We start from the raw sequence: 62,298 nt of genomic DNA on the forward strand, positions 1-62,298 counted from the left end.
TTTTAATGATGATCCTGAGAGTGATTTCAACAATGATGAATTTACCCTCAGTTCATTCATTGTATTAATGATGATCCTGAGAGTAATTTCAACAATGATGAATTTACCCTCAGTTCATTCATTGTTTTAATGATGATCCTGAGAGTAATTTCAACAATGATGAATTTACCCTCAGTTCATCACATTCTAAGATGTTACTATTTTATTCAGTGAAAATCTCTGAACTGCATAAAATAATGAGATCTTAAACGGGATTATTGATTAATAACCTGAGTGTAACTTATCATATCATAAGATAAATTGACGCTCAGTTTATCAGAGTTTTATACGTACTTTAAGTTAATATCAATAGTTAAGACTTGTTCAACTTGACCTACGCGAACTTAAACTTAAACTAAACTAGAGTTAAATCAACTGGAACAAATTAAATATAAAACAGCGAAAATTAATAAAATGACTTCACAAAAACCAACTAATCTAAACTAAGGCTAACTTAACACTAGTGATTAATTATAAACGTGTCATGCTCACAATTTAACAAATCCCAGTTCAACAGTTGTGCAATTGTATGTATTTAAATTCTTGTATCCAAATCAAACTGTGGAACTGAGTACGGTTTTGTATGTAACGAAATAAATAAAATAAAAAAATCCAAGTGTATTTTTCATATGATGTTTTCAGCGACATATTTTGTTATGATGACAACAAATTAGCTTTGATTTATTTCATTTCTAAAAATACTATAGATTATCATTACGTTCAAAGACAAGTTTTGAAATAGCCGAGATGACGTCCAATAAAAATAATAACATGACTGCAAGCATTTAGGCTAGAGGAAGTTCTAATTCAAAGATAGCATTGGACTTTACTACTATTTCTATATTGTGCAGGAAAATAAAGTTTGTCGTTACTGTTTGTACTACAAGTGGTTATATTATTATATTTATCTGATGTCATTGAACTAATAATCTGACACGCCACCTAGTAGTGATTTTGTGAATCTACGCTTCAATAATCTATGTCAATTTCATATGTCGAGATGCTGAAAATATCATATGAAAAATACACTTGGACCGGTTTTTTTTATTTATCGCATTCCATTATTGTGAAACGCCGACTGAAAATGAGTGGATTTTCTGTAGCTAATAGAAAATTGAAAAAAAGCTATAAGAAAAAAGGTAAAGAAAGTATGAGAAAAAGTTCTCAATCACATTTCATATTTACTAAGCCTATATCAACTACCAGTAAAAGCTCTTTATGCGCGCGCTATATACAACATGGGCCTTTTATATAACCACTATTTATATCTGTGTTGTGGACCACGTAATTGTGTCAAAGAGTATTCGGTGATAAAACCTGGACCTTCAGTTATTCCATTCTCATGAAATCACTGGGGTTCGAATATATACAGTGATTGTCAAATATAAAATATCTCATCAAATTGATCTTTTAGTTAGTATTGAAATACAAATAAATCATTGTTCTAAAAGGAATATATACAAATAAAATAGTTTTTAAATATAAACAAATAAAATAGTTTTTAAATATAAACAAAAAAAATTTTTTAATATATACAAATGAAATAGTTTAAAAAGATACTTTGAGATAAAATATATACAAATGAAATAGTATAAAATTCAGATTAGATAGTTTTTAGATATCATAGGTATTTTAAAATTCAGATATAAAATAGTTTCTTTAATAGATTAAAATACAGATAAAATAGTTTTTAGATATCATAGGTATTTTAAAATTCAGATATAAAATAGTTTCTTTAATAGATTAAAATTCAGATAAAACAGTTTTTAGATATCACAGGTATTTTTGAATTCAGATATAAAATAGTTTCTTTAATAGATTAAAATTCAGATAAAACAGTTTTTAGATATCATAGGTATTTTAAAATTCAGATATAAAATAGTTTCTTTAATAGATTAAAATTCAGATAAAACAGTTTTTAGATATCACAGGTATTTTTAAATTCAGATATAAAATAGTTTTTTCAATCTTTTTAAAATTGAGATAAAATAGTTTTACATATTATGGATACTTTAAAATTGAGATAATTTAAAATACTTTCTAGAATTGTCTTAAAAATACAGGTAAAATAGTTTTTAGAGTGTTATCAGAATTACTAGTTTAGAAGTATCAATGAAATGTTTGCAGATATGAATAATTCATAATTTATACCAATGAAATAGATTTAGATGGATCACCTTGATCAATCACAATATCGAACCAAAACATCATTGAAAGAATCCAATAATAGCGATAATAATTCACATAAAATATGATTTTGGGCAATAGTAAAAAAAGAAACCAGGAAAATAATTAATGATATTTCGCAGATATTCAAAAACCGTAATTAATTTTGAGAACTGGACTGAAATCTTCAACAAGAGATATATTAGGAAAAATTCAAACTTTTGGAAAGTTAAGATTGGGAAACTCGTAGTAAATTGGAGTTTCAATTGAAATTGGGAAATAGGAAATTTGTAGTAAATTGGAATTTCAGCACTGAAGGACTCAAAGTTTGGGAATTTTGTTCTATCTTGGAACATGAGAAACTGGAACCACAAAAATACAACAAACTGTTCGACATGAGCAGTATGACTGAATCTCAGTCAGTAGAAATCTATTGATGATGCTGGTTTTAGTTTGGATTTTGTGACCTCTTCACAACAATAACTGCAAAGTGGCTGAACTACAAATAGCCTCTTTTCATGTAATCAATTAGTAGGTTATATCACATACTTTGATACAACTTATGCCATTTTTGGGGACCAAGGAAGCACCTGAGAACCTGATCTGATTAACTGCTATATGAGTAATCGACCTCTTGAAAACAACTTCAGCGTAGATTTCTTAAATCTATTGATAATTCACTCTCAACAGCCATTTATCTGACGTGTGTTTTATGCATTGCTCGCCTAAATGGAAACAATTCCACGCTCTATCAACCATATTTCAATTGCTAAACGCAATTCCTGCAAGTTAGACCCCAATCGAGGACTATGAGTTACTTTATCAGAGCGGAGTATATTACTGAGTTGCTCGATTGTTATGAACTTAACAATTTTCCTTTTAGACCATCTCCTCTATCATATCTCTCTAAACTCCTCTATCATATCTCTCTCATATCTCTCTAAACTCCTCTATCATATCTCTCTAAACTCCTCTATCATATCTCCATAAACTCCTCTCTCATATCTCCATAAACTCCTCTCTCATACCTCCTTGAACCTCCTCTCTCATATATCAGACCTCCTCTCTCATATGCCTTATTGATTTCAACAAGAGATTAATGAAGACTATCTATTAACAAGAATGTTGAACTCAACCGGGAACCCTTGATCCTGGTGATCGTTAGAATCAGTAGAGATCAATATCAATCCATAAAACCTGATCACTGATGTGATAACAACAAACTTTCCAATCCAGGATCTTTATTTTATACTTTCTTCATCAGCAATTCTCAATCATTGCATTGTTGCAGATTTTTGCATTTTTCTATTTTATCCTATGTTCAATTATGAACTCATAAATTCATGCATTGATCACCGATCCAGATGGTGATGGTTTCACACACAAGAAATGAAATGAAATTGATTACCGTAGTCTTTGCTGTGGTTTCCTTTCTTGTGCAATATTTTATCCAGACAATCTCACGTATATAAATATATATCCCTTTTCCTTATGAGTAAACATTCTAAATCCCTCCGATCACATGTGAAGGATTTCCCTCCGTTGTTGAGCATTAGATATTAACATTTCAATCATTCAAGTTTTCGTTTCATATCAAATTAATCTTTAATTCTGTAATTAGAAAAAAGAAAGAAAGTATGTTAATAACGATATAATGGTTTTACACTTGACGTATGAACGTCATAGTATTTGGTGGAGCGGGCAACATGGAACATTGAACAATCTGTTTCAATGAAATTTCCTAAGGAATCGCATTATGTGAAGCATAGCTGTTCATTCTCCACGTTATTTTCAGCTTCATAAGGAAATGCATTATGTATGAAACATAGCTATTCCTTCTCCATGTTTCAATAAAGTTCAATAAAGAATCACATAACAGATCCTTTTGATTTGAAAAATCCACTTTTTTCAAACTCCATAGGAGTTATTGTAGGAATTGATTCCCTGCATATCTCGAAAAGAGATTTACAATGATGACTCCTAAGAAGGCTACTGCCACAATCAGGTGGCTCTCCTCCTCAAAATTTGGTTGGGGAGGTGGGGGAGGACGAGCTGCACATTTGCCTTGTTTTTCTTTTATTTCGGACGCCCCGAACCTACTGCGTAATTTATATTTTGATTTGTATTTCGAAGTGAAGGCGTCTGAAGCTACGGTGCCAACCTCCTGCTCCACATTTACGGGAGAAGCAGGGTCCACCTCCTGCAAAGGAACCAACTCAAAAGGTGGAACGATTTCTGGAGGAGTTGGTTCCTTAGGCGCGCAGATAGATGCTAACCTTTTATAAGTATCTCGTAATGCTGGAAGTGCTCTGCGGGCTGCTTCAGACTGGTCATTTTGGATGTTTTCAATGATGTCTAAATCTGGAATGAAAAAAAAAAACATTAAGGATCATGCATATTACACATAAATGACATAATGACATGTTCGCATATAATTATCGTATTTCTAGATATTAACCTATAAAATGATGCAGTTATCCAATAGGTGAATGTGACGTGATGGAAGAATGAACAAAGTTATTTTGTGAGAAGTGATCATGTCACTGGTTGTACGATATGGTTGTACGACTAACGCTGTTGTAACTACACTTTTTACCGCTCTCATAATTTGCATCATCCATTACATAATAAGGATAAGTCGACAGTATATCATCAGTGAGGCTGATAATTGAATCTTTCAATACAATTTTTAATAATGGTATTTTTATGTCTTATATACTTATATGTTTCAGAACCAACGCCGTATGTGGACGGGTACTTTGCTAGTTGCTGGCGACTAACACTTTTGTTAATTCATTACTGGAACTACTGATTGTAATAAATTACATCCTACAATTACCGACAATCAATTTTGGTAGCAAATCATGAATCAAAAATACACTTGATTTTTGTCTGGGGGGTGATGACGTACCAGGTTCCAGGTGACAAAAACTATACATTATAATGAATAATCAATGGAATTGTTACCCATGACCCTTGTTTTCAAAATCTGGGAACCTCTTTGGAATAACACGCATGATAACTTTTCATTTATCAACCAATTGAAATGGATACTTTGCAACGATAAAAGATCTAATTTAACACAGATGTCGCGCTGTAAACAAAAAATTGATCGATAATCCCTTTTATTCAGTAATTACTTTTCAATTGGAGGAGTGAAAAATTTGTCCACACTTCAGAAATCTATTCAATTATTTTGTAGAACACTTTTTGATTGCATACAGGGCCACACTCCATCCACGATAAGTGGGAGAATTTGCATTTTATTTCCTATGAACATGAGGCAAGTGTGTATAACATATTATATTTTGTCAAAAATGAAGATAAAATTATGACTGATTTTTTAATATTTTATTGTTTAAACTATTTACAGCATGAATTAAAACCGAAAAACGACATAAATAATTTCACTTCGCTGAATCTAAAACCAGTAAAAACCATTTCACACAACACTGCCCGCTACTGCACCTTCAGAAACAACACTCACTACAAATAAAAAACATTCATTTTGAAGAACAATATTTCACTATCAACACAAATGGCTGTAATTCATTCATTGTCAGCAATAGGCCTATCGGTACTCCACATATTCATTACATAACTTACCTAGAATGTATAATTCATCTTACACCAACGATTGATTTATTCAGATCAACAAAATTCCATGCACAGCCATTTTAAAGTGGTATTCAGACTCCGCCTAATAGGCTACAGTTTGGCACCTTTATTTTCATACCTAATTAGGCAGTTACCGGTTTTTAAGAATTGCAAAAATATGAATCTATATATCCAAACATGAGCGTTGGATTTGGTTCAGAAATATTGAAAACATTCGTACACAATAGAATGGAAAAGATAAAAGCGTTAACAAATGTTTCTGATTGGAATTCGCAGTCCAAAGGAGACTACCATGGCTGCTGGTTGTTAATGTCACTCGCAGTCCGAAGGAGACTATCATGGCTGCTGGTTGTTAATGTCACTCGCAGTCCAAAGGAAACCATCATGGCTGCTTGTAGTTAATGTCACTCGCAGTCCAAAGGAAACCTTCATGGCTGCTCATAGTTAACATCACTCGCAGGGTAAAAGGAAACCATCATGGCTGCTGGTAGTTAATGTCACTCGCAGTCCAAAGGAGACTATCCTGGCTGCTGGTAGTTAATGTCACTCGCAGTCCAAAGGAGACTATCCTGGCTGCTGGTAGTTAATGTCACTCGCAGTCCAAAGGAGACTATCATGGCTGCTGGTTGTTCATGTCACTCGCAGTCCAAATGAAACCATCATGGCTGCTCATAGTTAACATCACTCGCAGGGTAAAAGGAAACCATCATGGCGTAAGGATGATTGAAACTGAACCAGTGATGTTGCAGACGATTCATTGATGAATACGTGTCATGGCGGCTGGTAGTTAATGTCACTCGCAGTCCAGAAGGAAACAAGGAATCTTGGGCGTTTGTAAAAACTCACAGATACACCATTGAAGAATTCTATGGCAGCTGGGTGTTATTATAGCAACAAATGTACAGACGGGACACAGACGGGATGATCTGCTCAGCTAAAGTAAGAACCACGTCCTGCGGAAGGTCACAACTAAAGTGACTCAGTACGAGGCGCCAACCATTGACCGTAATAATGAATCCGTTAGAAATAAATCGTGTGTAAACTCTATTTACCGCAAGGCCGCAATATCTAGGATTCGCCAACAATTAGACGATGAAGATTCGGACTATGAGCCGAGCTAGTGAACAACATTCCTATCAAACATCATATCTGTAGTTTAGATCTAGTATAAGCATTGAGTGGGTGCGGCTTGAGACTAGTTCGCAGATAAGCTCATGATAACAGTCGCGAGATATACCTCCTTCCTGCCATGATCTCGGGATCTCAAACTGTTGTGAGCAACTACCTAGAGATACGAAGAACGAAGTTTAACCAATAAATTAAAAAAGTGATCCTGAATTTCCTGACGATTGATCAATGATTAATAAAGAGAAAATCACATGTTGTCAGATCCTGGAGTCGCAGAGAAAAACGAAAGTACCGTAAATACTAGTGCTACTTTTTAGCGGTATTTAAAAAGTTGGTCCCATAATGTGACGGGTATCTGGATACGGACTAAACAGCTGTCTGGTTCCTGAACAGCAGTCTAAACTGCAGTCCAGTTATTGACTAAACTATCGACAAAACCGCAGTCCAGTTATTGACTAAACGATGGACTACAGCGCAGTCCAGTTATTGACTAAAATATGGACTACACCGCAGTCCAGTTACTGATTAAAATATGGACTAAACTGTAGTCTGCTTACTGACTAAATGGACTGAACCGCGCAGTCCAATTACTTGATTTATTAATTATAAATCAGGATTTTCCATCAAGTGCATTGGTCTGGAGGCCTAGACAGTTTAAACTGTTTATGTTGTAACTTATCTCTATTGACTGGATACAGCATTGCATATGAAAAAACATGATGAATATTTCACAATTTCGACGATATTTGAAAACCAGAAACCAGGAAATGAAGTTACTTCCTCAAGTTCATTCTCATCCACCAAAGCCTCTACTCACTATTCAATTCAATTCAAACTTTATTCACCATTAGAATTATTAGCAAATTAAATTGAGTTTAAGTTGAGTAATTTAGAATAGAATAAAAGACTAGAAACATAAAATGATATTTTCAAAATAAATTGAAATGAAATCAGTGTGAGACATAAATTGTGTTTTCCGAAATTAAAAAGAGGATTGAAATAAATTGACATTTGATGATAGAAGATTGAGACAATTTGAAATTTAGTATCCAATAATGCGGCGATTTGAGAAAAAATAAATGTGAATTTAAAATCAAATAATTTCAGATGTTGGAAATCAAATAATTTTAGATGCTTGTCACTAAAAATAATCGAGAATTTGATGAAGTAGAGTTTGTACTTACTCAAATCACAAAACGCGCCGAGGGATAAAGGATTGAGTGTCAGGACCTCAGCGCGCACCAAGTTCAAAAGTCCCAAAAACATTTTTGTTGACATGGTGTTGATATTCAAAGTTGAATTTCCAATGTAGTTTTACTGCTGCTGTCTCTTAGTTGGTCTGCTGCTGTCTCGTAGTTGGTCTGCTGCTGTCTCGTAGTTGGTCTGCTGCTGTCTCGTAGTTGGTCTGCTACTGTCTCGTAGTTGGTCTGCTGCTGTCTCGTAGTTGGTCTGCTGCTGTCTCGTAGTTGGTCTGCTGTGCTGCTGCAATGTAAAAACAATGATATACAAATCAAGAAAATCGAAAATTATTGATTCTAAGAAATAGCTAACTCGAGTTTCTATTAAATAATAATAATAATTAACATTAAATTATAGGGTATCATTATTTTCTAAATATTAAATATAGAAGCCACCAGAATTAAGTTGAACGACGCTTCGAACGAAGGTTTCTATGGATTCGAGTCATGGTTGAATAGACTGAGCTGTCTGTGTATTACACCTAGGCATGTCAACTAGCCGCTTTAGCGGTAGACTTGAACAGCAGAAAAACTGGTTCCGAAAACTTGATTAACGGATTTAATAAATGTCCTCAATAAAATCGCAATAGCGTCCTCGTTATTACCAGAGCGAAATTGAAAATCAAATGTTGTAATTTACTTCTAAATAAAAACACAATTTGGACAATTTTGAGCAAAAAGAACGTCACAATGGAAATGTCATAATTAAACACCTATATAATATAATCCGAACTTTCGGAACTTTGAAAATTGTCTTACATAAAACCGTATGCGAAACCTAAGGTCTATGTATACAATTTACAAGCAAGATTAATAAATAAATTTCATCGAAAGAAATAAAATAAAATGGATGACGTTTGCTTACCTGAAAAATGGCCGAACTGGAAGGAGGGATCAGCTGACCTGAGTTTTTATACTGACATTGTGACGTCACTGATCCTGACCAATGAAAAGTACCAATATTACCGCCAAGTTTAGAAAATAATTTTCTGATGGGATTCGAACCTGATCAACGCCACAAAAAAGTCCATTTTGTTCGAATTCACGCAAATTCAATTAATATCACACTGGTGTGTCCTCAGTTTACCCCAGTTATCTGTTTAATTTAATCCGTTTGACAAAATGTTTAAGATGCATTCTGAAAATCGATTTTAAGTAAACTGAACACATACGAAATCACATACGAGACAAACTGACACACCCGAGTTATTACCACAGATCTATGGTCTAGTGGTTAGAATTCCCGCCTGGTAAACCGGAGACCGCAGTTTCGAGTCCTGCCGGCACACGCGCTTCTTTATTTCACGGGACTTTGTAAGTTGCCCCAAGTCTTTTTCTTTTTTTAATATTTCAGATTGTGATGAGGGGTTGGCCTATTCGGTGATATTGATTTGAAGATGAAATAATTTAGTGGATAATGAATTTAGGAAAAAAGGTTACAGCACCACTGACCCATGTTTAAAACCTACAGAAATATTTCGGATGATGGATGTAATTTCAGAGGGTATAATTTGAAACGCCAATAAGAGCAGCCCCAAATTGTGATCGGTAGTGTGAGTGAGTGAACCCTGTGATGGCTCTCATTTAATTACGAATCTTTTCAATTCTTATTCAATTCTTTTTATTCGTTTTTCTTGGTTTCAGTTGGTTTTCCTTTTAATCAGTACACATCTCTCCTCGGAATAAAACTGTATTCTAGCCGCTGTCGCTGTTTAATTGTAAAATTCTCGTGTACAGAACTGAGCCCCACAGATAACATGGAGACCTTTTGTCGTACACGCGACAAACTGGTTTCTATCAGAACAATCCAAAACTGACCTTTTTGGTCAATCTATAGATTTCGCAGAGGGGTCTGTGTAGGGATTATTCCGGTTCGTATTGAGTATGATCTATCAGAGACCAGAGTCACAAAAAACGGTTTTTCTTTATGACAGAGATGATGGAGAGGGGGATGGAGATGACGGTGATGGTGATGATAGTACCGGAGCAATCCAAAACTGAATAACATTTCAACACCATCACTACAATTTCACCTCAGTCAAAATTAATCTACGATTATAATTAATGCAATTCAAGACTTCATTGTTTTCAATATATTTCGATTCATTATCGATTGGCGAGAAGAGTTAACAATTCTGTCTGGTTGATACTGGCTGAATCAAACAGGCTTGATGGTCGCTGTTGTGTTTGCCTTCTTCGCTCCTGCAAAAATATAAGATGATGCGGCTTCGTTAGAAAAGTCGTTACCCATTTTATTATTACAACTTATTTTGCATCAGTTATATTGATTCGAAACGTCGTAATACTCTGTCGGTGAGAGTAATCATCTGAACTCAAATGCAAGGTCAAAATGAGTTTGGTAGAAGTTACTTTTTCTCGGAGGAAAAAAGTCAAAGTCCTTTATTTTAGTCTTCTTAAAAGTAATTGAATCCAAGAAATACGTAAACACCCATAGTTGATGATTAAACCATTACTTTTCTGACAGAAAATAAATGGTCTTCATCTTGTGGGTTTACATATTAACTCTGAGTAAACTAATCAGTCTACTAATGGTTAGTCATACCTACATTATATTATGCAGTACATTATCCAGGAAACAATCGACTTCGTCTTGTTTTAAATCCGAGTTTGAGTTTTTCAGTTTCACCGATGGCTCAGACTCGTTCCAACGGGTGACCATTGACGAAAACAATCGTTTCATTTCACATTTCAAATATGAAATCCACATTATAAACGTGACAATCATCTTTGGACGGAACCCGGCGGTTGATGATCGTTACCATGGAAAAAGCCAGTCGCTGGGTAGCCTTCATAGCTACTTAATCATAGTAACCACAATAGGGCGATGTGATTGTAATGGTGAACGTGTTTAATACAGGTTCCTTATCGTTCTTAATGCGTCAATATTTTCCGCCATAGCCTTGGTGGGATTGAAGTCACAATCAGTCATTGGTGAACCTTTGCCCTCCTCGTCAGCTGTGTGTAAGGGAGCAGCGAATAGACATCACGCAATCGTCTCCTGACGAACCCCTTCCGCCATCATTGGTGTCGTGTGACTGTGTGAATCAAACTGACTTTAAAGAATAACAAATCTAAAGCCATGATTCATTTTAACATTTAGATTCAGTGTCCAAGGTCAGTTGTGGCATCATTGAACCCGTTTTGTTACTTTTAACCCGTTGGAACCGAGTCGCAAAATTTGAATATTTAAATTTGCAGAAACAAATAGCAAGGCGACTGCAGGATTCGAAGCCATTTACGATCACTTTATACGACGTCACCAAAAGACGAAATGATTCCCTTGGTTGGGGCATTTAATCCATACCTCAGTGGTATTGCTAATTACCGGCCAAAAACTTTGCAACGAGCAGCTAATCATCATGAATTTAAAATAATCGCAAGATTGACACCTAATTCCGATAACGGTTATAGAATCAGAGATTAAAACCGCTTGATTCAAGCCGATTAGAAGAACTTAAAACCGATGGATTTTCATAGTTCAGAATTTCAGTAATCGTGATCTGACAAAATGGCGGCCACGATGAAAGAGATCAGATTCGGCGGTAAAGCCGAGGCGAATCTGACTCGATTAAAGGTTACAAACGGTAGTAAAATCGCTAAAGGAATGATTCTAGCGCTGCTGGAACCGATGTATAAAGTAAAGAGTGACACAGTAGGTACGATCACACAGATACAAGCTAAAGTTGGCGACGTCATCTCACCGGGGTAAGTCAAAAAAGTCAAAAACATGCAAGATTATCGTTCCTTCGCGAATCGAAAAATCGATTCAAGCCCATTTTCGATAATGAGATAATGATCGGTAATATTCGAGAACCTGCCAAAATTTATGTCTATTTATTTACGTGTGACAGAGAATAGATCATTTTTGGGGATATTTTGCTTAATCTTTTTTTTGAGACTCAATTTGGTCTGTGTCATTTGTGAAACTGTGTGTGCAGTCTAAATAAACCATCGTTTTTATCTCAATTTCATTCTATTGAAGGATTGCTAAAAAGACTTTTAAACCATGGACCAACTCGCCAGACTAGAGAGAGAGAGAGAGAGAGAGAGAGAGAGAGAGAGACGAGTGATGATTTAACCCCTTCCTCAACAAGAGTAGTTTATTGATATATTTTCAGGCAGTCGTTGTTTGTTATTGAATCATGTGATCATCCGGTCGTAATGAAGGATATGTGCGCTGAATGTGGTGAGGATCTCAGACAGTAAGTCTCCACCGGTCGGCGGCTCACACCTCCCGCCCGGCCGGCATCTTCTCGACAATCGAAACATCTCGTCCTAGATTAACGAGAACTGAATTTATTTTGATCGTTTCAGGTTAAATGGTTTACCCGGTGATAGGAAGGAACAGGCTTCTGCATCGGTTGCTATGGTTCACAGCATCCCTGAACTGGTAGTCAGTGAAAAGGTGTGTATAGTCACTAGTTCTGTTGGACTATTTAAAACTAGTGCATTTTCTGAATGAGCAGACTGAATGAACTCATGAATATAGTTCTAGATCCACAGTTTATTAACTCTAATCGTGTTGCAACTGAAGATGATAATGAACCGAAGAGTCAAATTTAACCGATGATTGTAGAAACAACGGAGTTGAAATTAGAACTTTGAAACTGTGTGGGGTTAAACTTGAACCGTCTTTTTGAGTGGGTGACCTGCAGGGGCTGCAGTTGCTCAAAAAGTGGTCAGAGTTAACTAGCGGATAAATGACATAGTGACAATTGAAAGTTCATTGTTACTATGGTATCTATCGGCCGGTTATCTTTTAACCAATTTTTGTGCAACTGACCCCTGAAGTTTTAAGGAGTTTGCGTTATATCGTTAAATGGTTAAGATCTGCTGATGTTTTTGTATACCACACAGTTTATGTGTTGTATTCTTCAGAATTGTTCAATTATGAATGTCTGTTTCTGTAGGAAGCTCTAGATATCGGACATGAAGATGAAGTTCGTCTGTTGACGAATAAGAAACTGGTTTTACTCGTAGATTTAGATCAAACTCTTATTCACACGACAAATGATAATATACCGGCTAATCTGAAGGTAAAACTACTAGTGCGCCACCTGGTGATGAAAAATAATTACCAATGAACCTAACATCATTTCTGAATCCTAAATTGCCGTCCTAAAACTCTTATAAATGTTATGACTGAGACTGATAACTGTGTATTTCAGGATGTCTTACATTTTCAACTGTGGCACGCCAATCAGAAACTGTGGTATCACACTAAATTCCGGCCGGGAACGACAAAATTTCTGCAAGAAATCTCGAAACTTTACGAGTTGCATATCTGTACATTCGGAGCTCGTATGTACGCGCATACTATCGCTGGATTAATGGATCCCGAAGGCAAATATTTCTCGCACCGTATTTTGTCACGGGATGAATGTTTCAGCGCTCACAGCAAGACGGCTAATCTCAGGTCAGAAATACTCCAACACCCGGTTCCACAGTTCAAGCTTAAGATTTGACTCTCAAATAAAATCGATTCAAATTCAAATTCTGAGCATATTTATATGAAATTGATTTCTCGATTCAATTTCCATCAATTTGATGAAAATTCCATAATTCTCAGTGAAGTTAGATTCAACTTTGAACCCAGTTCCACAATTATAGTATAATAATCTATATAAAATTTCAGCTGAAAATTGTTTGAAATGAATATCTAAAACGGATAGTTGTGTTTGTGTATTGTAGGGCGTTATTTCCGTGTGGTGACGGAATGGTTTGTATAATTGATGACAGAGACGACGTCTGGAATTATGCACCGAATCTTCTACACGTGAAACCGTATCGATTCTTTAAAGGCACCGCAGACATCAACGCTCCGCCGGGTCTGTTAAAAACTGAGGAGAATACCGAGAAAACTGTCGAACCTCTCGGAGAACAGCATCATAACATGGAGGAGGATACAGTGGAGGGTGAAACCGTCGCAGGAGAACCACCAGCAGAGGGTAAACCGGTGGCAGGAGAACCACCAGCAGAGGGTGAACCAGTCGCAGGAGAACCACCAGCAGAGGGTAAACCAATCGCAGGAGAACCACCAGCAGACGGTGAACCGGTGGCAGGAGAACCACCAGCAGAGGGTGAACCAGTTGCAGGAGAACCACCAGCAGAGGGTAAACCAGTCGCAGGAGAACCACCAGCAGAGGGTGAACCAGTCGCAGGAGAACCACCAGCAGAGGGTAAACCAGTCGCAGGAGAACCACCAGCAGAGGGTGAACCAGTCGCAGGAGAACCACCAGCAGAGGGTGAACCTTCAGAACCTGCTGATGGTGAACCGGTGGTGAGCAAAAATACTGAAAATACTGAAAGTAAAACAGCTGAAGTTGTGGAAGAAGAAAAGGAAAGTAAAAATTTGGAAACGGACACCAGTGAAGATGGTGTCACAAAATCAGAACCGACGCAGGGAGAAAACACTATAAACGCAGATGACGATAAAACAGTTGAAGCAAAGAAAAAAGTTAAAACTTCGGAAGGCGTTCAGATGATGGAAGCGGATACAAAATCGGAGGAGGCAACAAATGAGAAAAGAATAGATGAAAACACTTCGGCTCAAATAAAAGAAGACAATTCTAATGATTCAAGTCGCGCAAATGATGACGATTTAAAGGATGAAAATGATAGCAAAACGACGATGATCGAATGGGAAGATCCCGACGATTATTTGTTCTATTTAGAAGACATTTTGAAAAAGATTCACAAAGCGTTTTTCGACCTTCACGAAGAACACAAACAACAAGCGAAATCGGAAAACATCGAACGTAAAGTTCCCGATCTGAAAAACATTATTCCATACGTGCGTCGTAAAATATTGAAGGGCGTAAATATTCTGTTCAGTGGTGTGATCCCTACGAATATGCCGGCCGAGAAACACCGAGCGTACCAGGCGGCCGTAGCTATGGGCGCGACGGTGCATTGTAGCCTGGTGCCGCGGTCCGGAGCGAACGACCCGCGAGCCACGACGCACGTCGTCGCGACGAAACCCGGAACCGAGAAAGTGTCGGCGGCGAAACGACTTAAACGAGTTCACATCGTTACCGTTGACTGGTTGTGGTGCTGCGCGTACCGCTGGGACTGGGTCAGCGAGGGTTTATTCCCGCTACTCGCGAGTGACACGAGGAACTCGGCGCTGTTTGAACTCGGTTGTTACAGCCCCGTCCCCGGTAAACTATCCTCGAAACGGAAAAAACCGTGCGACGACTCGACGGACTGCGACGCGGCGTCCGGGGAAAACCCGGTCGATAAACGACAGCGCAAAAATGACGAAGCGTTGTCGACGGCGACCGAATTCGAAGTCGGATTGTTGGATCCGTCGTCGTCGAACGTTACCGGTGGCGCCCTCTCGCGATGTACGGGTGAACTACGGCGTAGTATCGCCGATATGAACCCGATGAGCGCCCTCTCTATAGCTGACTTCGATAACGACGAAATACGTGAACTACTCGACGACGATTCCTCCTCATCCGCATCAGAGGAGGACGAGGAGGAAAACAAGGATCAGACTCCGGATGACGCGTCGCTCCGACGTAAAGTCCTCTCCGATGATCCGGACTCGGATTCCGATTCGGAATCGGAGAGTTTAAGCGGGGAATTCCCGCGCGGTTGGGACGCACGAAAAAACCAACGCAAAACGAAATGTGAATTTATCGATAATTCTAAACGAGACAATGAGAATGATGATGATGAAGAGGAGCGAGTTGATGATGATGATGAGAGCGATGATAATCAGGATTACGCCGTGAGACGTAATCTGATTAAATTACCGTCGCTAGGTAACGATGGCAGCAGTAGCAGCGGAGAAAGCGACGCGTCTGGTGAATCTATCGGTTCCGTCGATGAGGAAATGGCAGCAGCTGTCGAACGTGAACTATTGAACTTATAATATTTATTAATTAATTAATACTAATTGATTATCAGTGTTCATTGAATGGTTAATCAATTATTGTTAATTGGTTTTGATTACCGGTAATCTTATTATTAGTAATAAGTTAATTAATAAAAACAAGTGTTTTGATACGTATTAGTATTAATTGATATTGATTAATGTATGGCATTATCTAAATGGACGATTGATAATTGTTGATTGATATGAAGAGATATTTATTACAGCCAGGGGCCAGTTGCTCAAAAGTTGGTTAAAGATAACCGGCCGTTAAATACCATAGTAACAATGAAATTTCAATTGTCACCATATCAACCAACCACTGGTTAACTCCAACCAACTTTTGAGCAACCGGCCCCTGATCTTTAACTCTCAGTACCAAGTACTGAAATCATATTTGAGTTAAATGTGAAAATTTGATTAATTTCATACTTTTATATTACAATCAGGCAGGCCCCTAGTGGTCTGGTATTGGATTTTCCCACCAGTGCCCACGGGTCTGCAGAGTCCGGTGTATCTCGGATCATCACGTGCCCTCGACTGCTTGCCTCAGATCATTGTGTGCCCGTGACTCCGCTAGCTATGGAGCCATTGGCCTCAAATTATTTTAAAGATACTTTCAATGGGTCCTGCGCGATCTGAGGCAATCGCGCAGTCTACTATTTACATGTGGAATAGATTCAAGGAAAGTATGCCGAATTTTTCCTGGCGAAATCGAGAAATCTTCACTGAGAAATGTTGTTAATAATGTTGTATTAAGTTACGTGCAAACATTGTTTTTGATACAATGTCATTGTTGATATTTTAAGGTTCTTTACTGGAGTTGTTGTTTAAACTCTGATCAAATAGAATAGAATTGCTCAAAATTTTGTATTGTTTAAAGTTGGAAAAGCTTCATTCGGCCTTTGTTTAAATGTTTCAGTCAACCTCAGTCAAGTTGTCATCAAATAAGTCATCACATTGCTCAAGTCATTTCTATCTTCGAGTCTCAATTCAATTTACATGTACTAAATGTAAGTCATCATTTGGATAAGTTGTCACATTAGGGATGTCATCTCTATTAACCCTTTCAGTGCATCTACACCGCAGTGTGGTGTATAAATCAGCGATAGATTTTGCTAGTACACCGCATTGCGGTGTATTGATGTAATAAGTAATTATCTCTCTTGAAAAATGGCAGCACCTGTCAAACATAGTGAAATATTAGTAACTAACGATACACCGCACCGCGGTGTAGACGCACTATAGCGGTATTCCCGTTATTCAACACACTGGGGTGGAATTTTTAGAAATTTTCAAATTATTTCCAGCACTATAGGGTATTAATTAGTCGGCACTGAAAGGGTTAATGGTTGTCATGGTTGTTAAGGGTTGTATTTCTAATTCAATTATTCTAAGTGTAATTCATCATTGGAATAAATCATCATCACAACTATGACTGACGACTTGAAGTGAGTCTTACTGAATATTAAGGCATTCATATATCAACTGTGTAACCACCCGGTTGTCAGTTTTATGATTGTGAGGTCTGATTCCTGTGTATATATTTTAGATGTCTATAATCATTGAGTTTATGAATTAATGAATTTAGTGTTTTGATCAGGGCTTAGTTTGTTAATTAAGTATTTTATGAAATGCACAAATAATTTTCAAGTGCTGGACACCTCTCTCTCTTTCCCTAAACGTACAAAATGTTTGCATGAATGCTTCTTATTTGTAAATGAATGTAGATTTAAAGGATTTCATGCTAGATACAGAACCACAGTTGTCGGTTAAGATTAGATAGTGTTACATATTACATCGTAAATGAAATGCAGACAACCTCTTGATATACTGAGCCCACTGCGGTGATTAATTAAGGACTTTGCCGATGATTTTGGGGCAACTTCTCAGAAAAAAACGAGTCAAATTTAATCGACATCGTGGAACTGTGTCTCATTTCTTGCAATCTCTGGTTGTAGATAGTTAATGTAAATATCCCAGTATTGAATCTGCAGCCACTATTATGTACCTGGTTGTACGAACTTGTTTGTAGTAGTTGAAATGTTTGGGAGATTAATTTTTATAAGGAATAAATAAATACAGAAAATCCGAGATGTTTTGAACTGGAAAAAATAAAGAATTCTTTTATTTCAAATTTTAACTTCCTTCAGAAAACCCCCCAAAGGCATCACTCTGATTACAAAACTATACCTGACTCGTCAACAAATGGAATGGCCGTCTCCACGCGGAACTATGACGTCATTAGCCTGGTGATAGATCATTACCGTACTAGCCGACAAGATGGTATGGTTGCCTCCATGAGGTATCTATGACATGCTAATGATGCCCCAAACGCCCCGGTTCTGCTGCCCATGGTATGGCAACAGAGTCTGTAGTCCCTGCGAAAATTCAAGAGAGCACTCTGCTGCATTTGCTATCTCAACTGAGGATTGTCAATTTCTGCAGCAACACCGCTGAGACCCGGCCGCGTGGTAGATTTCAGTTAACGTTTTCAGTTTTGGCCTGAAGCTCGGACAGCACTGCCAAAGTGTGGTAGATTTGAACCGGGAGCTTCTTCTATAAGAGATAATAAAATTAAACACGTCATCGAGATGATTAAGTTAGTGTATCTCAGCCATTCCGCTAGGCCGTATATGTATCCGGTAAACGGTCATTTCCCCAATCAAAACTATTTGACGTTTACCCAATCTGTGTCAAAAAATTTCCAAAACCAGTACCAAGACAAATCGTAAATTATGATGACAAATGTTTGAAAAATGACCTGCTAAGCATCCCCCAATCAGCTAATTAAAACTATCAACACCTCATCCTGGCCTCGGCTCAGCAGGATGTTATAATTTTCACTGAAACCATCGGCACAAATGCTGTCAAATTGCACCATTCTCCTGAGGAATTTTCAAAATTATCGACTTTCGGTCGCTCGTCGCTAGTCGCAGTCTCTTCATCATTACGTTTTGTCAGCCGCCCCCCTTTGAAAAATCCTAGATCCGCCCCTGAAGAGATTCCATTGTACGATGTTTCAATGAGCGTGGACGACATTGAGATTACATTCACGCCAAGTGGCGCTACACCCTGTGACGATCAGTCGATAGTGAGTTTCTAGTTGCCACAGATGAACATGACGCCTCATGTTCTCTGTCGGAAAAATTTCTAGAAAAGTCGCTTCATTCGATTCGAAGGAAGCATTGATCGGTAACAAAAACATCTCAGTTCTATTTTTAGATGTAGACTTTTTATCATATCCCTTGTGACAAGCGTCACTCACTGCTTAAGAACAAATATATATGATATTGAATATACGATAAAACATGATAAAAATTGTCCTAGGTCTTCACCCTCCTTCGCGATAAACTTATCACCAGGTTCGACTTCCTGCCGAAGGGGAATTCAGGTGCCTTAGACTGCCAAAATGCCAATGATACCCGGCCATGCCCTCGTTAATAACGACCAAACCAGGCCAACACAAACAACTGAGCTTTGATGTATCTCTCCGTGGCCCGAATCCTTCATGGACTATAGTATATGGCGATGGTGGGTTCTGGAACTCGAATCAATCTAACAGCCACATCGCTCAAAGGCCGCACCGGCAAGCGGGGGTCCCCCTTGATCTCAGACTTGATTGATTGGGCAAGAATGCCCGAGAAAGCAGGGTCCAGATGGACACGAGACCCCTAAAGGGGAAACTATCCACAAACGAAATTACCCTATATATAGTTCCACCCCCTGTTACACATTCTCATACAATGACTTAATCGATATTCAGAAGACTCCGAGGTTGACATCTGTACGTCTTTGTTTGCGTCTGGAATCTGTTGCTCCGTTCTTCTTTGTAATGGGCTATACGTCATCAGGCCCGATTTAACGCCGGCAGTCAGCGCGTACTGTTTAAATTAAAGAAATTTGGATGTTAGAAATGTCGCGATTTATCGGACTCGTACGTCACCTGTCCAAAACGAGGGCGATTGCGCGAATCACACGAATGCTAAGCGGTTCTTTTCATCCATTGATCGTGTTTAAAATGGGCTTTTTGACGATAGTAATTCTTGTCGTGAGTAGTTTCATATTTCACAATCAGAGTCGATATACTTACCAGAGTCGGTGTCTAGGCGGTGACTATAAAACAGAGACCGATGCGGGCGCAAACCCTCCTAATCGCGTTAGCGAATTCGCCAGGCGGTATATCTGTGAAGGACTTTTCAAAGGGGATCGGGTGTCGATACGTAAGGCAATGAGCTACATGGATCTTTGCCCGATGAAACCTGTAACTGACTTGAAATATTATCGAATACTGTCGAATTTAAGCTGTGCCGAATTCATAGCAAAAATGGTTACTTTACGTCGCCAACATCGTTAGAAGAGGCGAATTTCCCACTCGCCTACGGAATATTAGTACATAAGGATTTCGAGCAGTTTGAGCGCGTGTTTAGAGCGGTTTACATGCCTCAGAATTACTATTGCATCCACGTCGATAAGAAAAGTCCCGTCGCGTTCTATAAAGCCATTGTCAAATTAACCGATTGTTTCGAAAACGCTTACGTTGTCGGAACACGCGAAGACGTACGCTGGGGGGGAGTTTAGTTTGTTGACAGCGGAACTAACTTGCGCTAGAAGTCTTCTGAAATATAGAAATTGGAAATACTACATAAATCTTACCGGGTTCGAGTTTCCACTTGTCAGTAACCGTCAACTTGTCAGAGTATTCAAAGCGTATAATGGATCGAATGATATAAATGTGCAGGAACCTAATAAACAATGGTAAAAAAAACTGTCCCTGTTCCCTGTTCCTGCACCTGCCCCTGTCCCTGTTCCCTACCCCTGTCCCCGTATTGCAGTAGGACATCATCAAAATCTTATAGCCCCACAATAACATAAGCGTCTACAAACATTTCCTTTTTAGTTAAAGCACAAATTGTCTTAAATTTTGAAAACTTTTAGATTTTAGGCTTTTAAACTTTTAGGATTAAAATTAATCGGAAAAAATATCCACGATCCATTTCAAATACTGCACACTAGCACACCTGGTGTATCCTCACTAACCACAAGTGGAATCCTCGATTGCCACCGCAGATTGCAGTATCTCGGAAACATCCATATGAAATCATCTGTGACCTTTTTTACAGGAGACCCGAAAGAAAAGAGTTATCAATACGAAGCCAGATATAAAAACTGGATGAAAGTTCAACCTAAATACATGGGTGGAAAGAGGATTAAATGTGTTCGATGGAGGAACGATATTTGCATCCCGGGAGTTAGTGATATGGTCAACTTCATGCGTCCAAACAATACGAAACTTTTTCTGAATAAAGTTTTTCAGAATTTCCAGTATTTGACGTACGATTGTTTGGAGGATTATCAACGCAATCTGACGATCCAATCAACTTCAACTAATTTCACTTTCGATGATTCGTATTATCGGAATTTAAAATTTGTGAAGAATAAACGCGATTGTCATTGACTGTACAAAAATTGACGTTGACTAAAGTATCACGGCACCATTAGAGAGGGCGATCATTACATCCTAATAGGTTTCAGTTTTCTGACTCGAACACTTCAATGTCCAGCAAATGAAATATTTCTATTTTTCTCTAGATTTTAAAACGTTCGAAATAACGTCTTAACATCTATAGAAAAATACAAATATTTGTAGGAAGTAGATTGTCAAAACGATCGAGATTTTATGAACCAAAGAATAAATTGAGTTTATAGTTTAGCACATCCTCCCCCGGCAGGGATTCGAACCTGATGGCATCGAGATTGCACGAAACCCTGCCATAATCGACCGTGTGCGCAGATACATGCGCAGTTCAGATGATGTGATTTTTAGCCAATCAGAAATCCCGTTTTATTTTAGCCCGGGTTTTCCCATTTATAGTTCTTCCTTGAAATTTGCCTCAACGATTATACAACGAGCAATCTGATTGGTGCCGCCAGTTTTCGTTCGGAAAGCTGCGCATGTACCTGCGCACCCGGTCTACTGATGCAGGGGTTCGTGCCGTGGCTGAGTGTAGCGATGCCATCAGGTTCGAGTCCCTGCAGAGGGAGGATGAGTTTTGCAGGGAACAAAATGTCGCTGAAATTATTTTACCAAAGGGTTTAGGTGCTAGGGCTTGGAAACCACTGCGGACAGATGGACGACGAAGTGAATACAGTATAATGAGGTCATAAAAGCTGTAAATCAAACATGTCCCGAATACACGAATTGAAGAGTATTTAACGACTTCCCCTGAATCGCAAACAGTTCAAAATTCAGTAGAGAACGAGTTGACGACAAAGATACGTATATTATTTGATAACAATAAAATATATTTATTTCACGAAGTCAGGCAAACGCGCACGACAAATATTTCAGCAATCGTTGATGAAGAAGATCCAAGGCAAATACAGCATTTTCCCAAGGCAAACAACATAGTTTTTTGTTCGATCCAAATTCTCAAAATCAATCTTACACTCAATAAAACAATACTACGATATACAATTTACATTATATATAGCTACTAGTGACCTACGGTTTTAACATGATTGGCTTTATGAGGACAAGATCCAATTACAAGGAATGTCTATGAAATTTCAAAACAAACGACCGTTAAAAATACCGAATTCAAATATGTATTGTATCCGACACGTATTGTTTACCAGTGTCACGGCCGTCCGGCTGACCTTGAAGCGCGATGTGACGTCACGTGGAAATGGCTCACTACATTTTAATCCTAACACGCACTGGCGCCCCTGGTACGATGAACTTATCGGGCCCCTTGAGTGCACAACGCATTTCACAAGGGAAGATCTTCAGAATTACTCTTAATTGTTTAGATTCCCAAACAACGAATCAATTTCGTCTCGAATGATTTCATGAGATTCGATTCAGAAATAACGAAGCTCTATCAAAAACTTTGTAAAAAAAGGAGTTTTTCATACCAAGGGGAGATTTTAAACAATAGACAAAATTTCATCCACCTCACAGAAATTAACGAAACTTCCCCCTGTTTAAATCCATTCATGATAGATTCAAACATGATTATCGATGAGGTTTTAAGCTAGGGTGGTGGATTCACTGAATGATAATGGTGCTAACATTCTTAATTCTCTAGATTAGAATCCAGACGATAGTACAGGTGTGCCTACTACAGTCGAGAGAGCGCGAGATCGGGTGCCTGGTGCCTATCGCGCTACAATATATACACGATGATTTAAGTAACGTACATCCATTCATGATAGCTTCAAACATGATTATCGATGAGGTTTTAAGCTAGGACGGTGGATCTACTTACGAGAGAGATCGGGTGCCTATTTGTGCCGTTTGCTTGAATATATACACGATGATTTTAAGTAACGTAGAGTATTCCCGCGAAAGAATGTGTCAGTTAAAGGAGAATGCAGAATATTCATCCATCAGAATAGATTACACTATAACTTAAGTATCATATCCCAGAAAGAGCTGTTATAAGATTGTGTCAGTGCAATAAAGAATTAAGAGGATAATTTATTTCGGTGGAAAGTGTCCTTTTCTATTAGTACATGTACACATAATCACAAGTCAGCCCTGGATCCACCTTTTAAATGTTTAATTTTCTTGAATATTTCCCGAAAAAAATGATCGTCAGATGAGGACAGTGAAGAGTTGTGATAATGAATGAAAAAGTACAGGTTTTTTGTCCTCATTTAGGCAAGTAGTTTGAAGCCATGAAAAACGGATTAGTTTCACTATAAAATACGTCAAGCAGTACAAACTATACAACTATAACTACCTGAAACTATTCACACAACTATCATATCACGCAAAACACTATCACATCGCTCAGACAGAACTATCGCATAGCCGTCTAGACGTCTTGTAGCTCAGTGCCGTATTGGTTGGCAGCAAACACAATAAGTTATTTACATAACAGACTCTTGTAGTTTGTAAATCATCTGATTATCTTTTCCATGACATTATTCCTGAAGATGACTATAAGAATAAAGTCGAAAAGCTGAATAAACTACACTAGCTCAAGGATACATTTTTTCATTTAGGCAACTGTTTCATCAATGGTTAATATATATGTGGCAAGTTTCCAGAACTACAAACTCATTTACGATGAGTTGCGGCAACAAATACGTGATGGTTTCTAATAAGATTTCCTATAGGGGCTCCATAGGTAGATGTGGTCAGTGTTCCTCACCCCCTCACCCTCTCACCTCATGGATGCTTATGCACTTTATGAATGGCGCAAATTAACAGAAAAGGGCAATACGAATAAAAATGTGAAAAGTTCTGGGGGTGAAATCACAAACTGTTACGTTCAAGCATATTCACTAAAATATAAAACAGGGCAGTTCCACAGTTCTGAGTTAAGATTTGACCCTGGGTTAAAACATTGAAAATGAACTAACTTTATCTCAGAGTTAACTCTAACTCACACAAATGTGGAACTGGGTCCAGATTCTTGAGTAGTAAAATCTGAGGCCAGTTTCACCGTCAGTCGACACAACTTAAATCCAATAGTGGCAACACTGATCTTAAAGTTGTTACGTTAGCTATAGAACTAGGATACGAGCTTAGACTGGTCTAAGCGATGACAGCGCAACTGACACGCGTATAAAAAAAACACCGAAATGTTTTAAATGTTTTTTGTGGAATAAATCCGTACGTTGCGTCCAGCATCGTCACACATAATCCTGATCGAAGTTACGACTATCGTATTGTTGTATCGGACTCTGTATCGATGTTCGTCGCTCGATGAATTTCTTCAGTTCGGAGAATATAAAAACGCTCGACGTGATCGCTACTAAAAACAATATATCTACAAATAAAACGACGGAGAAAAAATATGAATAATAGTTTCATCAGTAATCAGACAGGGGGCGCTACTTTCCACCAGTTTACAAAGGCGTTGGAAGTGCAGCAACAGCAGCTGCGAAAGGCGCGGCAATAATTTACTGAATGACACTTTTTTTTTGAATACCACATTTTTGATGAAATTAAGTAAATTCGCCGCGGCGATATTTAGAACCCGTCCAAAAACCGTCTTTGGTCGCGGAAATAAAAAATTGCTTACAACGCCCCTGGGGTCAGTTGCTCAAAAGTTGGTTAAAGATGACCGGCGGATAAATACCATAGTAACAATGAACTTTTAATTGTCACTATGCCAACTATCCACTGGTTAACTCTAACCAACTTTTGAGCAACTGCAGCCCCTGGTCAATAAGATATCTGATTTGATTTAAAGAGCGGTCTTTCATTTGTTAACTACTGAAAATGAAAACTCACCTAACAAAGAAAGTGCTTCTGTTTGAAATACGGCTTGTAAGGGAGGGAAGTAGATGACTAACATTTGACCGATGAGTGAACCACCAACAGCGAATAAAAACATTTTATTCGTAAACCAACCGATCTGAAATATCGACTTGGTCTGAAATAAATAAAACATCACACGCATTATAGCCTAGTTAGGTCAATTTCAAAAACAGAGGGCCCATTCTCAATCTTCTAGAAGTTCCTCGGATCTTAGTTCAGTCTATAGTCAAACATTACCAAAAACAGTGGAACTGGATGCTGGACCTGGTTCCACAGTTCCACAGTCAGTTTGACTCTTTAGAGGTAAGATTAGTTCATTTCAATGTTTTTATGCATAGAATCAAAAAACTGTGGAATTCAACTACATATAAGTAATGAGAGAAATCCCACAAGATTGAAAAATTCTATATCAGAATGATTATATTTGAGGAGCTACGTTTCGGCTAACAACTGTTAGCCATCATCAGGTGTACTCGTACTCAGTACGCCTGATGATGGCTAACAGTTGTTAGCTGAAACATCGCTCCTCAAATATAATCATTCTGATATAGAATTTTTCAATCTTGGCTTCGTTATTGTGGGATTTCTCTCGTCATCATCATACACGGATATTGTGTATCTTCTCATCTAATACATATAAGTAAGTTGAAATGCGAGATATTGACCCGTTGACACGTGGCCGGGGTTCGTCGTTCTGGGCAGTAAAATACAATACCACGTACCTGTGACCGAGAGCTTAGAGCATTAAACATATCAAACAATACAAAACATGTAAAAGTCATCGTTGTATCTCGAGGTGTTATTTTATTGTCCTGCATCTGAAAAACAGAACAACAACAACATCAGGAACCTGAACAACCTCACTCAGAAACTCAATCAACTTCTTCCCCCTTTTATATACCGGTTATATAATGATTATATTTGAGGAGCGACGTTTCGGCTAACAACTGTTAGCCAGGAGTACGCCTGATGATGGCTCACAGTTGTTAGCTCCTCAAATACAATCATTCTGATATAGAATTTTTCAATCTTGGCTTCGTTATTGTGGGATTTCTTTCGTTATCATCATACACGGATATTGTGTATCTTCTCGTCTTATGAATAAATCTTGTCTTCAATCTTTTATGTATTTCAAAAGTTTATTTTAACGTCCAGATAAGGATTCAAGATTCGAGTCTCAGGTTCCATACAGATTCAGATTCTTACCTCGCGATAAAACACCCACAGCGTTCCGGTAACTATCAGAGCCGCCGACATTATAACGTTTACTATTAGATGCCGTGAAATAATGTTATCTTTTACTTTACGCGGAGGCTGTCGTAGAACATCGTGATCCACTGGTTCTACACCCAAACTATCAAAATAATACAAACATCATTAAAATAGAATGTTATATTAGAAATATTCGGTAAGACAAGGGCCTTTACAGATCAGGGAATCCAAAAGTCCTTTATTTTCCCTAAACCCTTTACCAAAAATTCTTTGATCAAATAAGATGCCCTCAATTGGGGCTTTTTCTATTGCACCGGCAAAAACAAGACACCAGATATTCAAATTCCCTGATTTTTAAGAAGAGTCAGAATTGCCTGACTTTCCCAGCAGGCAAATTACGGTAAATCAGGAATTCCCTGGACCCGGTTCCACAGTTGTGAGTTAGAGTTAAAGTTAGTTCATTTTCAATGCTCTAACTTTTGAGTCAAATTTAACTCACAACTGTGGAACCCCTGTAAGACGCTCAGATCACACCCCTGGATCTATCCCTGTCGTTAGTTCTCGTGGAATCATTGATTTACCTTTGAGCAGGCGGCCCGTCCATAATAATATTAATCCATAGAATCTGCATAGCATTCAATGGATTCGGTAACTTCATCATTGTAGATAAAGCTATCAGTGTTAACGCCGCGATACTCCTATAAATCAGACGACAGAAACAAAATATCAACAAATCTATCTTCAATAGAATCTAAATATAAAGAGCATTTTCAGATTTCTGATTTGAACTCACGTGCTCAGTTGAAATCTCACAAAATTTCTGATGTTATAGAATATTCCTTTTCCTTCTTCAATCGCTGACCTATATAGATACATGTAGTGATGGTAAGCAAAATATCACGGAGAAACTTGTTTCATCAATGAATAAGTAAACATTAGGATGTAAGAATTAATTCCTGAAATTCTGGTTTTATCTTGAGGCTTCTGGTCAATATAAATCTATTGCCCGAGAATTTGTATAGTTCAATCAGATATTGAGATTTATGGTCACTAGCTATATATGGATTTAAACCTTCAAGGTCGTGTTGCTAATGTGTGGAGATTTGAACTTCAGTTAGCCAGCCAAATGCTACAGTAAACTGATGATATTAAGATATTCTCTTAGGTCCATAGAATCTACTGGTAATTATCTATTTGTTAGTAGTTAATTGTGCAACCGCGTTAGTGACGTTTCGAATAAAAGCTGCCACAGAAGATGAAACCGTTAGTTCTTTGTATCGGTTAATCTTCACAAGGGAAATATCGTCTTACATGATCGTGTAAAAGTCATCGTCGACGAGTATCATATCTGCAGCTTCTTTAGAAACGTCGGTGCCGGCTTTACCCATCGCGATACCGATATCGGCGCTTCGTAACGCTACGGCATCGTTCACGCCGTCACCGGTCATTCCTACTACAGCCTGAGCCTTCTGTAACGCCTAAATAAATACACATTGAAATCTCTATTCATTTTTCAGTTGTTAAGAGAAGGATCTAAAGGGTGACCATTATCAACCCATTTAAGAATTTAGAAGAGTTTTCGCCGATAAGATAAAAACCCACTATCTACAGATTAAAAGAATTTAAAAACAAGAATTTATTCTATATATTTTAGATTGAATAAATAAATTCTTGTTTTTAAATTCTTTAATTCTGTACATAGTGGGTTTTTATCTTATTATCCGTTCACCACGTTTGGGTGTGGATATCGTTCTATTAAGTTTTCGCCGATTTTTTTCTAGATTTTTCTGATTCCCCGAGTGTTCCAGGTAAGTTCCCAACCCTGTTGATAAAGCTGAACATGCATGATGCAGGTGATTTATGTAAACTTACTTTAACTATAGCGTGTTTGTGTCTAGGGCTTACGCGATATAAAATCGATACGTTTTTGATACAGTTCTCTAAATCTCTCTGATCCATTGTATCGATTTGTTCACCGGACAACGCTTCAGTTCCTTTAGTATAAATACCCAGACGAGCGGCTACAAAATCAAAACCGATTACGGATTACCTCAAACCCAGTTACTTTACATCATCAAACTGTCAATTACTGGGGGGAGGGGCAGTATTTGCTTCAGTTTGATTCTAGAGGGTTAAAATTGGTTTATTTTCAATGCATTAAACCAAAGAGTGAAGTACTACCCAAGAACTAGAGAATTGGCTATTGGGCACAGTTGCATAGTCATGACTTATGACCCAAAATTGGTCTGAAATAAATCATAAGACTGGTCTTAAGTTGTTAGATTGACTCTAGAACCAAAATGTGCTTAGACTGGTCTCAAACGTAAGCCAAGATCGTGGGACTGTCTACAATAATTGGGCGACAATTCAGATCTACAACTATTGAAATATAGATCTATTTTTACCGATTGCTTTAGCCGTATCTTCAGCGTCGCCGGTTAACATTTTAATTTGAACACCGCTTGTTTGAAGTATTTCGATCGACTCTCGGACCCCGGGTCGCGGAGGGTCCATCATACCAACCATACCCGCAAACGATAAATCTTGTGGACTAGGTCCATAGGCCAACGCCAAAACTGAAATAGTAACAAGAATCGTTTTTTATCGCTGATGCCAAACATTTTACTGTTGTCTTGACAAAATTACAATATATTCTAATTTTCTACTGATATTTGAATAATGAGAAAAGGGACTAATATACAACTACAATAAACTACAGATTATCCATCCCACTGTTGGGATTGGGGACGACTTGTTGACCCAGTTCCACAGTTCTGAGTTAAGATTTGACCGTAAAGTTTTAACTTATTAAAAATGAACTCATTCCAACTCAGAGTCCACTTAAACTCACAACTGTGGAACTGGATCCTGTAGATCATTTTAATTGATGACGATGAACTAAATTTCTGTAAGCGGGAATTCAATTTTGTACAGAAATGAGTAAAGATCGTAGATATGCGTACCTCGTAGACCCATTTTACCGAGATATTGTGAATCGTAATAAATCGCTGATCTATGCTGCTCTGTAAGAGGTATAGATTGTCCTTGACTGCTGTATGATTGACACTGAGCTATCACTCTCTCTACCGCGCCTTTCACAAAATATATATCAGATTTCTGAAAATAAAAAAAATTCAATTTTTCTGAATTCGGATGCTCTGCTAAACCGACAGGGTGCAGGCTACTTTTATCTGACTCGCTTTTTAAAACCCTGACTTTATCTGCTAATCCAATCAATTAACAAAGTTAAATACGTAAGACATAGAGAGAAACTGTTTGATTTTATGCGTGATCTAACAATCTCAACTAATTTCCACAATTTATACCTGATTTTTAGCTTCTTTTAAAATTTTTAAAACAAAATTCTGACTATTGCCGGATTTCTTTAAAGAAAAGAAAATTTCCAGGTGCGAAAGTGGCTACGCTGTCTGCTATACATTAGAATCAAGACTTGATGAAACTAATGCTACTAGAATAATGAGATACTTACATTTCCATTGAAAGGTCTCTGACTGCACCTGACCATCATCATTTTAGTATCCGAGTTAAACGGCCATTCTTGAACTCTTTGGAATTTCTCTCTGATTCCGTGTAAATCAACCTGAAATATCAAATATCGTAAATAAACATATGAAATTATCAAAATCTCAAATTAAACTATGATAATCATTTTCAATATTTCGAGTTACTTACTTTCATCGCTAACGCTAGCAGAGCGCCCTCTGTTGGCTGCCCTCGTAATGAATCATTTACGATATCGGCGTTACTGCACAATACACCGACCTGCGGAAAAAAATAATTAAACACTGACTGATAGGATCCAGTTCCACAGTTCAGGACCCGGTTCCACAGTTCAGGACCCAGTTCCACAGTTCAGGACCCAGTTCCACAGTTCTGAACCCGGTTCCGCAGTTAAGGACCCAGTTTCACAGTTAATAACAGGTTAAGTCATCTAAGAGACAGCCTGCTGGGGAACAGAGATTCATGAAATCTTACCTCTATGAGTTTAGTGATGTCTGGATGTGAATTATTATGTACAATTTCGTTGTTACAAGTGACTTCGCCGATTCCATTATAACCAACTCCAGACACCTGTTAAAAATAACACAGACCGCCTTTACCAGGTTACACTAGACACTAAAACCTGGCAGATATTTGTCTGGATACAGAAATTTGCTGAACTAACAGAAAGATATCCTAGAAAACTAAAATAACTTAAGATATGTCGGGACCCTGGGTCTAGCGCCAGATTGAAATAAGAATTTTGGTAGATGAGGTAGCAGTGATGAGGTAGGCTGCGGCATGTGAAGGTAGTACTTACATCAGCCTGTGTTAAATCAGCGGTATACAGTCGTGTGACTGTCATCTCATTTTGTGTTAATGTTCCAGTTTTATCAGAACAAACTACATTTACACAACCTACAAAACAATAACAAACAATCATTTTACACTTTGAAAATCTAGCCAAGAGAGAATAACAAGCTTCAGGACCCAGTTCCGCAGTTCTTGTGAGAATTGACTCTTAGGAGATTATTTCCCAATACCTGGCTCGAACTCAGAACTCTGGTTTGGTTCCACAGTTCTAAGCTACGGAACTGAGTCCTGTCAACCTCTAAATCTTGTGTAGCTACCAAGATCGCGCCAGGCTGAATGAGTAAGGCTCAATCAATCAAAGAATGCATTCTAAGACGAATCATAAACTCTCACCTAAAGTTTCAACGATAGGTAATTTTTTGACGATTGCTTTCTGTTTGGCCATTCTCATAACTCCGATAGCTAATGTGACTGTGACTACTATAGGTAACCCCTCCGGAATAGCAGCTACTGCCAAACTGAAAAAATAATCAAATCGTAATTGAAAAACATCTCTAAAATAGTTTAACATTAACATTCATGGATCTGGAGTTCAGTTTCAGTCTAGTTCATTTCAAAAATTAGGTGAATTTAGAAGCGGTTTTTACCTGACGCCGATCGTGAACATATCCAGAATATGACGTCCTTGAATCCAACCGAGTAACATGATGATACCAATAATACAGAATGAATAGAACGAGAGCTGTTTACCCAGAGTATCCATACTGATCTGTAGAGGTGTTTTAGGAGCCTGAAATATACGTTCAAAATAGCGTTCAATCAACGTTCAAATGAACTGAACCCCTTTTTCAATATCCTATTAAACGATTCAGATACCAGTTCAAACAGATTGAACTTTTTTTTCAATTCTCCAATTTACAATTCACAAGTTCAAATGGATTGAACTCTTTTCTTGAATTTCTATTCAACAATTCTTAACATCTCTGTAACAAGTTCAAACCGATTGAACTAGATGCAGTTTGTCCACTAGCCCCTCCTGCGTGCGTACCTCTTCTGCTTGCATCATTTTAAAAACTTCCCCGAATTCTGAATTTTCACCAGTTCCGATAACGATACCCTGTGAAGAAAAATAAATCCATCAAATTCAACAAATCCAGATTATATATAGTCTACAGAATTCATTAAAAACGCTTTGAGAATGCATTTGATTTTGAGTCAAATCTTAATCGAATTGAATCTCGAATTTCCCTAAATCCCGGATAATGGATGTTACGTACTTTAGCTTTACCGCAGCGTACCAGTGTACCCATAAATGCAATATTTGTTCGACTTGAAATTCCATTCGTAATTTTATTAAGTGTTGCTGCTGTTTTAAGAACTGGTTCCGTTTCACCGGTGAAACTTGATTCATCGATGCTCAACTCAACTGACTGAAATACATTCAGTGATAATACAGTTAAACAGAAAATACATCCAGTGAAAAAAACATTTTAACAGAAAATACATTCAGTGAAAATACAGTTAAACAGAAAATACATCCAGTGAAAAAAACATTTTAACCGAAAATACATTCAGTGAAAATACAGTTAAACAGAAAATACATCCAGTGAAAAAACATTTTAACAGAAAATACATTCAGTGAAAATACATTCCGTTTCCATTCATATTTATTTTGCTCAAGTGAAGTTCATGGTTAAAATTCAGTTTAAGTTCAAATTTCGATACAGTTGTTTGGGGACCGGTATTTCAATTATCCGGCTGGATATTTGTGTTTATTCTATCGGAAAAAATAACAACAATGAAAACAGCTAAAACCAATCAGTAATAATCGATTTAAAAAGCAAACAATCGCGGCAGTTTTTACAACTGCGATGCCGGTAGCTATACAGCTGTTTCTAACGCACGGTAACAGCTGATGGAAAATATCTCTAACGAAACAAAATACGCGAAAGAAATTGAAAGAAACTAAAAAACTGTCGTGATGCGAAACGAAAAATCACTTCATAATTCACACATAATTCACAACAATGAAGTCAGTTAGTTAGAAATGAATTTAAACGTTAGAAAGAATGAATGAATCGATAATGAGACGACATCTGGAACGTTGAGTTGTTGTATTGTTGTGAACGCGTACTTCAACATCTCACATGAAATAAACAGCGGCTGTTTTTGAAGGGCACGCGTTGAGAATTTACTGAATTTATCGTCGAGCATTTGTTTAGAAATCAATGAATTATCGGGCAGGAATTTAACGGAGATCAAGAGATACTTGAAACAGTGGTAATATGTTCAACCCTGGACGAAAACGGGAATCTAAACTCACTTGAATGGTCCGTTTCTTCAAAATAATTAACTCTTTAAATCGATTTAACTGAAGAAATTAAATCAAGTTTAAGCCACACTGGACCCTAATCCTACTGTAAGCATCTCCTAGACTCAGTTCCACAATAAAGGGATGAGTTTAAGCCACACAGGACTCTAATCCTACTGTAAGCTTCTCCTAGACTCAGTGCCGCAATAAAGGGATGAGTTTAAGCCACACTGGACCCTAATTCTACTGTAAGCATCTCCTAGACTCAGTTCCACAATAAAGGGTTCAGAATTGACTACAGAATCATCTGGAATAGAAGAAGTGTTACCTCAAATAAACGTATATCAGCGGGAACCCGGTCTCCTATAGATAGATGTACGATATCTCCAGGTACGAGTTCTCTCGCTAGAAACGTCTGCTCTTGACCACTCCTTACGCTGAAATATACCAAATCAAATACCGGTCAGGTGACCTCTATTCATAGCGTGGCAACTTTACCAATATTTACAAATTCCCTGAGTGAATTGGCAGGTGATAGGCAGGAGAATCTGTCAAATTCATGGACTTTTTCATTCCCTGAGTATTCTAGGGTTACCTAAAGCTGGGCATAGGTCGGAGTTGCGACTGTTAGTTGCTCAATTCCTGATCGTAAGGGAAGATGATGTCCCAATGACGCAATGATCTACGCACCCTCGCTAAACCTAGCCGTTCACGACGAGTTGCATATGACATATAATACATTCTGTGACATGTAACCGGTCTGTCCCAGTCGCAATGGATCAACGCTGCTCTCGCGACTAACACGGACTAGTCCAGTTCCACAGGTATCACTGTAGTCCCATCGTATCATATAGATTGAAATAAAAATCAGTAGAGAATAAAGAACGTACCAGTGACATTGTGGTGGCACCAACTTCGTCAGAGCCTCCAATGATTTCTCTGATCTGTACTCCTAGAAACAAACAAGACATAGAAAACTTTATTACTGAGATGAATTACACAGCAATAAATGATGTTTCCAAGTGTAGTTTTTTTCATAATCATGGGTTTTTTGCTTAAATTGCAATAATTGATATTCAGGATTGAGAATAGTATAAGTTTTTCAACTCACCTGCACAAAAGCAACTGTTACTACAATAATGATAGCCTGAAAACAGTAAATATTTGTCGATAAAAACTTTGAGAGGAAGCAATTGTGGTTTTGAGAATTCATCAATTCTGGAACCCAGTTCCGCAGTTGTGAGTTAGAGTTAACTCTGAGTTAAATTTAGTTCATTTTCAATGAGTTAACTATAATTCGAACTGTGGAACTGGATCCAGGGTATTTGACAAGTCAGCTTACGAACCATATCCAAGTACAGAGATCTTATGTACGGTGAGAAATATATTTCAACAAAGATTAAAGTTAAACAGTTATCTCTGAGTGGACTGGATTTGACTTGAGTGGAGTTTACTGCGTCGCATGTGTATCGGTGTTAAATTAAAAATGTGGACTTATCATTTGAAATGTGCTGCCTGCTAGCCATCTTTATCAGTATCACAGTTGGTGGGAGGGAAACATAATGACGATCATTATTGAATACGAATATAGTAAATCAATGAAATCTGATTGAATTTCAGTTACACGCTGTGACGAGAGTAGACAGAGGAGACGCGTCGATATCTTCGTCATCTGTAGCTACGCGTAGCTATAATCAGATAAATATGAAAATGTCACTGCGTACAAGTAACGAATGAGGAGAAGAATTCTGTTGACTCTGAATCTATTACAGTCAAATCATTCATAGATTAGAACCTCATCTACATAATATCAATTGAATTAACATTGAAACTGAACTGAAACATGAATTACTGAGATATCCAGAATAATCTAGGTCCAGGTTTCATCAAGAAGTTTAAGCTAAAGCGTTTGGATTGTTTGGACTCATTGAAAACATTAAGTGACCGATAATAATCAAACCAAAAGTTTGAGCCACACTTTTTTGTGAAATCGGACCCTAACATTAAGTTCTACAGCCAAATTTACACAACTTCAAATCATTTCAACTTCTCTTAGTTCCCTTTACGTGTTCACTCGCAATTACTTGTTCAATGTTGTAATCCAAATTATCACTGTTATGAAAATATGTTAATTTAATTTCCAGGATCCAGAACTAACGTCGTTTATATCTGACTGAGGCAAAAACACTTGAAATGAATGTAAACGAATTGTAACTATTCAAACTGAACTGAAAAACCCGGTCCTGGAAATTTAATTAACTTACAAACTGTGCAACAATCGCATCCCGGGAAATCAACACACATTACCACAGTCTCCGGTGTCGAGTTCAATAAGTGCATTTCAAATAAAATTTAAAACCTTGAGTCAATTTATTATTGGATCCTGCTGAACAGGGTTTAAATAAAGTTTATTGCGACAATTATGTCACCCTATCTGGAATACTGTATGTCAGCATATGTCTGTTTGTTCCAATACTTATTTCTTTGATTTTCTGTCAATTTGGTTGTTAGGTCTCAATGGGTATCTATAGTGCACAGCTGTGCCTACTCTCTCTAAGTCACTCACTAAGAGTTGGGATTACGAGTTATATCTTTATATCGAAAATAAATCGATGATACAAAAATATATCATACAAATAGGAATATATACACTGGTATATATATATATATATATATATATATATATATATATATATATATATATATATATATATATATATATATATATATTCTTATCGATAGACTGTGGAATCTGCAAATTGTTCACAGAATTATAGGACTGGTCTTCAGTGAAATAAAACGGACACAACTGTTGAACTGGATTCAAATTAGCATTGTTCTCCACAAGGGGTTTTAGAGGTGTGGCCACTCCAGTCATTTCACATCCAGCTCTGTCGAAAATCAGCTAACTCTGGCTGCTGCCGTATATGAATTGATGTCACTTTTCTATCAACACTGATTATTGCTTTTTCAAGTATTCAGTTAATGAGAGTCAGTGGTAGATTGCACTAGAAATTAGCTGAATTTTCTATATTTTGGAGGAGAGACGTCAAACCCCGACCAAAATCATAAGCGTCTGGCTTCGATAATGTTACTGAGAACTAAGGACTGTCAAACTTTTAGAGTAAATACTGTAAAATCGAGTTGTGATTGTATTTTTAGAATACTTACGACTGTTATACTAATAGCATCGTCGAACTGTTTCATACAAATACTGACGAAAGCCGACGCGAGTAGTAACAGAATCAGAGGATCTTTAAACTGAAATATACGATTACAATTTCATTTAAACTTAAACAGTGCCATGTACATATATTCTGCCCCGCAGTGCTATGTACATATATTCTGCCCCGCAGTGCTATGTACATATATTCTGCCCCTCAGTGCCATGTACATATATTCTGCCCCGCAGTGCCATGTACATATATTCTGCCCCGCAGTGCCATGTACATATATTCTGCCCCGCAGTGCTATGTACATATATTCTGCCCCGCAGTGCCATGTACATATATTCTGCCCCGCAGTGCCATGTACATATATTCTGCCCAACAGCACCAAATTTGTAATTCTGCTACACTGCACTGCAGGGTAATCAGATACAGTGAAAGGGATATAACCGTGGTGGTAATTATTCACCTGTCCGATGTATTTTTTCCAGATCGGTTCTTCCTCTGAGATTTGAAATTCGTTGTGTCCGTGTATCTGGCGTCTCCGCACGACCTCGGAATGTGACAGTCCCGTTTTGACGTCTGTACGCAGTAGATGAACAATCTCTTCATTGCTGTAACGCGTCGCATTCTCTGAACTGATGCATGAAATCATCTCTTCTTTCTGTAATGACAATGAAATTTTTGCCAATTTTCAATCAGAAGTTCATATTTGAAAAATAGGGGGGGGGGTGTCAGGTTAGATATTCATATACTATCAGATTATGAATCCCTGCTGAGGAGAAGAATGTGGCAGAGTCTCACAACGCCATTAGGTAGGTTAAAGTCCAGTGTGGCATAGTCTACCGTTAATTGTTTTACAAATAGTAAATCTACCTAAAGGTGGGCATAGGTCGGCCTTGCGACTCACTGCGACCGCCAGCGCCGATCGCGTTGCAACGACCCGCCCGCCTACGCTACCTTGCAACTGCCAGTGACGCCAGTCGCACATGTTCTTCTTTCTGCGACGCAACGCGACCATCGCAACCGACCTGCGTGCTCAGACTGTCAGAAACTAGTCGCACACAGTCACCGATAATCGCGTCGCAACCGACTTATGCCCCCACTTGCGACGCGACGATCGCGTCACAAGGCCGACCTACGCCTGGCTTAATAAGCATTCTATCTGTCTAGAGCCTGTCGTGAAGCTTTGAAATATTTGAGGTATAAACTGAATTTAAGGCCGTGAAGCAGGTACAGTAGGATTGGAAGCAGCTGTAATGAATAATCTAATGTATTGAATATATTTCAACCAACTAAAATCCTTTATAAACTCGTTGTGTTTATTTGTCCACCTGTTTTTAGTATAGATTATTATTTTGTGAATATGAATAAACAGCTATTTCCATTAATATTCCACAGTAGAGTGACATAGTGTGAAAATTGATTTCAAGCCCTGCTCAACGAGATCTCTTTCTACAGCTAATATATACATAAAACTCTTTCAGTATTTTGGATACAGTGGATACAGTGTATCCGTATACTCAAATACAGTGGATCCAGCTATGGTAGAATAATAATGAACTGTATCTTTGAAAGATAAGAATTGACACAGGTTCCGAGGTCCATTCGTTTGAAGTCTAACCAAGACCGAAATCTAGACTGATAGGATTAGGTCCAGTTGCTATAGTCATGCCTCGAGTCAGTCTAATGGTGGTCTTCAAAAGACTCATCCTAGAGATTATTAGATGTTATTAGATCGGTTATAGAACTAAAATTAGCTTAGACTGGTCGTAAAATGTAACCATAGATAAGTTTCAACTGGTCTTGAATTCAAGTGATGACTGCGCGCAACTGAATCCTAGATTACACTGTATGAATGGTCAGTGATGATTATTATCTGAAGCCCAAAAATCCTACAGTAATTTCTGCCTGGTTGGTAGCGTGGTTGTTAATGTTACATACCTGTTCAGTACAGTCCGCAGTCGGTTCCATGGTCGTTGTCTAATAACAACAAGTGATAGAATTTTAAGAGTTGTCGAATAGGTGTAAAATCCGTTTAAAAATAACCACACGACTACTAGCTAAATAGTCTCAACCTTATGATAATAACAGAAATGACTACTAGCTTATAGTCAATGATTGATAATGATAATGACTACACGCTATTCGTCAAGCACCGAAAGTGGAGAAGACTACCGAGCTGCTAGTCCTTATTTAAGCGATTGTAATCCCTTATTCTGGAATATCTGACTATCAGTTAAAAACTATCAAATACTATATCAAAATGTGATTAGTGAAATTAAGGTAAATCTCGTTAAGTTAGGTTAGAAATAGGTTAGATTTTGTCAAAGTTCATTCAAAAATATTTGTTAATTTAGCAACTAAGCCTAGTTTAATTAAGCCTAGACTGCGGTTCCGTATGGAAGTGGGTCCACGGAGCAGCCCTGGACCCTGTTCTACGATTATTATCAATTTCAGCTATCGAAAACGAATTTGACCCAACTGACTACGGTAGAACCGGGCGCCCAGATCGGTCTGATAAAGAAGTTAAAATTCTTGATAAATTCCTATTACTAGTGGATTGCTAGCAGCAGCAGTGTGAATGAGTGTCGTGTGAACAATGTGTCTCGTCTCGTTCTATTCTAGTATATTAAAATATGTGACAGAAATTAATTCAACATCTGCATGAAAAATGATTTAATCTGCTCTGCAGCGTTACCGCGACTACGTTATTGAACGTTTTGTTGTTGTTGCGGAGAGATTGAATTTGAATATTAAGCGCAAACACTGCTTGAAACTTCATTCAAATAGCGATTTAAATCAAACTCACGAACCGTCTGTCACCTGACCCAGTCCACAATATTTTGACAGCAAAAAAACAACTTAAAAACATTAAAAAGTAACCGATACAAACTAAGCCTACTATTAACATAAAATCGAGTTAAACATTTTCCTGACACATGGTTTTCAAACAAGCTAAACCCAGTGAATTGATCAGTGATTTTTGAAAACATTCTGAATATGTGGGGAGTTGGGAGAGGGTTTTGATTACCGGAATAAACTGTACCCGGGTCCTGGAAGAGGAACTGAGAAAAGGATTATGGACCCGCGTTCGAATCCCGTAGAACTAAGAGATTAATAAAAATGGATCCCGAATTGGAACTATCCGTCTGTCGAAGAAAAACTTACCATCGTAGAACCATTAACAACTACCCCGACCTCTAAACCACCATCGGTGTAATCATCATTCTTTTTACAATTTTTAACCCTTTCATCGATAACCGGTAATTCCTGGCGTTTACGAACTCGCGATTCTAGAAATCTGATCATTTTATTCAACAAAAAATCTCGTAGTCGTCTCGCACACCGTTGACTGCACGGCGTGTAGCGTGAATTTATTACTAATACTATAAAACCAGTTCAACTTCACGATTGTGAAACAGGGGCAAAATTCAAAGTCCGAAAGCTCAAAGTTATTATAATCCTATCACAAAAGTTGTCTTTATTATTATTAGGACAACAAATTCAATCCGCATTTCTTTGCCGGAAAGTCCGATTCAGAAATAGAAAATAATATTTCACGTTGACCTAACTTTTAAATGGATTAAATAATGCCTGCCTTTTTTTAATTGAGGAAAATATCGATTTTGAATTAGGAACCTAATCGTTTAGTATTTAGCGCTCTACATACCGGTATAGGTAATGGTCTCCTAAGCAAGTATTTTTCTAAGACCAGGGCCCAGTTTCACGAAAAAGTTTAAGCCTAAAATGGTTCAGTTTGAATTGTTGTCCTCATTCAAAACATGAAATAACCAATAGCAATCTCACACCAAAAATTTGAGTTTAACTTTTTTGTCAAACTGAGACCAAGTCTTATTAGGACTTAATTTATCAACACAATTCTTATCCTAACTTTAGGCCTACCTTAAATATATGTCCTCTGATAGTCTCTTTTGTGTATACAATTTGTTCTTGCAAATAATTCAATGCACAATTCATTCAAAAAATTCCTCCGGAATTTCTAGCATCCAAGAAATATCGAAGAAAATACAAAGGACTGAAGGTAGATAGCGCTGTGGTATGTCGTCGTTATGGTATAATAGTGTATGATAAAGAATCTTAATGATAAAAAACATAGAAATATTGAAAAAGAATTCAACTTACTCAGTTACACGTGATTCAATTAGATTCCTAACTATGATCTGTATTCACAAACACAGGTTTGAAACTATGAGAGCATCGGTTAAAACCTTGAATATACAATGTAGGGATTTAATGTTTACTAATGTTTTAATGTAACAATAAATCTGACGGTGATAGGTTCTGGTAACATATGCAACCACCACAAAATTATACAATACGTCAATTAAAGTACGACAGTACGTCAATGTGGACTCAGTTTAGATGTGGATCCATTCGTGATCCAGACTACTTGTTCAGTAGGACTTAGTCTGCTGGGCGGCGGCCAAGTCTACTAAAAAGTCTGCTGGACCAAATGGGGAGTATACTGTAGACCTAGTATAATGGACCTATTCCAGTTAACTGTACCCGCGAGTGTTTGTTCCACAGTTCAGATACAACTCATGATATTGAACTTGGTCTCCAGTTATTCAGTAGGGGCCTAACATAATCAGGGCCCAGTTTCACGAACAAGTTTAAGCCTAAAACGGTTAAGTTTGAATTGTTGTCCTCATTGAAAACATGAAGTAACCAATGGCATTTACACCAAAAATTTGAGTTTAACTTTTTTGTGAAACTGAGCCAAGGGCTACCTAGGTTAAACCTTTCCCATTACTGTTTATGTAAAAAGTGAGGAACTAACAAGCAGCTACTTTACTTCATTTAGTGTTAGAGCATATTGTGAATCTGCTGGCTAATGATTGGTTGACAGTGCTATTTTCATTAGTAAATAGCAATTACAGCTTAGGGCACACATATAACACCACATGTTAATCATCACTGTAAATGAAGTTTGCCGTGACGTAGACACATTGTCCATAATTATTGCCATTATAAGGCCAGCTGTCATCTCAGTCCGCTGAGTTTCGCAAGAAGGTTTCCTAAATCATTCCACATCTTTTAGCGAGACCTGACAGTCCTTGATCCCGAGGAGGATGATTTAGGCCCTACAAATTTTGAGGTTACAAAAATGAAAATGTTGTCACAAGCGGCCTCAGTAGCTCAGCGGGGTGAGGTGAGGCGTGATGCTGTTGCATTCATTATAAGCGCTGAGTGGGTTTATGTTGGCTGCCTACAGTAATACGTGGTCATGAGGTTTCATGAACAATCCTATCAGGAAACCAAGATCCAAATGATGTAAAGCAATATAAAACAAAAAAGAAGCAACTGCACTTTAGGTGTCCCTAATGGTCGGTCATCCTTATTACCGAGATGATGTATTTTACCGAGATCAACCGAGATGAAATTAAATATAACATATTTATTTATTCCATATCGATTTTAACCATTGAAATCATATTATATCAGTAATAAATGCCTGCTGGGTTCATATTTTACATATTTTGTCGGATATTTTTGGAAAAATAACTTTTAACTTTACCGAGATGAGATTGTCGATCAATCAAATTCAATGAAATTTTATTGCTAACCGAGTTTACGTTTTTTGAGTCAAAATTTTTTTAAATAAAAAAATATGTAAAATATGACTCTAGGAGGTATTTATTACTGATATAACATGATTTCAAGCGTTAAAATCGATAAGGAATAAATAAATATGTTATATTTAATTTCATCTCGGTTGATCTCGGTAAAATACATCATCTCGGTAATAAGGATGACCCCTAATGGTTGTGTAGGGCCTACCTAACCTTACCGTATAACGCTATTCTTTAATGACACTAGTGCCACAAAGTGGAGTGTGGTGACCTAAACTGCTATTAGACACAAGGAGCGACTGCACTTTAGGTGTCCCTAAATCTAATGGTTATGTACCTAACCTTTACCATTCCCTAAGGCATAGGCCTACCTACCAACAACACTAACTATTCTTTAATAAAATTAGCGCCACACAGCAGCAGAAAGGTGAGCTAAACTGCAGTTAGACCCAGGTGATAAACAAAATATAGGCTATAGATAAGAGTTTAGATGACGTAGTCTTAATAATAATAATCACATAATTGCGATGTATGTATGACGATTTGATTACTGCTGAACCCGGAACCCGGAAATACGAGAAAAAACCAACTGACCTCCTCGCGGCAGTTCTCTACAGTTTCTGACGTATTCAAAGCGATTCTATTGACTGAATTCACATCCATCTGTTTGTTTTATATCCATTTATGAGCAACATTCAATCATTCCGTCAAAAATTGGCGATCAATCGACGAAAATATTACAAAAACATTTACGAAATTTCAGAATTTCTAGAGCTCGGCTCCACACGTAATGAGACGCGATAAACTTCGATCCGCGTCGAACACACACCGCAATAGACTCCGCGCCGCACCGAATCACGACTTACTGAAATACAAACTCGCTCTAGACTGGACGAAACGATTAATCTTAGACTGGTTGCCTGCCCAGAGACCGGTAACCAGTCTTACAATAGACCTCGGCGCGGGTGACTCAAATCTGTCAGTAATGAAACGATATTCCTCAGATCAATTAAATTCATAGATTCAGTATTTACACTTATTCACCTGTCAAAACTGATTCTTCCCATGAATTCAGACGACAATTTTCTACCCGAAACATATCTACGACTCTAGATTTAGACTCCGCTTGGAAGCAGTCCTTCACATGATGTAGGCTTTAACAAACGTCTCAGAGGTTGTATGTAGTGATGCGATTGCAAAAAGAATTCGAATGGAAATGAACTTGAGATGAAAAAACGAAACAATTTTTCTACTTGAAAATAGCTCATTTTAATGCGACTATTTGGAATTGACGTTGTCGCGATATATTTTAGAAACGACAGTACGACTTATTCTCCAGGAGGTAGCGCCTCCCAGTGTTGACTTTATTAACTATCAACTCGGAATCTAATGCGTGTATAAAAAACCAAATAAAACATTGAAACATTTTCAATTAACGGTTATAACTCGGTACTCAGGGATCTTTGAAGTATTCGGTGAATGCGGCTTCGGTCACATTTAATGTTGATCCTTTACTTTGAAAAGTTCCTTTCAAATATGAATTGATCTTTAACGCTCTTTGATATTGCGGTCGCGCCTAAAATCCTACATAATGGACAAACCTTGTTCTCGCCAACATTTCGTTCAGTTTTGATGGCTAAAAAGTGAACATTTTCAACTCATTTGAACTAGCCTTCCTCTTACCTAGGTCTCACTTAAAAGAATGTTAATGTTACCTTTTTTTTACTAACAAGAAACAAAGTCTTTGTTGTCGTGTCGTTATAAACGTAGGTTGAGTGTGTAGATTGATAGTTTCGGTTATTATGAATGTTTTGATGATGATGAGAGAGAGATGAGATTTGGGAGAAGGCGAGGCTGCTGTGTTACTGATGCACTGAGTTTGTCATCATCTGTCGTTGTTATACCTGGTTCGCACGGATCAATGAGAGAAACCACGCAGTTCTCATCGACGTATTAAGATAACAATCGTGTATTCGATAATTGCGATCAACCCTCTTGCCCTTCTGAACACGTTTGTTACATTCTGGATTACATGCCAAAATTTAGATTTGCTGCAACTTCGCTAATGCGGTTTTCATGTTTCACCTGTTCCCCACTTGTCGAAAGAGAGGCTTCAGATTGCGTTATGGTCACGTGTTTAACATCGCCAACAGCAGACGAAACAGGCAGTTAAACACGGCAATGAATTCCGTCGATTTTATTACTGCATTATCAAAACCTCTGAACGATATGATTTTTTTTCGGGTACGCGTGCGCCCGCGGGTTACGAAATCGAAGGTGACGCATATTCCGAGTAACAGTGGCCGCATGCTCTGATCGATTAAACCTCTCCCACCGGTAAAAAGCCATTTATTTTGACCGGTAAAACATCCCGAATAAATTGACACAGAAAAAATCGTCTTCCGCGAAACGAGGCTGTAACAGACGTCAAACATCGAATAATGAAAAATCGACCAAACACAAAACACAAAAACAAAAGCAAATACATTTTTATTGTAAGATAAGTGACAGCTGCGGCATGTTGTCGGTTCCTGCAGCTTCTTATCATTAGCGATCTTAGAACACTCGAATAGATCTCATGTGTTTGCGAAAAGAAAATCTAATGGTTTTTGGACACGCGATCGTAAAACTGAGTAGACGATCAGAATTCGGATTACATAATAAAAACATAGATATTATCAACAATATAGAATCACACAGAATAAAGAGAACGAGAATCTGAAATGTTCTATCTAAACAAAATCAAAAACTGTTGAACTGGATCCAGAATTGTAAGATTTCCCGTTGTTATAACGGTTAGCAACTAGTATATACGTGTATTAGAATAGATTAATCAATAATGACATATTGATATTCATAATTAAAAGCGAAATCTGTCTCAACTACAACTAGTCAAAGTACAGCATGATTATCTCGAGAATGAGGGTTGTTTAAAGTATGTTGCTATGCTCGCGTTATTATAGGTAGTTAGCCCGTATTTGTTACAGAACTCAAGACAGCTTAATCAACGATTACGTAATTTACCAGAGCTTCTGCCGGAGAGAGAGAGAGTCTTATCGACGACTTAATTATTCCTTATCGTAATATTATGTCTACAAGATAACAGCAGGTTCAATCAGTGTTTTCCATCCCCCAGGCCTCCGATAGCTTGAAGCTTGAAGAAAAAAACGGATTGCGACTTCAATCAAAGTTATATATAGAAGAACTCACCAAAATCATCATTTTTAGAAAATAAAGAATCTGAAATCTTTAGTGCACTTTTTATCTCTCGTAAAAGTAGCTATTTCAGTAGTGCATCGAATAAAGACCCACATTTTATCTTTTTTTCGGTGAAAATATAGGTCCCGAAGAGGAAGACATATTTCTGACTTAATGAATAAAAGACTTTTAACTAACTAACTCACTTTTAATTTTGTTATTTTCAAAATTCATTATTTTCGTTAAGTTATTCGTAAGGATGAAAGTAAAACTAAGAGGTATTGGCGTTTAGACTCAATTCCACGAGCCATTTTCAAAACATGCTCGCATAGTTTTCCTTCCTAAAACGTGGATGTAAATCATCGACAGTCATTTGTCTATGGAACCCAATAGTAATTTCCAGCGCCCACAATACTGCACTATATCGGACGATAAGAAACCTAACAAAGGCGTTGACACAATGTGAACTGTTTCGGGCTGTAAAATATTTAAAATCATGCTCCACGTAAATGCGCTACACGTGTTTTAACAGCGATTACACGATCAAAACTTGTCAACACCAATCACTTTCTCTTCTACAAGTTCGTGGTAATACTAACTTGCTTATCACCGTTTTATCGTTGCAACCTTTCGCTTGATGAAAATTGCAAACGAATTTCAATGAAATGATGGTTCCCGGATCAGGAGTTGCGATTCGGGGGTGGTGAAAGAATGGTTGTTCCGAGTGGCTGCCAAACACTGATACTGACGCTACGATGAGCAGGTTCTGTTTACTAGAGAGTAATTAGCCTTCTTCTGAATCATGTAAATAAATCGTGTCACCGGGGCCCAGGATTGTTACAGTGTGAATGATTGTTTGCACGAATTGGAACCGAAATTCACAGTTCTTTAAAAAAAACTAGAAAATTCTGTAAATTCGACCGATTCAACTTCACCAGATCTGGTAGGCTTCTTCGATTTCCGATTTCAAAATCAAACCTGCTTCGATTCCGGCAGATGTGACTGATGGGTTTTGAAGGGATGCGGAATCAAATCAAATGAAATCATTGAATCAAATAGATAAGACAAGAAAGACTGTTACAGCCAATGTTTACAATAAATAAAGGCAACTGTACAGACAGCCTCTTAGATTCAGATATTTAGTGCCCTTTGTTATGTAGGTACCTAAAGTACCTTTCTCAAATTGTTCCCTTTATGGGGGTACCGCTATAGAATAGAATACCACAAAAATCTTACCACAAAAATCATGTTACGTGAGTCTTGGGGCTGGGTTTAAGTGAAATGCCTATTTAGATCACGTATAGAATGACTTGTATCTTTAGACTCCTGTAAAACCAAAACAATAGTGATTCGTTCAAGTAGCGGAATGTTTTCCCACCATAGATCAGCGTAATTTCAATTAAGAAAAACGATTCTTCTCGCAAAAAATCCGTTAGATTTAAAACGTGCCCGGCCTCGCACTCATGGTTGATTGGTAGCTGATATTATTCCAGTCTGATGAACCGGGCAGGTGTACAGTGTCTACAGTCGTTATTTCCAGGTGAAATATTTTTTGACTCGTGTTTAATTGGGCGAAAAAGTCGGAGCGAATTTTTTTGCGATCGCGAGCTGCATTCGAAATATTAATTTCACTTCGCCGCGTAACCGTGAAGTTTCATTTTGTTAAATAAACATTTATCTTCAGATCGGTTTGACATTTACCCATAGCGCCGCGGCCCGGGACGTGTGCCGAGATGTGGACGGTTTTGTTTCGGGCGCAGCGACGCGACGCACCGTCCCTTGCATTAAAAAGCCAAACGATTCCGCGAAAAAATGATGGATAAACAAACAAATGCAGGGCGGATCCAGCAGAATGGGAGATGAGAGGGAGCCAAAACTTACTTTTGTGTGGAGGGGAGTTTGGAGGCCAAATTCCAAGAAAAGTTTAGAAGTATGGATAATTTTCTGAGTATCGATAGAGTAATTCTAAAACATAACGATGTGAATATGTTGTCTTGGCAAAAAAAGGGAAGCGGCGGGAAATCCAGTTCTTTCTAAAGACTGACTAAAGAATTTGTCTTAACGATTGTATCTAAATTCACGTTTCTAACCTTTCCTTGAGTATAATCATATGTTCTCTAGAAATAACACTCAATACTGACTCTGTGAAGATGAGATTTGAGATAGATCTCGGGACTAACAGATAGATAAACTTCGATTTTTCTCAGTATATCTGAAATGAGATTGCTGTCAGAGAATCATAAAAGCCAAAATGACGAGTCGGATCACCGTGAATTCGACTCGCCGAGAAATCACTTAATTTCACATGAGGCTCGTATTAAAACATCTTAAATAACACGTGTTGTAAGGCTTGTAAAAACCGTACATCGTGAGCGGTGTTCGAATAGTTCCCGTGAGACACACCACCACCCGGTGTACCACGCGTCGCCACAGTGCTCGGAAATTTGTTTCTTTTCGAAGTTACTCACGTTTTCACTATGTTTTACACAGTAATTGATGGTGCTTTTAGGGGTTTTTAGAGTTAAGTGCTTTAAACCGTTGTGTGAGAAGGAGCGCCCGTCTTGTCAATAATGACCTCTTTATTTTCCTGGAACGTTTTCACAAGATTCCCGCACGAATCTCGAGGCCAAATATCTTTACATCCCTCCTCACCCGCTGGGGGCATTATCAGCAGGTTCGGGGACTTCTTTTCCATCCAACCCGCTGATCGCCACTCAGGGCAATATGATCAGGTTAAAATAAATTGCCATTGGTAAGAAACCTTAACAAAGCCAAATTATAGGATTGAGTTCCTCTGTGGAGTTAAAATATTTGAAATGGACAAAATTTAACCAGTTAAACTGGAAAAAGAAAAGTGGAACTGGATCAAGACGCTTTTGAATTAAGATTAGTTCATCTTTTTGTGAGTTAAACTTTTCAAATATTTTTGACTCGACAGCCAAATGATAACCGAGACCTGTGGAGTGGATCCTGGATTCGAAACCGATGCGCCTTTGATCGCGACCAGCGACTGATTCATAGCTGACATCTCAAATAACATCCCATTTCGTAAAATACACGCGGCTCCTAAATCTGAATTTTATAACCCAAAAGTATTTATGATATGTTTCAAGTTATTTGTTTATTTCAATACGGTATCCAAGGTCTAAGATCAAGGTTGTGAGTGACTGACCGACCGAACGCTTGAGATCAAAGGCCTGGAGAAACCGCCCGATCGATATGGGTGGCATAAACCAATCGGTAAGAAGGATTAGACTCATATGTCGTGCCAGTAGAGATCACCTGGAAGCGGGGGTGAGATGGATTATCATTGGGAGCCACATGTCACTGATCTGTATCGTTAATCCGCGCGCGGCCATTAGTAATGTCTACACATAGTTTATATGGACAGACAAAAAACATGTATTCCATATTTCGACCTCACAAGACGCTGGTCAAACCGTCTCACGTTTTTAGAGAGACATGACATGATATCCATACCATTGGCTGCTGTTGATTAGTGGTTTTTTTCTGAACTGCAAATTGAAACATCTATAAGGTTTTTTTACCAAGTTCAATTGAGTCCAAGTCGATAGAGAATTAAAAAGTTGGTTCCAGTTCCGGGTCCTGATTTGTTTAAATCCATCATCCTTGATATCGTACCGAAAAACTCGATAAAAAGAGTTTATAGAACATTTACAGAATAGTAAAGGCAAAGTACCTTGACCTTTGAAATCAGATTATGAGAAACTAAAGATTCTAAAATCGACGGAATTCATTGCCGAGTTTAACGGCCTGTTTCGTCTGCTGTTGGCGAGGATAAGAAAACGACTTTTAAAACGATGAGTATGAAGAAAGATTGTGGCGGCGCAGAAATAATTTCCTAATAAAGGAAAGCAAAATAAAGCATCGTCAAAGACATAACAAAATATGAAAACGTGGGAATTGATGAAGTTAAGAATGAATGGTAGATGTTGTAGAGATGTGACACAGTCAGGAGTAAAGAATGAATGGTAGATGTTGTAGAGATGTGACACAGTCAGGTGGAATTGTGTAATTACCATCTTTATACCACTTAACATTCACGTGTACAGGATACGAGGACCTGGTACCATTAACCCCGGTACACCTGGGCTACAGACTCACTGCGTAACTCTTACTGCTGCTGCTGCTGCTGCTGGTGCAAGTGCATCCAGATGTTTCAGGTAATAGATGATGGATATTACAGATGTAACAATTCAGTTTTGTTTGTGTGTGTACACTGAGCGTAAGGTGTTTCAAACTCATCAATATTTTTACGATTGCGTAATATTAACGGGATTCGAACCCGGCAGTGACTCGCGGCAATTCTTCAAGTTCCCGCCGCCATATTATTCTAGCGATCACTGATGCGTTACAGATTTTATTTACTCGAAAACGGGCGCGTATTTAAAAAAAAAATCGTCGCTATAATTCATCCGTAAATAATCAGTCCAGATTCTCCTCACGGCAACGCGTTTTGGCGGGCGATTTAAACCCGCAAAAATACCTCGGTATCTTATCGATAATTTCTCCTGTTACGAAACCTAATTTTCGTCGATTTCACGGTGAATTTATCACCGAATTTGACGCATGATGAGATGCAATTTATACCGACCACTTTTTGTTGCCACCAAAAACTCGTATTTTCGGATAACGGACTTTTTTTCATCCGTACAGACTGAATAAATCAAGAAATCTTCTTCTAAATGACATTTTCTACGATTTTCTTTCGACTGATTTGTTTTTATATTTTAAACACGACTTTGAAAATCATATTCTATTTTCTTGAAGTTGTAAACGGGAGATCTCAAAAGTGGGTTATTGAAAACATGGAATATTGAACAACATTCGGGTAGTGTTGGTCAAGACCAGGGGTCTTCACCTTCCACGAAGCCCAGTTTCAGAAATCGTCTCAAATCACAAAACTTGGCTTAGATTTCATTTGAGTTGTGTGGAATTAAGCAAACATCTGTTGCACTAGATTTGGAAGTAAAATGCTTTTAAATCAATATATTACAAGAGACACATGTTTGGCATGAAATCCCAGGAAATGGAACCATAGCGTCGTGACTGCGACCATCACGGCCTGTTGGTCTAGCGGTATGATTCTCGCTTTGGGTGCGAGAGGTCCCGGGTTCGATTCCCGGACAGGCCCAACGGTTCATTTTGGCGCATTTTACAAGTCAAATAACGCATATAATCAGGGGTTATAAAAACTATCACGCGGGTCTGTCATGTAGATAGATCACTTATTGTGTTTGACCATGTACTCATGGCCCCCAATAAATACATTAAATGACTATGTTTTTATAAATCTTTAGGATTTCTCAGTTATTCCAACCGGGTATAACATAGAGCTATATAAACACGGTACTGCTAGTTCGACGACGGAAGATTAGTTTTGACACCGCGAGATGAGACCCGACGCTCGCTATCAGACCCAAACGAGAGAAACTCACGAAACCACTCGGTGAAACATAACGACAACCGTCGCTTTTACATGGAATAAACTACACGAAAACACGTATTTCGATAATGTTTGCATTGGAAAATTAGTTAGATTTAACACCTTTGCGAAGCAGAAGATTCCATCGTCGCGTCCCCGAGGAGAGTCGAGGCGTTCGGGTATGGATATCAGGTGGCCGAGTCTTGTCTGACTTTACGAGTTCAGTTGTAATAGACCACGGTAAAGAACACGTAGAAAATTGTAAACCTAATGATTTGTTTTCGTGCCGAGTTCGTCTGTTTGTTCGTCCATTAATTCCAACTAAGCAAGCGGTAATGACACCCGTGGGGTTCGAACCCACTGTTTTAGTTATTAGCGCGAACAGACACCGTCACCCCTAGCGACCCCGATAGAATTACGCACAGAAATATCTAATTACTCGTTTTGGCACATGTTACCGCTGACACAAAAAGTAAACCTACCTTTATCTCACATCGTTAACGTTTTTTAGTCGTCGTCGATTTTTCAGTTTCTAAGCGCATAGAGGAACGTTTTATACGTTGCTAGTTGGAAACTTAATCAGTTCTGAGCCGAGTTAGTCCCATAGTTCAGAGGACCATACTCTGTTCAAGAACCAGTTCCCCTAGAACCCGGTTCCATTGCCCAAGACCCATTTCCACAATCTAGAGAACACTGTGCCCACTGCCCACTGATGACTCAGTTCTACAGTTCAGATTTCAGTTCCAGTAGGCCCCCACAGGAGCCACTCAATTCCATCATTTTTCTTGTTAGATGTGGAAGTTGAAACTAGAGTCAAATTCAAACTGAAAATCAACTGTGGAACTCAGACACAAGATGTTATCCACACATACTTCAGTGTGGCTTGATAGGGCAACATTTTGCGGATACTTGTCTTTCCAGATAACACAGTGGATAGTTCATGGTTATTGACACTGAAGAATCAGTTTATTTCGAATGTTTAAACTCAACAGTCAAATCTCGCGACTTATCTACACGGATACGAAAGTGACAAAGAATCAAATCAAACGCATTACACGCTGTTCCACAATAATATATCTATTAGTGACGACATTAGCAGCTGTCCGTCAGAAAGCGTTCGCTGATTTCCGTAATCGACGCTCGGAGAACGATGATCTCCGAGTTGATGAGGAATCTACCCGGGTGTGAATCGTCACAACGACTCAATCATCGTCAAGATAATAATACAAACCTGTCACAAGACGAACGCCTGATGAATATATTAGCTGTACAGTGAGAGAGAAGGGTCAGACCAGCTGATATTAAACTCATCAGGGCAAGTGTGTACGTCTTTATCGCCTACTATTGTCTTATATCGAAGAACTATTGTCTAATATCGCAGATAATGGGCTATTCACACCTAGTGTGCGGTATTAGTGTTTGCGGCATCAATAAAGCTCATATCTTCGTTTAAACAGGCTCTCAGTCATCGACACTTCTGGTAATATTAATTAACTGACCAGTGTTGAGTTCGTGACTTTAGCGCGCTATCGGTGGTCATTCGATTGTCCCTTCGGTCAAATAGACACGTGTACAGATTTGATAAGTGTCATTTATCAAATTTCGTCCAGAAACAAATATCCGATGCTGTTCGGCGTTGCACGGCGTTGCTTTGACAAGGGAAATAATGCGTATTGCAGTTAGCTGTGTATATTCATAATCGTCGGTGTTTATCCAAATTAAATCCCAGTAAGAGAGAGTAATTTTGATGTACAATTAATGAATTCTTAACCTTGTTCGACTTCATTGGATATTGGTTAGAATAGACATTTTCCTGCTGGGGAGCAAGTTAAATCGACAAAACTGTGTAACTGGGTCCACAGTCCCACTAAACCAACACAACTGCGGAACTGGGTCCAGTGTCAAATTAAACCCACACATTTCTGCGGAACTGGGTCCAGAGGCCCATTAAACCCATACGACTGCGGAACCGGACCCAGAACTGTGGAACTGAATCCAGATTCGGGTCGTGGGTTCAAGGTTAAACCAATTAAACCCACATCATTGAGGAACTGTATTAAGATTGAACTTATACGGTTGAACTAGGACATATCCTCATCTTTCATCATATATCAATAAAAAAAAAATCGTATCATTCACTGATCAAATCATAAATTTATATTTGAAAAAAAGAAACAAATTCTAATTTCTTGGAAAGGCTAATTTACATATGACGTTAAATTTTACGATGCACGTTTTAGAAATTAAACTGTCTTTTGATCGGTCGTTTAAATTGCGTGCGATAACAAACTCTTACATAAATGTACAAACTGATCTCTGCTGCTCTTCAATCTTTATCGTCCGTATAAACTGCCTAGAGACACAGAAATAGAGCTAGTTCATCTTCTTTTCGATTTGTCTGTCTCTACATATTATCATTTCAACTGAGAGATGTTATCTGCAGCGTAAAACCCTTGATAACCACGCGCCGATGTTTTTAAATACTCGGAGCACGCCGAAAAGTCATTAGCGACGATCTGTGCGATATGTGATATAACATTTAGGTGATTAAATTTGATGTTTAATTCAACTCACTTTCCTCCTCTCTCCCTTTTCCTCTTTTTCCCTCTCCCTCTCCCTTTCCCTCTCATTTCACCTCTTCTCTTTCCTCCATCTCCCTTTTCCTCTCTTACCCTCTCCCTCTCTCCCTCCCCTCTCATTTCACCTCTTCTCTTTCCTCTCTCTCCTCTCTCCTCTCTCCCTCTCCTCTACCACTCACTGTCTCTCTCCCTCCTTCCCCTCTCCTTTCACCTCTTCTCTTTCCCCTCTCTCCTCTCTCCCTCTCCTCTCCCATTCACTATCTCTCTCCCTCCTTCCCCTCTCCTTTCACCTCTCCCTGTCTCTCATTCTCCCTCCTCTCTCCCTGTCCCTGTACCTTAGTCTCTCCATGGACGTATAAACTAGATACGTCCATGGTCTCTCCTACTCCTCTCCTTAGGGTCTTATTTCTATAGAAACTCGCTGTTCAGTCGTGGGCGTCAAAATGCGAGTCTTTTTTATATTAACCGTTTGTCGAAATCTGTGAGCGGCGAGCGGAGAGCGCAGCGATTTTTAGCCCGGAAATTGCTAACTGTTTTGTCAGGAAACGAGCCAGGAGACATATGTAAATAGGACCCCTCTTGAAGCGTAATCTGACTGTGGAGACCTTGTCAAATTGACTTCAGGCTCGTGTACATAGTCTGCAAATCCCCTTCCTCTCACAGGAAGCCGGCGATAGCCTCGTTTTGATATTAAAACGCGCCATGCCGCGGGAATGTCAATCACGATTTAAGTAGATAATGCATTCGTCAGCGATACGATCGTTTCCGGGTTGATTTTTCGATCGTCGAATGAAATTCGAATCACGACCGTTCGCTTTTTTTGACGTATCGACTTTAAATTGAAATTTACGCCGAGCAGATCGCGTGTCCGCCACGTTAGAACCGAACTGATAACAGCAGGGAGGATGTGCATTGAATGAATATCGTCTCAGAGTCAGTCTGAGTAGCCTCCTTCTAAATCAATCTCTCAACTCTACATCTCACTACTCTCCCCTCTCTCAAACTGTTCCAAGTTCCCCTTCCGTCTCCCAACCTCCCCTCCCACTTCCCTTCCTCATCTCTCATACTTCTTTTCTCTCCTCTCCCTTCTCAATCCTCTTCCCTTTCTGTCTCCCTCCACAGTGTCCGACTGACTCATTATCTCTCCCTCTCAGAAACTTTACAGAAGTTTACTGTATTTGCATAAGTACTATTTTCATTAGAACCACCGATAGTAGACCATCTCCTTCTCCCTCTCCCCTTTCCCTCTATATCTTCTCTCTCTATCTCACCCCTCTTGTAGTCTCTCTTTCTTTCTCTCTCTCTCTTCCTCGCTCTTCGTCCCTTTCAATCGGAAATGTTAAAACGAACACGCAAATTTGCCATTCATTTTGTCGCGTGATTTAACCGTATATACGGCCTGTAATTAGAATTGTTTTCTATTGATTGCATCAAACAACAATTTATTTGTACTTTTACCAGAAAGGTCGAGACCAGAGATTAAGAAGATAGACAACAGACTAGAACAAAAATATCCAGGATTCCGGTTCCACAGTTGTGAGTTAGAGTCAACTCTTAAGTTAAAATTAGTTCATTAGTTCATTTTCAATGAGTTAACTCTGAGTCAAATCTTAACTGACAACTGTGGAACAGGGTCCTGTACTTTATGAAATAAAATTAGGATACTGGGGTCGTTTGCATCAAGCTTATTTGGACTGATATACGAAGAATAGAAATACTAAGTTTTCAAATATTGATTCCATGGAAATAGTGCCCATGTATTTTACGATACGATCCAGTTTTTTCCACACGAGTTACCGCGTCTATACACTACAGTAGATTTCATTATTTGTCAAATTAAAAGCAACTTTTAGTGCTGTGTAAACTATGTTTTGGTCTTATCAAACACCGGTCATAAGTTTTAAAGGGATTTTAGATTTGCACTTGTCAATCAGTGTTTAAACGATTTTATCGCATTCGCTCGAATGCACTCGTAACGATTCGTCTAATAACGATTTCTACAATTCGGCTTTCATCGTCGTCTTTTCGCACATTTCGATGAAATCAATCCGCGCGCGACGCGGAGTCATTCGAGTAGAAATACGCCGAATTCGCAGATGTTTATGACAAACGGTTCGTACGCAGACTGTCCCGGTGCCACCCGTCGAGTGTGCCACCGAGTCCGAGATGTTTTGCGCTGAATGTTTATGAAAATGAACGTGTCAATTTCGCGCCAGTTCACTAATCTGACATGGCGTTATGAGATTTTAGAACAAATAGAAAACGAATGTTTACTGCGCGTTGAATGAACTTTATTTAATCTAACCTGTGTTACTCTCCTCTCGCAGCTTTAGCGGAACCGATGTGATAGCAAAATTCATTTCTTAAATAAAACACGTTTTTATTTCAGTCTAGTTTTGTCATTTGGGATGTTGCGGTGTCGCTTGCACGTTTACTGATAGGTCTGATTCACTGGAGCTGAAATTAGTTTTATTTCAATATTCTAATCCATGCAGTCAATGTTTGAAGTGAGTGAGGCTATCGTGGAACCGACGGCGTCTAACTATGATATCCAGAGATATTATTTAGGATTTTCTGTCACAAAGTTAGGAAACAATTTGAACGACTGATTCTGGAGCATCAAATACGGCACAGGACTCAGTTCCACTATCTCAAATCTTAACTCGAAGCTGGATCCAGTCCTCTTTCTGGGTCACCTTTCAACAAATTGTAGGTCAACTCGACTATGTCCTGTGCGACAAAAAACCGCCTCGATATTTCCTAATGTCTTATTGAATACATGTTTGAATACAAGGCAGGTTTTCAGCAAAGACTTTGAGACAGTTGATAACGATGTGGCAAACCCTCCCCCGAACGCGGCCCAGAATGCATTCACTAAAACACGAACTACCACCTGAAAGAAGACAAAAAATATCATTCGGGACAAAAGCGTCAAGTAATACGATAGATTTTCTATAGATATTTTCGATAGGAAAATCAACAGTTTTGGCACGCACGCGTGAACGGATGAAAGGATAATTCCTGGGTAAATAGTTGAAAAACATATGTCCTTCTTTGGTAAAAAATGAAAAGACGACATTATTTGATATATATTCACGATAATGAGACTGATGTGACCAGACCACGAATGTTTTTTAGGCCAATGATAGTTTCAAATGTGTTTTTCACCATCGAAATAAGCTATAAAACAGTGGGGCATAGGATCTAGATCTGAGTTTGACTTGCAGTTTAATTCTTAGTTAAGAACGACAAAACTGGGTCCAGATTTCTGATCGTTGAAAACTATTAAGATAAAACACTCTCTGAGTCCGCGTTTTGAGAATCTCACGCTAAGAACGTAAAGAGTCCGAAATGTTTCCATGAGCTAGTGTAGTTTATTTAACGTTTTGACTATATCCTATAAAGTCATCTTCAGGAATACGATTGATATATCAAAATCATGAGATCGAGAATATTTCTTTTTCACGTTTGATACACTCCACAACAAAATCTAACGACATATAAGGAACCGAATCTGTTACTTATTTCGGCCTTTTTCTAATTAAAGTTCAAACAAACCAAAAGCGACAATAACAGTTTTTAGATATAAAACAGGTTTTTACTATGTAAATACACATGTATTAGACAGAGACATAGGTTGTAGTCAATATAACTAAAAACCTGTTGACGACTTATCCCGAAACTAAACTCATCTGCTCCCCTAATTGTGACGCCGATAATGAACCCCTTCGATCGACTGAGAGAACGTGAGAAGAAGAAAGGTTACCTCGCGAAAAAGAAACCACTCGACTCACATGCTTTTAGATGATTTTTTAATACCCGGTTCAAGCTATTTGAATTAGGTCCACATTCTTTATTGAACGCACCAGCCGCGCACCTGTGCTTCCAGAAAAACTAGTACCTTAAAATATGTATATATTATATGCATTTGTGTCGATGTTTTCGAAGACGGATGAACAAAAAAAAAACGTGATCTTTCTTTGTCGTGTGAAAGAATTTTCGCTATTGCGATCAAAAAATGATGGATCATCTCCTGACCGTAAATACAAGGGGTATACATATGTTTATAAGTGCTTTGAATGATATCAGTGTTCCAATAACGATGATTCGATGGTTTGTTGCGCGGTTCATTTTACCGGGAAAAATTTTCTTCAAAAGAATTGAATTAAGTTTTCATGTTTTTGTATCGTGTAAGACAAACGACAAACGACAAACGACGAACAACCGACGCGGACAATAAATAAAATCTAAAAACGTTTCTGAACCGACGACGAATTCCCAGACTATCTTTTTCAAAGAAATTTAAAAATGCACGTTAAGTTTACATAAGTCATGTTTTGAACGTCTTTTGCTACGAATTGGGATAGTTAATGAAAGAAGGAAAATGTCATTTCTCGAGTAAACACTTTTATTCATTGTATGGATTTTGAAATTACGTAAACATCTTTTATGTGGATATCCGTCAAGGGTTGAAGTATCGGGAACCGCCGCTCGTTCTGAATCATTAGAATTTGTTACAAATCACCAATATTTTGCGTAGTACTTTGAAGTTGGTCCGAATCCCGAAAAAATAGTTTTATATCATATATTTCCTCTTTTCCTATAAGTTCTGGTCTTTTCACAATAGATTTATTCCGTATTAAATCGATACAGCGATGGTATTTATTCGATACAGCCAGATGGACAGCGATGGGCAGTGATGGGCACGTTTGGGCGCGCAGAACAAACACACCGCCCAATATCTGCTTAATGTTAGAATAATGAGTCTTTAACCGAGGATAAAAACTGTATTAACATTGTCTCGGTGTCAAAATCACCGGAGCCTCCCGACATCTGGCAAAAAACAGATACTAAATTGGCAGCAATTTGGGAGGATTTTTTGAATAGACAATAATCCGTACATGGGTGGTCCCACGTGATTTCAACAGTCATTTAGCCGTTCGGACATTGTTTTGCGCGAGTTTTGATTCCGATCTCGACTGAAGCACGGGCCCGGTAGAAACGTGAGATCATCTAAAGGATTTCGGGATGAGTCTCTTAAATTATGAGTCTGGGTACAATTAATTTGAGCCTGGCAGTTCGGGGGTGGTCCATCGCAGTGTGTTGTCGTTTTTGAAGGTTATTTTATGATTATTATCAGCTAGTTTCGCTAACGTATCCTCACTTTTGTCACGTATTGACGACGTGATGGTGCAAATAATTTCTTTGATTTTTCAGATAATAAACATCCATTGTCGGTTTCTCGATAGACAAGCGAGGAATGCATCTAAATCCATTAGCAGAAAAAAGCGACATTGAGTCTGCTATTATTTTGAAAAAACGCTGATTTTCACGGTGAATTTTGTAATAACTTTGTAATTCAGTAGCAACTTTATTTCGCAGTTGAATTTCACAAACAAAATTATAAAGGACCCGATTATAAGTGTGTTATGCATGTTGTAATGGATTGAGACTAAAGCTTCAGCCTAGGTTTCAAACTCAAATGCCCACTGATTAAGTTCTAACCGCCACGGTTACCTTTTTGCTACCCTTGTTTCAAACTGCTCTTGCATATTAAATCAGTTTTGAAAATGGCTCTTAAAATATTGAGTCTAAACGTCACTTCTCTTTTGGTTTTGAAAATGGTTAATAAAATTGAGTCAAAATGTCAGATCTTAGATTTTCCTAAAAATTGTTGGCTTTTCTACACAATAAGCATTGCTGATATTGATATAGATTTGTCGGTACATAAAAAAAGCATCTCTACACTTTCGCTTCTTTTGTGATGAAATCGATTTGGAACTAAATTTGGCTCCGTTTCACTTGTACGTTCATACCGGTTCGAAAGTATTCTCGAAAAGGGAAATCTTGTAACGTCGATTCTTTAAGCGTCTGATCATGTTATCGCTTGTAGCGGTTTTAATGTCGCGAGTCCGTTCGGGATAAAGTAGTTTAGAAGATCAGCCGTGGTTCGCCTGATGGTCATATTTTGAAGAGTGATTTTTTACCGTAGATATAGTAGAAAGTCAAATGCCGGAAAAAAAATCCACAAACGAGAATATATTTATTGACTTTTTTCTCGCATTCGGTTTTCTACATTGAGATAAAAACGTCACGAACAGTGAGCAGTGGTTTTACCTCTAAATCCTGTCATCAGCTGTCACACTGATAGAAAATAAACTAGATATTCATCAACTTGTGGTATCGTACTTTGTCCACAAACTCAGAGGAAAGCACGAAGACCCAGTTCAGGACTTTACCGACAACACTGTTGATCTTGCTTCAGTCCTAAGATAAGTTTTTCGACGTTAATTCAATTCTATTCGACTTCTATGACGCTGATATTTTGTATCGATGGTTTACTCGGGTCAAGGTCGTCGCCTTCACACATCCGGGACTCTATAATGGTCGGTCGTTTCGCGATCGATTTCGACGAAAAGAATTTCTACATGAAAATGAAATGAATGAAAAAATGTTGCGTCGCTTTTGATTTTGCGAGAACGTGTATCTATCATTTAGCCGCCGAAACGGCTGGGCGGAAGTCAGGACGCGGCGGAACCGTCTTCCGAACGGGATCAAATCATCCATAACCGCTACTTAAACATTGTCCGCTCCGGAACAGACATTACCGGTCTGTTTTCAGCGACCAATAGACGGGCAACCAAGCCTGCCGAGCCGCGATTGAAGCGGGCCACCGTGGGGCATGACTTTGAAAAGATTTCCTTCATTTGCTGGCTGTAGTTTTACAACTGTCGCCCTAAATGAATGCGCTAATTGGAAAATATACGGCTACGGATCACTGCTTGATCGTGTATCTAAATACGGCTTGTCTTCGCTTGTGTAATGCGCCACCAAACAAATCTACTGTGTTTATAAGTTGAATGAAAACATCGAAATCGCATTAGATCGTTTGAATGGACCGAACACCGTGTGCGTGCCTGCGTGTGCGCGCGCAAATGCATCAAAATTCAAATCGCAGGAAACGGTCGCAGGCTCGCAAAGAACAGGAAGCCTTTAACGACGCTGAGTCCCTGGCGTCAGGTCTACGCGTATTTGATAAAATGCAAATGAATTTTTAGCCCGATCCATAAACGCGGTAATTAAACTGACAAGGCGAAACAACATCGAACGAGAGACCGTCATCGTTATACAAGTAATCACTACTGCGAATGTGTCGTAATGAAAAACTACTTTCGCGCTAATTTCTGAGCCAAAACATGAACATAAAAAGTCGTTATACTACCAGAACGCGATAAATCGCGACACCCGACGCAGCTCGTAATGCGAGTTTTGTTGTCGTATTGTTTAACGTATAAAGCCGATTGTAGATTAAGTCTTTGTATACGATGAATTTTGCACAGTATCGTCGTAGATTTACAAGAACACATAATTCTATTGCTTACTGCCCCCGCACTACATACAACTACATTCATTTCGTCATTAATGATAGGTGTTATTATGCACGGTACAAATTTAATGAATGGTGATGCGGAGAGACAATAAATTCTAGTTGTTGCAACCGGATTTTTTTAAAGGCAAAAATGAAAGCTTAATTGTGTTGCAAACCGTACTACCGTGGAACTGGGTCCGGAGTAAAATCAAACCTACACAACTGTGGAACTGGGTCCGGAGTAAAATCAAACCTACACAACTGTGGAACTGTATCCAGGGTAAGATCAAAACCTTCACAACTGTGGAACTGGGTCCAGAGTAAGATAAAACCTTCACAACTTACTGTGGAATTGGGTCCAGAGTAAAATCAAACCCATCTTTAGCTGTTGAACTGGTTCCGAGTCTCGCACAGAACGGTAGAACTAGAATCAAAGTGAACTGTGAAACTTGGTTCAGGGTCAAATCAAACCCATCTTCATTAGTGGAACTGGGTTCAGAGTCCCGCACAGAACTGTAGAACTGGGTTCAAATTAAACCGGGCATCCACACAGTCGGCTACGGCGTCGAAATGCTGCATATTTCGATACTAACACGAAAACAAGATGTTCCTCGTGAACAAATGACATCGTTAATCTTGTTAGTTTCGGTGACACACGAGACCGCGCATATCTATCTGTCCGCTCCGGTTTTGTCTGTGTTAATCATCCCGATCTACGATCTTGATTCCGAGTATTTTACCTCGGTTCTCGGCCCGCGACAGACGTAAGTCTTCACGACCGCGCATATTGGAGGCTAGATTTTCCATTGAAGCTCAATCAGGGAAATGTACCGAACGCGAGTTTTTTGACAGGCATGTTTTATGCATGTCCAGCTCAATCAGATTAGTGAAAGTGCATTTATCCATACGAAAACGTTTTCTTTTTCCGCCCTTAATCTAACCGTGTTTGTCTACGGAATGGGTGTCAACTCAGAATAGGTCGCTAGTTCATTTCTGGTACGCAGAAAGCGTCGGGGATTGCGCGAGGATTACTGATCCATTATACAGATGGAACTGGGAGCTTAGCGTCCAACCGACTCGACCGCACTCCGTATTCACTAAACGGAATCCGACAATTTGTTTATGAGGGATTCAGGGATTTCTGTTCCGCAGACGATTTTGATTCACATGATTTACTCAGAGTCCTGTTAATTCTGTAAATTAGATAGATTGACCGCGCATTGGCGTTCGCATCAACCCTAGATACTAACCTAACCTTAGACTAGCTTTAAAGCTCTTCGTCCATCACCAAAACTATAACTATAAAGGGATCTAATATGCCTTTGGTTCGACCTCCTTTTCGTCATTTATCAAAACTCACCAAAGAGTTTCAGAAAAAAACTAACTCTACCAAGAAGTCATCTCCTCTAAGATGTGTAGCTCTTTACTCTACCAAAAGGCATTTACAGACCAAAAATTGTTAAATGAATCCAGCGCCGGACGCCCATCCATGATGCCTGCCGTAATATCCACAATCCTAGCCAAGACTCGAACCTGGGACCTTTAGCATGTCAGGCGAGCATGCTTACCACCAGACAGTAGACCAGTCTGTGCTGTGAAGTGACCCATTTAGAATATGTGGTGACCAGTTTAGACCTGGTGACTCTATGTCACCCATCTATCATTCCTCGATTGCAATAGTTTCTAATCGGGTCCTATCAGGAATTTTCAGCATGTCCTCTAGCTCGAACGAAAGAGGT

The 62,298-nt window shown here is 38.4% G+C and overlaps 3 protein-coding genes and 1 non-coding gene across 4 annotated transcripts; 3 read left to right on the forward strand and 1 right to left on the reverse strand.

Moving 5' to 3' along the window:
• Positions 1 to 11,726: 11,726 nt before the first annotated feature.
• Positions 11,727 to 18,177, forward strand: LOC141901397 (RNA polymerase II subunit A C-terminal domain phosphatase-like). The gene is made up of 6 exons (XM_074788606.1): positions 11,727 to 11,915; positions 12,329 to 12,412; positions 12,525 to 12,615; positions 13,121 to 13,246; positions 13,379 to 13,626; positions 13,902 to 18,177. Exons 1-6 carry the CDS (start codon positions 11,731 to 11,733, stop codon positions 16,087 to 16,089), a joined length of 2,922 nt encoding a protein of 973 aa, XP_074644707.1. The 5' UTR covers positions 11,727 to 11,730; the 3' UTR covers positions 16,090 to 18,177.
• A 1,828-nt stretch (positions 18,178 to 20,005) lies between these two features.
• On the forward strand, positions 20,006 to 21,547 carry LOC141901122 (putative beta-1,3-galactosyl-O-glycosyl-glycoprotein beta-1,6-N-acetylglucosaminyltransferase 7). Its single transcript, XM_074788210.1, is given in 4 exon segments — positions 20,006 to 20,026; positions 20,395 to 20,658; positions 20,660 to 20,847; positions 21,106 to 21,547. Coding segments are annotated over 4 exon segments (915 nt in total).
• Positions 21,548 to 22,409: 862 nt separating this feature from the next.
• LOC141901897 (calcium-transporting ATPase type 2C member 1-like) lies at positions 22,410 to 39,727 on the reverse strand. Its single transcript, XM_074789460.1, has 24 exons — positions 39,542 to 39,727; positions 36,840 to 37,034; positions 36,375 to 36,464; positions 34,315 to 34,350; positions 34,094 to 34,155; positions 33,532 to 33,640; positions 32,170 to 32,322; positions 31,941 to 32,009; positions 31,540 to 31,682; positions 31,286 to 31,410; positions 30,900 to 30,997; positions 30,575 to 30,670; positions 30,272 to 30,361; positions 30,069 to 30,179; positions 29,542 to 29,695; positions 28,984 to 29,154; positions 28,451 to 28,599; positions 27,890 to 28,056; positions 27,372 to 27,440; positions 27,160 to 27,276; positions 26,573 to 26,720; positions 26,089 to 26,184; positions 25,340 to 25,481; positions 22,410 to 24,872 (listed from the first exon to the last, which is right to left on the reverse strand). The coding sequence occupies exons 1-24, from the start codon at positions 39,680 to 39,682 to the stop codon at positions 24,736 to 24,738; spliced, it is 2,868 nt and encodes a 955-aa protein (XP_074645561.1). The 5' UTR covers positions 39,683 to 39,727; the 3' UTR covers positions 22,410 to 24,735.
• Positions 39,728 to 50,248: 10,521 nt separating this feature from the next.
• Trnap-ugg (transfer RNA proline (anticodon UGG)) lies at positions 50,249 to 50,320 on the forward strand. The gene has a single exon. It is a non-coding gene; the product is annotated as a tRNA-Pro (tRNA).
• Positions 50,321 to 62,298: the final 11,978 nt, after the last annotated feature.

Source organism: Tubulanus polymorphus, chromosome 3, assembly GCF_964204645.1.
Source record: "Tubulanus polymorphus chromosome 3, tnTubPoly1.2, whole genome shotgun sequence".
Taxonomy (NCBI): Eukaryota; Metazoa; Nemertea; class Palaeonemertea; order Tubulaniformes; family Tubulanidae; genus Tubulanus; species Tubulanus polymorphus.

Excerpts from the sequence above, each read along its gene's own strand:
- LOC141901397 (XM_074788606.1), top strand. The coding sequence starts at position 11,731 with ATGAAAGAGATCAGATTCGGCGGTAAAGCCGAGGCGAATCTGACTCGA. Across the intron at positions 13,247-13,378 it reads ATATACCGGCTAATCTGAAG|GATGTCTTACATTTTCAACT; the intron begins GTAAAACTACTA and ends TGTGTATTTCAG. Across the intron at positions 13,627-13,901 it reads AGCAAGACGGCTAATCTCAG|GGCGTTATTTCCGTGTGGTG; the intron begins GTCAGAAATACT and ends TGTGTATTGTAG.
- LOC141901897 (XM_074789460.1), bottom strand. The coding sequence starts at position 39,682 with ATGATCAGATTTCTAGAATCGCGAGTTCGTAAACGCCAGGAATTACCG. Across the intron at positions 30,998-31,285 it reads ACCTATCGTTGAAACTTTAG|GTTGTGTAAATGTAGTTTGT; the intron begins GTGAGAGTTTAT and ends ATTGTTTTGTAG. Across the intron at positions 30,180-30,271 it reads TGCTAGCGTTAGCGATGAAA|GTTGATTTACACGGAATCAG; the intron begins GTAAGTAACTCG and ends TTGATATTTCAG.